This window comes from Equus caballus, chromosome 2, assembly GCF_041296265.1.
Source record: "Equus caballus isolate H_3958 breed thoroughbred chromosome 2, TB-T2T, whole genome shotgun sequence".
NCBI lineage: Eukaryota > Metazoa > Chordata > Mammalia > Perissodactyla > Equidae > Equus > Equus caballus.
Genome location: NC_091685.1, coordinates 58,864,872 through 58,919,592, shown reverse-complemented (window position 1 = coordinate 58,919,592; position 54,721 = coordinate 58,864,872). Strand labels below are relative to the sequence as shown.

The 54,721-nt window shown below is 41.8% G+C and overlaps 1 long non-coding RNA gene across 1 annotated transcript; it reads right to left on the bottom strand.

The window, feature by feature from the left end:
* Positions 1 to 1,536: 1,536 nt before the first annotated feature.
* Positions 1,537 to 25,002, bottom strand: LOC138923263 (uncharacterized). The gene is made up of 3 exons (XR_011436654.1): positions 24,594 to 25,002; positions 20,369 to 20,566; positions 1,537 to 1,874 (listed from the first exon to the last, which is right to left on the bottom strand). It is a non-coding gene; the product is annotated as an uncharacterized lncRNA (long non-coding RNA).
* Between the last annotated feature and the right edge of the window lie 29,719 nt (positions 25,003 to 54,721).

The following is a 54,721-nucleotide window of genomic DNA, read 5'->3' as shown; positions in this document are numbered from 1 at the left end:
CACTAATTGGCTTGAACAGTGATAACAACCATCTCTTCTCTCCACACCCATCACCTCACTTCATCTTTACAGCATTTATGAATATCCAGGAATAGAGATACAAACACAGGTGCAAAACTAACAACAACAAAAACAAACAAACAAAAACCCTGCATTCTCACTCTTAAAAACTTCAACATTTTAGTGTTTCCTTGACCTTGAGATACGTGAATTCAACACATGAACATATCTGGCTTCACAAACCTAACAGCAGGACAAGAATAAATAAGAAGGAAAACAACGTGTAGGATACCACTATCTGCTAACTCTTAGAAAGAAATTCCTCCCTGTCATTTTCTGAAAGGCAGATTTTCCTAATAGTTATATGTGCTTTGTGCTTTCCTCGTCCTTCATCCTGCTCTCTCCTCCTTGGTTTTCCAAATTTCTCTTTCTTGATAAGTAAGCAGGTTTATATTATCCTTTAAAATATACATGCCATGGTATTGTGCCAGCATGAATTTGACACGAAAACCCTTATTTGTGAGCTGTCAGTGCAGGCCTTGTCAATAAATAATAGAAGTCCAGCACATGCAGGTTTGATTTTTATGTGAGGTATCCAGAACACAGGTGTGACATAAAAATTTCTCAAGTGTGGCAATGCAGGCTTATTTCTCTAGAAAACATAATTTCCTCTCACCAAATTATCACTTGACAATAGGTTATAAATCAACTATGGAAAAGCAGAGGAGTAGCCTGGGTCTGATGCCATCTTCAAAGTCAGCATTTAGCCTAGAAATGACACACAGCATGTAATCAGCTCTACAGCTCACTAACATTAGCAGATCCATTAATGAGATGTGTGCATTTGTTCAGTATCTTTCACCCATCTCAACAGTTTCTGGCATGGATATCCATAACAAATTGATATGCAACAAGGCCAGTAAACACAGCTGGTGAAAGTTGAGGGAAAACAAGTATAATGCCATGTGTCCACTTGGGACAAAGAGATTTACTTGGCCCCAGGGATCCAGACCATATCTTGACCAGCTATGCCTGTGTATTATTAGCTCGAAGGTCAGGGACCTTCACAATCTACAGTAAGAAAATAATACTGAGCTTGCATAATACAACAAGCAAGACAAGTTTGAGTTTATAGTGAACTCTCAGTGAGTTACTACTACCAGAGAATGCTGTGCTTATCCCAAATCAGTTCAATTTGGCTTTGGATTATGTCATTTGGAAAATGGATAAAGCAAATTTACCGAACATATCCACACTTAAGCCGTTAGTCAATGATGGCCCTGAGTGCAGAACCCAGGTCTTCTGACTTCCATTGAGATGATCTTGTATTTTTATCAGATTATTTCCAATCTGTCAACAAATTCTAGCATTTGACAGAATGAGAAACAAAATACGTATGGTTCAAAGAGATATATCTACATCCAAAGAAGATACAGACCCAAGGTTCTCAGAAAAGTTAGATCTTAAAGACAATACTAGAGGAAAATGAGAAGATTGGCCAGAATGTTCCATGCAGAAGGAATAAAGCACATCTGCTAATGGTTTCAATTATTTATTTAGTTATTATTATTATTTAACATTAGTCACTTACAGGATTTCATGATTTGGCAAGTCAGTTTATTTGTTAAAATTCTGAGAGTCAATAAGCCTTATATATGCCATTCTTGTTTATTCTCTCCAAAACAACTTAAGCTTGAATGTGGGATTCTGTCTCAAAGAATCATAAAACCAGCTCTACAACTGTGGCTCTTCCAACGACCTCCTTTGACAAAGCAGATACAGCTGAGTTGGTGTGGCTGGCAGTCTAAAGCACTTCACGGAAGACCTTGAGGTCAGCAGAAAACTTGACCGCCACATTTCCCCTCTAGAGATGTCTATACGCAAGAGAATAATAAAAGCAGGATAATTAGATCACATTTAATAGTAACGCATGCATTGGAAATTCAGTATAGTAAGAACAAAAAAATGATTGCTGATATTCATATCCTAATATGTAACTATAAAGTAATCTCTCCACCTCTTCCCACTTGATGGGCCTCTTCCTCACTTATCTACTGGTTTCCCAATCTCTGACAAGTACTGCTGTGAAAAAGAGGAAAAAGAAAAACTGACCGCTTCCTGAATTTTGTTAGCTTATTAATGCCAAGAAATTTTCAACCTGGTATTATTACTATCTTACATAAGTATTAAATTTCAGCTTTGGAATTTATTAATGCAGTTGTTCAAAAACATTACTAGGGACCCAGTTTCATCCCATCTTCCAGCATCGCATCCTAGACCTGTTTTCTTCCAACTTTATATTTGTTCCTCCTCATCACAAGATGGCTGCTGCAGTTCCCTGCATAACAGGAGTCACAAAAATATCAAGGGATAGAAGAAAAGAGAAATAGTTACTCCAGTGTGAATAGTTACCAGTGAGAAAACGCTTGCCCAAAGTCCTTCAACAGACCTCCCTTCCTGTCTCACTAGCCAAAATTACATTAAACGTCAATGCTTCAATCATTAGCCGTTGAGGGCAATGAAATTACATATGACTGATTAAAGCTAATCAAGGTCCATTCCCTCTTTGCTGAGATAGAGCTAAGCTTGCAACCCTGCCAGCAATAAGAAGAATAAGACCAACGAATAGTGTCTGCTCGTTTGATGAGGGCAGGACTAAAAATTTGAAGCATAGCAAGACAAGATAGAAATCCTAGAGGTTAGGAATCACAGAAAATGAATATGATTTGGAGTTTGGAGTAGGGGCTAAGGTGGCAGAGCATGAAATAATTAAAGCCAACAGCGGCAGAACTTTTTATGTTTCATAAGAAACACAGATATGGCAAACCTGAGAGCAGAGCAGGGGAGGGGGGACTATTCCTCTACCCTCTAGGTCCTTCTGGCTACTCTAAGACTTAAACTGACATGAGACAGACTAACGGGAGAAAATCAAAGAAAGTTGCATAACATCTATACATGGGAGAAGCCCAAGAAATCTGAGTAATTCACCAAAATGGCTGAAGCCACCATGTTAAATACCATGTTCAGCTAAAGACAAAGGAGGATGTTGGGGGGGGGGGGGGGTTTGAGACTTCAAAGAGGAGAAAAGCAATTCACATGGAGATGGAAAAGCAAACATTTAATAAACAAATATTGATCATGCCTTGTAAAGACAATGAGAGATGGAGAGGACTTTGATTGAAAAGCCCTTGTTAGGTTCCTCCTTGTCCATGACACCCAGTTTATATTATACTGTAGTTACCTTATGGTATTAGCTCCTTCCTGGATCAGGCCTTCTATCTCAAATCTTTTAGGCACTTAGGGGGAAGGTCAAAGTTTCTTTTAGAGTCTTTTGTTTTTTAAAAGAATCAAGCCAGGGGCTGGCCCAGTGGTGCAGTGGTTAAGTTTGTGCACTCCACTTCGGCAGCCTGGGGTTTGCCGGTTCAGATCCCAGGCGTGGACCTACACACCACTCATCAAGCCATGCTGTGGTGGCATCCCACATACAAAATCAAGGAAAATGGCACAGATGCTAGCTCAGCGACAATCTTCCTCAAGCAAAAAGAGGAAGACTGGCAACAGATGTTAGCTCAGGGCCAATCTTCCTCACCAAAAAAATTTTTTAAAAAATAATCAAGTCAAAGAGACACATTTTGGGGTGGCCAATTATGATCCCCCACAAGATGCTATTGGCAATTTATTTGTGTGGAAATGTTTCCATGTGAACATGTTTAAAATAAATTAGCAACCTTTACCATCATGCTCCATCATATCTCCTTCCCCCTAATTACTCAAACTAGATTTGCCATATGCCACCACTTTTAAGAACATTAAGCTACTTAAGCGCCAAATTTTCATTATTATGAGATGCCCTCACATTGAAAATAGTGCTAAACAGCACTTAAACAGCATTTTTAAAATAAAAGCAATGTTCACTGGATTGATGACCAAATGCTACAGAGGCTCCAGATCATGGATTGCACATTTAACTTGGAGTGAAAAAGAAAGGAAGGAAAAGAATAAGAAAGAAAAGAAAATCGTTAAGACAATCAGAAAACATTTGTGAACATACCAACAATAAGTTGATAGGCACAGGCACTGTGGGCATCCAAAGGAGGCATTGGAAATTAATTGTTAAACTAACAGAGGTTGCTTGATAGGCTGTTTGGGATGGTTGAAAGATCTTTAGCTTTGACTCAGACAAATATAGGCTTAATTCCTGGCCTTGTTGATCACTAACTTTGGATAAGTTCCTAATTTTTGTGGAATCGGTGTGTTCACGTAGCATGAGAACAACAATGCAGGACTCTTGGATGATTGGAAATGATGTAGAGACAATGCCTTCCACAGTGCTGAGCAGAATAGCCAATAGTGATAGCAGTAAGGGAAATGGAAGTCGTGTTGGTGACAGCACTGGTTTGTGACAGTGGCTGTGTACTGCTAGAGGTGGTGACAGTGGGAGTAAGCGTCATAGTGCCATGTTAGCAATCATACAGAAATTTGTTCACGTATCGTTGACTATATGGAATCAATACACTATTGACTGAAGAATAGTGTGCATGCATCCGTGAGAATTATCCTTTTGAGAAAAAGTCCCCCTTGAGAAGTGCCTTGAGAAATAGCAAAGGACGAGTGGAATACCTGCACAACCACTCAGATGACTCCATCAAAGAGGTGATAGGCCACCCCCACATCTGGGTTCAGGCAACAACTTTGAAGTGAGGTCACTGAGTGGATCATTGAAATATTAATTAAGGCGTAAGAAGCAGTACAGGTTATGACATGAGAGATGAATTAGAGATATATTTAAAAAAGAGCTAAATCTAACTAAGCTGCAGCACAGCAGAGGGACTGGTGGAAGAGAGAACGAAACTAAGAAATGTGAGTTTTTCCTTCCCAAGCAAATATTTCTCAAGACTAAAAGTGATATTCGTTACTAGACTCATTATTACTTTCTCCACCACTTATTAAATTCTCTGCCTCCCAGCTCTGCTTTCCTCACTTCGGTAATTCATTTAACAAACAGTTATTAGACACAAAGTTTATGAAAGGAGAGCTGCTTTTGGAAAGCGATATAACAAGTCCCTGTTGCCTAAAATAGTGGGACGGAATAGCATAAAGGGACAAAGTTACAGAAACACAGTTTGTAAAATAATGAAATACTGTTCTGCAAAAAAATACTGTGCTTAATTTTAGAAAATTATATGCCAACCTCTTCAAATTTATATTCTTTTGTTTACAGCTTGAATTCCTCATTCTACTCAAGCTCATTTTCACCTGACTACTTCTACCAAATTGCAGAGTCACCATCTCATTCACTCTTGTTCAATTAATAAAATCTTTCTTTTGGTAAATCTTCCTTTGAGTTCCATCTTCTTGATGGAGTCTTTCTTGGCCTCCTCGATCCACGCTCATCTCTCCTCAGTTTATGTTATCTGGGTATCTGTTGGTATCTGTTCTGGCCATTAGACTTTTACCACATATATTTCTTTGCCCTATTACAATACTCCCCATTTAAATACATGTTATATTCTCAACTAAACGCCTCGGGGATTGGGTCTTTGGCTTAGTACCCTGGTGTCCATCACAGTATGCCTTTCCAACTGGTGAAGTGGAAATGACTCTAAACCAAATCTTCACTTAAACTTTGTACAAGTCAAAGGACAGAATGGAAGAAATGAAAATATATATTGTAAGGGTCTTATATTACACATGAAATGGTAGATTGTGATAAGTTAAAGATTCATATTGTAAACCTTACAACAGTCACTCACAAAATAAAATAAGGGGCCAGCCCTGTGGCTGAGTGGTTAAGTTTGCGCACCCTGCTTTGGCAGCCCACAGTTTCACTGGTTCGGATCCTGGGTGTGCACATGGCATCACTCATCAGGCCGTGTTGAGGCTGAGTCCCACATGCCACAACTAGAAGGACCTACAACTAAAAAAACATATACACAACTATAAACTGGGGGGATTTGGGGAGAAAAAGCAGGGGGAAAAAAAAGAAGATGATTGGCAACAGTTGCTAGTTCAGGTGCCAATCTTTAAGAAAAAAATAAAATAAAATAAAACAAGAAGTATCACGAAATAGTCAATAGTGGAGATAAAATGAAATCATATGAAATACTGAGTTATTCCAAATGAAGGGAGGGAAAAAGGAAAATGGGACAAAAAAAGATGAAACAAATAGTAAGATGATCAATATAAACCAAATCCCACCAATAATTGCATTAATATAAATGTTCTAAACACTGCATTTTAAGTATACTGATTTTCAGGCAGGATGAAAAAGCAAAACCCAAGTATACATTGTCTGGAAGAATTTCACTTTAAATATAAAATACAGATAGACTAAAAGAAAAGGGGAGCAAATACTAATCAAAAGAAAGCTGGAGTCACTATATTAGTATCAGAGAAAATGACCTTCAAACAGGAAATATTACCAGATATGTCAATAATTATTAATTTAATAATTAATGTGAATATCTCTATAGATTTAATAATTCCCAGCCCAAATCTCAACAAGCTGCTTTTTTTTTTGTCAAAACTGACAGTTGATTTGAAATTTTAGATGGAAATTGCTGGGTTTTGAGAGAAGGATCAACCTTAGATTGGAACAGAAACGTCTTCAAGTAAAACAAAAGAGGAGGTTGGGACAAATGTACAAAAAGACACTGAGGAGCACTGGAAAATAGTCACAAATCCTGCTGCATGGCTTTCTCTCTCCGCTCAACAGGCAGTGAGGTCGTCAGCGGAATGAGTGGTTGGACAGCGGTCTAAATATTTTAAAGAGGGGGTTAACATTTTGGAGTATCCTCTGAGTTTAACAGGCTAGGGGAACATAAAAGGGTTTTTAGGGGAGGTCTGAGCCCTGAGGTCACGTTTGAAAGCACGTATTCGTGCAGGCACCATTTTGGTGATTTAGCTCCAGTAATTCTCAGAGACTGGGGTATTGGATAATTTAGATGATGGCAAACTTTGGGATTTATTGCAAGACTGCCCACTCCAAGGCCCCAGTGGACATGCTATAGTGATCAGGAAGTGAGTAGATGATGACAGCAAAGATGAGGGAGTGAGGAAGGTACAGCTGAATGAATGAGCACCCAAAAGTATCTCCTTTTCATGGCTTGGAGCAGACAGGAAAATGCTAATTTCTACATATCAACCATTCATTTTCTTTCTCTCTCTCACACACACACACACGCACATGTGTACACACACACACACGAGACTAATTTAAGACTAACATTCATTAGATCTAAGGAAACGTACTTTGGGATGGAATCAGCCAAAGAGTGTCAAGCCTCTCTTTATAGGACATACGTGCAGATGATATTAGATATACATGAGAACTTGGAGTCCATGGAGATTGACTCTCCATGTTTACAGATGAGAAAATTGCTTTTGAAGAAATTTCCCACATACACATAAACCCACCTATCAACAATATTAGAAGTAAACTGCACCAGTTTTTGGAATCACTTGGATCTATTCAAAACCATTACTTATATTAGGGTTTTTTAAAAAAGTGAATAAATAGAATTCCAGCTTGGGATTTGTTTCAGCTTGAGATATGAAAAGCTGCAAAGAGTATTGCTTTCAACCTTGAACAATGTCAGCAACAAAAAAAGCCAAACAAATGGCAAATTCACCAATTTTCATGATCCCATCAGACAGCTGAGGTTTTAGGGCAACCAATTAGCCAGAAATCTAAGGAAAGACGGGCACCTGAAAGGCATTTGCAAAGAGAGACAGAACTGTAGCCCTCTGTACAGGGCAGATGCAGCCAGACTTATTTAAGAAAAATTCAGACCAAGTTGTCAAGGTTAAGGTCAATTGTGGGCCAGCAAGAAAACAGAGAACCACTGGGAGCTGACGATGTACAGAGATTTGCATTTACTTTCAGACTCCTCCGCTTTCTAGCAATCCCACCCAAAAGAATTTAAAATTTAGATTTACCCCAAAAACCTGTATGCATTATTCACAGCAGCTTTATTCACTAGAAACTAGAAAAACTAGAAACCACCTAGATGTCTTCTAAGTATATCCATACAATGAAATACTATTTAGCAATAAAAAGGAACAAAGCGTTGATACACGCAACGTGATGAATCTCAAATGCATCTTGCCAGGTGAAAGAAGGGATAAGTCAAAAGGCAACATACCATACGATTCCACTTATATGACAGCTGGAAAAGCCAAAACTATAGGAAGGGAGAGGAGATTAATGGTTGTCAGAGGCTGGAGTAGGGAGAAGTCAACTATAAAGGGGAAGTATTGACACTGTTCTGTAATTTGATCAACAATTTAAACAGAACACCTGTCATCATTCCAACGAACTCATATTCCATGGAATCATTTTGGAAAATGCTGGTGTAATATAGAGAAAATTGGCTTTGGGGGGTCCAACACACTCAAGTTAGAATCTCTAATTCTTGCAGAAATATAACTTGAGTGAGTTACTAAACATTTCTGAGTCTCCTTCCTCATCTGTTAAATAAGAGTTGTTGTCAGGATTAACTGAAAAATGAATGTAAAATACTTTAAAAATATAGTGATTCCTTTTCTTTCTTTCCCTTGCTCATTCTGAAAGGTCATTCTTAATGTCAGCAAATCCTGGCATTATCAGCAGTCCTCTCTCCTTTCAGAAATCTAATTTGCTGTTTCCACATGGTGTGCAAAGCCAGGTAATAGCATGTGTTAGAATGTGTCTAATCCATTATTACCTATGTTTTGATTGAAGATCTAAGGGTCTCTCCTATGAATAAATTATGCATGCTTTTCTGGGATTTATGTTTTGTGGAAGCCATCAATGGGTTTAGCTGTGAGGAACTTCTGAAGCAAGAAGCAAGGGAAATGAGCAGGAACTGAAAAATCTTGGATATTACAAATAACCCCCCAGAAGGCAAAATGACCTCCATTTGTTTATGCTCTCAAGCCCACGCTGAACAAGCTGCCACAAAGAGCTTTATTACACAACTGCAGAGCAAGATGATTTTCCCCACATATTTAATAATGATTTGGGAATTTAAAATGAGAAAGAAAAGCTAAGGGCAATTCCTCACAGTTTCTTCGTCTCTCACAGAGAAAAAAGTAGTTAGAAGGCTACTGCAGTAGCTGAGGGGAGAGATAGTGAAGGGCTAACCCAGAAAGCAGGGAGCGAGCAAACACAGGGCACACTGGGAGGGAACCACCAGAAGATGCTCCCGGCCGCCGCTGCCTTAATCCTGCCTTCACCTTGATCCTGCGCATTAAGAAGGAGTCTAGTATTTGAAGTGTGACTAGGAAGAAAAAGGCACTCTGAACAGGAATGGAGAAGTTGGAAAAAAATGTTGAATGATGGAAGAAATTGAGGAATTTTGTTCAGGCAGGTTAAGTTTAAGGTACCAGTAAGCTGCCCATATGGAGATTCCAGAGGACAGTTAGAAGTAGAGATTTAGTGTTCTGATGAAGACCTGTTTTTGAGAGATACATTTAGGAGAAATTCCCTTAGAAATACTAGATGGAGCCACGGAAGTGGTTGAAATCAACAAAACAGAGAGAACAGAGAGTTGGGACAGGAAATGAAAATAGAAAAAAATGCTTGCAAAAAGTAGAGAGCAGAGGTCAGGGAGGAAGCTGAGAGAGGGGAAGTTCCAAAAGATCGCATAAATCAACAGGATCGATACTGTCATGTGGCCTGGGGGTGAGGCTCCACCACACAGGGGTGCTCCTGTCTCTGACTCCGTAGAAAACCTAGAGATGGAAGGACGGGAAAAGATGGCCGCCCACGATTCTCTTCCGTTGTCTTCTTCACTGTAGCATAATAAGCAGAGAGTGTAGCTATCCCCAAACTCAAAGCTGGGTCTCACACAGAATACTAAGTTCAATATGACAACTGCTGAGTTGAGGAAGGAAAATCAGGCCAGGCAAGAAAAGGACAAAAAATCTGTGCTTCGTCCACTTTCTAAGAGAACCTTACAGAGTATTTCATCCTGAGAGTCTGTTACCACCTCTGGGTAGCTGTGGAAAAAAGTATCAGATATTACTAATTTGATTCAACAGCTGTTATTGATTACCTGCTAAATGCAAGGCTCCATGCTAGGAACCTAAGCAGCGGTTCTTAAACTGTAGCTGCCCTCAGAATCACTCGGATGACTCCTGAAAATGCAGATGGCTGGGCCCCAGCTCCAGAACTTCTATTTCAGTAGGTCTGGGATGGGACCTGAGAATAAGCATTCCTAACCAATGCCCAGGTCGGGTTGCTGCTGCAGCAACAGGGATCATACTCAGAGAATGATGGACCTAATGGTGCATCATCAGAGAAGGATAAAGTTGGGGCTATTGAATTCAGAAAGAGAAGTAAGGTATGAAATCTTGCCATATATATCAAGAGAGGGATCATTTCAAACTCAATATTCTTGAAGTGAAAATCAAAATCAACCTTCTACCATCAGAGCCCACATACTTGTCACTTGACGGGGCTGATCTGGAGCAAAATCCACTCATATCATCTACAGATGAAAATCCACTCATATCACCTACAGATAAAAATCCACTCATATCACCTATAGATTAAAATATACTCATATCACTTACAGATTAAAATACACTCATATCACCTATAGATTAAAAAATAATAATAATAAAAACTCCTAAATCTCCTTATCTAATACTTCCTGGATCTCCAGGAAGACAAGAAAAGATCCCTACTTTTTTGGTTAAATTCTTTCTGTCTTAATTCAATATAACCAGACCTCATTTATTGAACCTACTCTCTACATTTATACTCAGACTTCTTTCTAACTCACTTTGGATAGTGAACTTTTAAGAGCAAGAATCTCACTTATTTAACTTTATACCCCCAGTACCAGACACAAGACCTAGCCCACTCTTTAACTGAGAGAGGAAGGGAAGGAAGGAATAGAAGGAGAAAGGAATCTGTTTAATTCCTGGACTCTACTTCAGTTAACACAGCTGACTAGGCAGCTTGTCCTTGATACTAGTCTCTCCTGGACCATCAGGCCTTATTACTGGGCAGTTCTCCTCAGGGCTTGTCTATTTTCAGCGTTCAACTTTTATTTGACTCTCCCCATCCTCCTTCCTTCAGTGTGACCCCTGATCTAGCCATGGGCTCTCTCACAGCCCACTCCTTCTACATGAATTGTCATTTAACAATTCTAGTCAATACCAGTTCCATACTTTGAACTGCCCATCACTCTCCCCATCACCCAGGCCCAAATCCCAGTTATATTTAAGTTCTCCAATTCTTTATGGCGTGTTCCCAGGCAGGCTCCAAGGCATCTTAATTCTTCCTTCATGTGATTTCTCATGAGTCCCTCCTCTCCCAGCCTCCTCAGCACTATATTTATGCCTAGACTGTTAAAACAACCTTGTAACTGGGCTCCCTATTCCACTACTTCCCTTCTCCAATTAATCCTACACACTATTACCACATTAATCACCCTTAAACACCACTTTCATTATCATAGTAGCAGTTACTCTTTATTAAGCACTTAATATGAGTCCAATTTAATGCTAAACATTTTATATGTATTATGTCACCTCATTCTCACACTATGAGACATGCATTATTATCCCCATTTTAGAGATGAGGTAACTAAGGCTTATTCATCTATAAAGTCTTGCTTAAAGTACAATGTTTAAGGCCCTCTACAATTTAACCTGCATTCCTAATACTTTCTCTCACTCTTCTTCTCTTCAAAACCTCTATTCCAGTCAAACTTGTCTACTGACACCTCCAGATTTGCCCTCACCTCCCCACCTTTGTTGCTGAGTGCATCTCTCAGAACCAACACAGATTGCCAACCACACAAGGGCAAGACCCATTGGAGAGCTCGAACGCCGGACTAGCAAGTCTAATGTTACTGTGTAAAGAATACTATGCTTCTCAGAAAGCTGTTAGTACAACTGATGCATGGAACTTGACCACTGTAGCCATTCCAACCACTCCAGCGCAGGCACAAAGAGTAGCATTCTCTTACTCCTTCATCGTTGAAGCTTCTTAGTCCCTGGTTGCTGCTTCAGATCATTCCTGAGTCTCTGCTGCGTGATCCAATAAATGATATGAATATCCTTGCACCATCATCTGGGCTGAATGTCCATCCAGGTCACCAGGCACTCAAACAAGCAGAAACTCAAAAAAGTATAGCAACATACTTTTGATAGATAGATGATAGATAGATAGATAGATAGATTGATAGATAGAATAGATATAGAGATATGTAAATGATGGATGATAGATAAGATATAGAGATACGTAGATGATAGATAGATGATAGACGGATGGATAGATAGATTATAGAGGCATAGATAGAAACATAGATAGAAACAGATAATTGATAGATAGATCTGGAGATACATAGAGAGAAAGAAAGATAAAGTATTAGTCAGGGTTCTCCAGAGAAACAAAATATTTATATATGCATTTATATATGTGCATTTTATGTGTGGATTTTTATGTACATATAAAGCAGATTAATCACGCCGAATTATTCGTTCAATCACGGAAGCTAAGTCCCAGGATCTGCCATCTGCAAGCTGGAGACCCAGGAAAGCTGGTGGTATAATTCAGCCTGAATCCAAACGCCTAAGAACCAGGAGAGTCAATGGTGTGAATCCCAGTCCGAGGGCTGGAGATGAGATGAGCTGTCCCAGCTCACGCAGTGAGCAGAAAAAAAGGAGTGAATTCCTCCCTCTCTGCCTTTTGTTCTATTCAGGCTTTTAATGGATTGGATGAGGCCCACCCATCCACATTGGGGAGGGCAATCTGCTTTACTGAGTCCACCCATTGAAATGCTAATCTCATCCAGAGACATCCTCACAGACATACCCAGAAATAATATTTAATCTAGGCACCCTCGTGAACAGTCAAGTTGACGCACACAATTAACCATCACGATAGATATAATGTATATCATCTAGATAGGCACTTGTTTATCACTTGCTTCAAATGGGTAGCCATAAGCATGCATACACATATAGATTGTAGAGTTTAATTTGTGCAATATTCTTTCCTTAGTAGTCTCTTGGCTCACTCCCTCACAGCATCCAGATTTTCACTAAAAGTTTCCTCCTCAGAAAGGCCTTGACTACAGGAGCTTCAACGCAGCCCCGTCTCCCCTCACACTGCTTTACTTTTCCTAATAGACCTTATCTCCGCCAGGTAGTCTACCACACGCATCTCTGCCTCACTCGAATGGACGCTCCATGAATTCAGGTGTTGCCTGGTGTTCCCCGTGGTCATCTCAGAATCTAAAACAAGACCTGGCACTTAAAATGTCCTCAGTAAATATTTGTGGAGAGAATGAACATAGTGAAGATGGTCATAAAATAATGATAAGGACTAAAAGCTTTACTTGAAAATGGTCTTACTTTAATTCCAATGTATATGCAATGTCAAGTTTTTAATTATATGGAAATGAGACAGCCTATGAGGAGAACATTCCTGCCTTATTCAATTTTCCAATCGTTGTGCATTTAATCTGGTTCCAGCTCCGCTGTTCACCTGGTGGCATACAACCAATATAATTTCTTGTAACAGTGAAAAGCTTCTGTAAGATTGTTTGGCCATTTGAAACCCACTTAGCCTACAGACTGGAATAGATGTCTAGGCATCAAACGATGGTAACCAGATGTGGACCTGTCCTATTTCATGCCTGATGGCAGGAGACGTTTTTAAGTGGAATTATAAAGAAAAATAGAAAATTGGAAGGGAAAATGGAGCCTGAAAAGTAAGCACAAATGATTTAAATTTCCTCAGAAGATAGTGGAGTTTTCTTAAGGCTCTCCTGATTTCAAGATAAAGCCAAGATTTGCATATCACCCTCTCCTCAGGCTACACCCACCAGTGTATCCCCATATTTTGTTTATATGCCCACATGGCAAAAGTTTACCGTTTCAGGACATAATGATGACAAAATAATTGGTGGTGATGCACCCTGCCCCAAACATAAGAAAGCTGTGCGAACCTTCAGACAGACCCAAGGGATATTCGGGTCTTCAGTGTTTCCGAGCAAGCCGGGACACTCTGTCAACTCCAGGAAGCCCACACCCGCGCTCTTCAACATCATGCTCCCAGGAAAGCCACAGATTCCTCTGCTTCAGGAATACACTAGCCAAGATACATGTTGGATAAATGGAGAAAAGCAAGAGAAAGCCCTGATGAAAGAGCAATAGGGGGCCGGCTGCCAGATGTAACTGCACCCTTTCTTAAAGGGTGTTTGTGCAGGTGCGGGGCCAGTCAGTCCTGAAATGGGGGCTTCCCTTCGGCCTGCCCTGGCCACATACAGTTTGGCCATGATGCACCAGGGCTTAACCAAAGCCAGGCCTGATGGGGAAGCCTTCTTCCTTACCTTAAAATTAGTCTTTCTCCACAGTGTGTCACACCGCTCCATGTTTTGTTCTGTTTTGCTTTTTACTTTGTGATACTTGGGGGGGAAAAACCTGAGTATTTTTGTTTGTGCTTTTTCTCTCACCTTTCCTTTTTATAGAACAAAGCCTTTGAAAGTTACCAGGCAACAGAAACACAAGCAAATAGAGAATGATGTGTAGCGCAGCTAAAACAAATTCAATCAGTCATTTATTGGCACCTACTACATTCAAGACACATAGAAATGGACACTTAGAATGATGGAACAGAGAACTGTAGAACTCAGAACTTTTCCTCAATGATATATTTTTTGAAATTTATTCTACCATCTAGAAATAAAATAGTGACAATTAAAATTTTTAAAAGGACATTTCTTCTTTAAAATTAGCATTCCAATGAAAATTAGGGTGAAGATGTTCCAGGAAAAAAACGATTCCATGCAACATTTCTATCTTCTCTTTGCCCCTCTAGATCCACTTTCTATCCTTCTCCACCCTGCTCTGTGTTCTAAGAGGCTGATTTCCGTGGGTTATAATTATAATAAGGAATCTTTTGTCCTCTAGCTTCTGGTTGTGTTTGGTCAATGGGAGGCTCTGGCAGGAAACCGGAGGGAGAAGAATAAGGTTGCGGTATTTATTTCTCTGAAATCTTCCTACAGCGTCAACTGGGACTAGTTCTGACACTTGACCAACTCCTCTTAAGTTGACCCTAGCCACATGACTCTTTTTCTGGGTTCCAGTAAGTGCTCAGTTCCTTTGTCCCTCAGCCTTGCATGTCCACTGTGCTTACAGTTTCCCTGCAGCCTGCTCATAGCTTTGCAATTACTCTCTTTATTAAACCCTTTTCAAATTGACTTGTCTGCTTCCTGCTAAGACCATGATTAATGAATATCTCAAGCCTGCTAATGGAGGCTATGGACCAGAGTGAGGAGAAGGAGCCAGTGGAGATGGAGAAACAGAAAGTACAGAAGAAAAAGCAAGAAATGTGTGATATGATCCTTATCTTGGACTAGATGGAAGAGTGTGAGGTAGAGTCCAGACAGAAGAATTCATCTGAAACAGAAGCATCGTCTTTCTGGGCTGAAGGAAAAGAGACTAAAGTGTTGCAGATATAAGTCTATTTGTCAGCGTGTAGGCAGGAAATTCAGGCAGTTTATGCCTGATAGTCAGGATTTTCTTAGTGAGGTAGGAGTCAAAGTTGTTTGCTAAGAGCGAACGAGATGGGAGGAAGGTAAAGGACCTGAAGGTTATACTGAAAATTTGGAATAGCCACTGCAAGAAGGGAAAGAGTTTTCTGACCTGATGCACGGATTCAAAGAAATGCCCCGGTGATTTTGGAGACCATGATTCTGTCATGGCACAAATCCACGGAGGGGCTGTGATTTTTCTCCAACAGTTCTCAGAAGTCCTGATGTAAGAGTGGAAAAAGGGATGACAAAAATGATCCAAGGGGCAACTGTGAGGCAGGTAAGATGAAACTACTGAGGTGTTAGCACAATGATTTAAAAGAGTAGCGGTTCTAGAGCTACACAGAAACTCAGTGCAACTCTTTCCAGCTACATAACCAGAGGCAAGGTATCTTATCTTTTCAGTCAGTTTCTTCCCCTGTAGCTTGGAGATAATAGTAGTATCTAACCATAGAGCTTTCTTTTTAATGAAATATGATTATCTATGTAAAGTGGTTAGTAACATACCTAATCCTAGAACATGCTTAATAAATGTTATCTTTTGTTATCACTAGTAAAGTGTTGAAAATGGTGAGAAAAAAATAATAGTTAAATAAAGCAATGGAAGTCTAGACTAGATGGGGAAGAAGTCAAGCTATGAAGAAGGCCTGTGGACTGAGAGAAAGGAAGGAAATGAGAGACTGGAGATCATAGTGGCATCCAAGCCCAGAGCACTGGGGGCAAGAGAAAGGACTGAAGTCATAGAGAATGGCTACTGGAGTTGATGATTTCAGAGGTGAGGCAGAGCTGGTCCAGGCTGGTATTGTCAAACATATGGTACACAATGCTCCCCTCCACCACCTGAAGACAGCACTCATCCATCATAGCATACAGCCCTGCTGAAGACGAAAGAGAACTGTGAACCAGATGACAATACCCTCAACAAACAAGGGAGAGTGCCTGAAATTCAGACAATAACAGTAGTAAGATCGGCAAAAGGAAAGGAGAAATTGACGGCATATTCATGCCCTGTGAGATGAGGGAACAACTGTCTCTACTCAAGAGAGCTACAAGAAGATGACATCCTTAGAAGAAGAGCTAGGTTTCAGTTAAAATGGGAAGTGAAATAATGCTGAACATCAGACCAGAAAGTGCTTTCTTGATGATGTAATAGACGATTAAATTTCAATTTAGTTGCTAAAATATATGTGTTTTGATGTACAGTAAAATAAAGAGGATGCCTCATTTTTTAAGCAGAAAAAGTTAATATGTACATATGATAAAACATTTAAATATGTATATGTAATAATGAATAGTCTTTACTATACATACAAATTTCAGTTTTTCTCTTTCTTGGTTTAAGAATCCAATACAAAAGTTGCATTTTAATGAAATTTATAATATGAATTTTAATAGTACACTGACATAAGCAAAACATTTTACTTGAAAGTACTTCTTTATAACATACCATTCAAAAATAATTTAATAAGTTATAAACTCAAAAAATTGTCAAAAGGATTACAAAATATTGCAAGAGGGGCTCAAAAGTTAAAAAATGCAGTCAAGTGAAGTGAAGTTATGGAAAGGTATTAGAAAGAATTCTGTAAAGAGACTAAAGAAAGCCTTCTTGATGCTGCCACGATGTTTCTAACAAAGATGGTTAGCAGGGACAGCAGTGAGAAGGGTGACGTAGGAGGAAGCACAGGGCTGAGAAGAGGAGGAAGTGGGAAGACAGGAGACTGGAGAGGCTGCATTTGTAGGTGACATGGTGACAGAGATTAGAAGCAAGTTAGGGACTGGCTGGACTCAGAAGTTTCATTTGTGGTAGGCAGAATCTTCCAGGGTACCAGGAAGGTCTATAGACCTAGGCCCATAGACCACAGATTTTGTTTGCTGTGGAATCCAAACAGAACCCTGGAGAGGGGAGGGTGCTGTTTGGGTGACCCTGAGGAGGGGCACTGGAGATTGCAGGAAGAGTGAGAAACCACCAGGCCTGAAGGCAGACTCTGCAAGATAGTGGAGATAGCTTCGGGACCATCACCTTCTGGTAGAATTCACTGTGGCCACGGTGATATGGAGGTCCGAGATTTACTTCACGGCTCCGGAGAGTGTCTGAGGGGCCCGGAGGCCCTGGGCTCCAAAGAAGACACCACTGGCCACAGGTTAAACACAGGAGATTAAAGAAAAAAGTCAACTGTGAATGTCTCTCAAATATCTACCAAAAGCAAGGTAAAGAGTTTTTTAAAAGGCATAAAACCTACAAAGACAAAGAAAATAGAAATATATCCTTCTCCGCTCCTTTCCCTCCACCAGGAGAAGACTGGATGTTGGTTTAAAGGAATGCCAGGCACAGCTGAGGACCAGAGTCCTGCAAACGGATGACAGGAAAGTTCACACGCCAGCGAGACTCACAGTTCCATCCTCTATTTGACTCCTAGAATAAAGATAGCCATGCTTATAAGGCCCCAGCCAGACTAAAGGCCCCTTTCCAGGTAAACTGACCAGCCCAATGAAACAGCCTGATCCAGCCTTGCACAGAGGTTACCTTTTCTGAATTTCACTCTCAAAGATTAAATACTGCCAAAGATCATCAGATATTTGAGGAGAACCTGAAACATGATGAACAGCAACCAAAACACACAAATAAAAAGGTCCTAAAGGAAAGAGAAGAAAAACAATTAATTATCATTAATGTCTTCTGAGAGATCAGAAAAGATACTGAATCCATGAACCAGAACATGATGCTATTTTTTAAAAGGAACATTCCAAGAACAAGAAAAATTCTTGGAAATTAAAAGTATGAGAGCACAAATAAAACACTCAATATAAGAAAGCTGGAAGAGATGACAAAATATTTAAAGAAAAGACAAAAAGACTGAGAAAACTAAAGAACTATGAAATTTTGAGAATCAGACTAATATGTTCAAAATCCAAAGATTTTGGTTCCCATAAAGAAGAATTAATTAACATATTTTTAATGCAAAAGTTTTCACAAAAATACAGATCATGAGTTTCTGGAGTGAAAGCGCCTACCACGGGTCCAACATGTAAATATCTTTTAAAATAGTCACACCTTGGCATATAATTATGAAAATCCAGAACTCTCAGGATGAAAAAAAAAATTTCCTAAAGAAAATACAAATCACTTGAAGGGACAGAAATCAGAATGGCAATGGCCTTCTCAACAGCAACTGTCAAAATTATGAGGCGATGAACCAATTCCTTCAAAATTCTGAGGGCAAATAATCTTTACCTAGAATTCTATACCTAGCCAAAATACAAACTAGAAACCAAAATAAAGATATTTTCAGACATGGAATGTGTTGGATGATTTACCTCCCAAGCTACTGAGCAATGCTGTCCACCAAGACAAAGGTGTAACCCAAGAGAGAGAATAACTCAAAATCTAGAAAATTTGATAGCATCAGGGACAAAGAGAAGATCCTAAAACTATCCAGACAGTTAAAACTTATCATAAACAAAGAATCAAGAATCAAAATATATTAGCCTTTTAAATAGCAATACTGCATGTTGGAAGAAAGTTCATTAAAATTTTGCCTTTAAAATTCATTGGGAAAATAAATTTCAGCCTAGAATATTCTTTATCCAATTAACCTATCAATCAAGCGTTGGAGAAGGCAGATTGGCTTGTGCCCATGCTATACAGAGCTAGCTATCAGGACTGTGGCTTCGTCCTGTGGCTTTGGGGAAGATAACTGTTTCTGTCACAAGCCCACAGACCAGGCGTCACCTCTTAGCTGCTACACCACCTGCAAGAGGCGTTGGTATAAACGGCATGGGCTGCGCACTGCACCAGTAAGGGAGGTAGAAGGTGGGATTCACATAAAGCAGGACTTCAGTGGCGCCCCCTGGAGCTGTTCAGTTTTGGAACTGACCACAATCATAGCAGGCATGAAGAGATAAGCTTTTAGCAGTTTAGGTTTGAAGATTACAAACCTGTGAAATATACTCAGTATTATATGTTTGGGAAAGAGCCAGAGAGCAATCTGCCACTTAATACATAAGTTCAATTATCATAAAAATAATGCTGTGGAGCTGTGCCTGCTGACTAGTTCAACATATACGTGCTGATCATATTTTCCCTTTTTTACAGTCTATCAATTCTAGATAAATGTGGAAAGAGCATAAGCACAGCTTTTGGATGCTTCAAAGAACTGATCGTTCTGATTCCAAAGTATCACCAAACGTGTTGTCTATAATTCATTGGTGAAAATACATGCTATGCTCTCTTTGGGTGGCGTTGGGATAAAAGAATGAAGCACAATGTGTGAGGTCACTGGACTGTATTTCAGGGAAAACCTCTCCAGGTTTGATGTCTAAGTTGGTCAATCTGAAATTTAAAACCACAAAGTAAAGCACACACCAATTAAAAGTCAAAAGAAAAGCAAATAAAAAATATTTCATCAGAAAATTTTAGAATCTCAAAAGATGTTGCAAACTGACTATCAAGATATTTAAAGGCCTTTAAACTGGATAAGAATTTAGAATATAGCAGCTATTTCAAACAGTATTTAAGCACCACCACGTTTATATATTTCTCAATTATTAAAATCTCCTAAATGCGTCTTGCATATTTCACCCTCTCCACCTTGTCATAAATCCCACCCTCACCTGAAGTATCTTTTCACCATCCAGACCCTACCCAACCTTCAGAACCAAGCAAACACTTCAACGTCTGCGCCCAAGCCTTTCCTGATCTCCCCATCTCACAATTTTTGCTCTCATCTACTGCTCCATAGCACCATTTATTTTGGTAATAAGGCATATCTGAGGAAGTGGCAGGTCTTATTCCTTTAATTAGGTTTTAAGCTTCTGGAGAGCAAAGACCTTACCTTGGCCTCTGTATATGCAACAGCCCGTAGCCGAGCGCTGGAACAGAGTAGTTGCTCGGTAGGTCTTCGCCAGTCATTTCTCTATATGATACAACAGAAAAGAAAGCTTCCCTTCTTTGAATCAGGATAAAGTATTTCTTTAATTAGGAACGTAATGTACGACCACAGATTCAAAACCTTGGATAAAGTAGCTCCTTCCTAAAAAGGAACGTAAAAACACAGTAAGCATATTTTTACACACATTTACATCATTTTTACAATATAGCATTTTATAACAATATAAAAAGTGTCTAAAATATGGCTATCATCCTACCTACTACAGAAGCCACTTTGACACACTCTTCAATGAGACCCCTTCTCGTTTCCAGGATTTTCCACAATCCTAGCTTACCTCCTACCCTTCTGGTTCCTCCTCTTCTGTTTTAGTTAGGAGCTCTTGGTCCACTTGATCTTGAAACGTGGCAGCTAGTCCATGGGCATTTTTAGGTTCACTTTCTACTCCATACTCTTTTCTAGGCAATCTTTTATCTAAACCCAAGGTCTCAAATACCATGACATTTCTAAAATTCACATCTACAGCCCAGGCATCTTTTCTGAGCTCTAGAATTATATCCAACTACCTCCTCTGTTTGAATGTTTCACAAGCACCTCAGTTTAACTTACCCTAAACTGAATTCAAGATTTACTCTCCTTTTCTATAGAAGAATCTCAGTGATGGCCTCACCCTCAGCCTAGTACTACAAGCCAGGAACTCTGTGATTATCCTTGAATCTCTCTATCATTCAATTTCCCCCAACCAATCTGTTGTCAGATCACCTTTTCCATATCTGATCTATTGCCTCTCAAATACTTGTACCCCTCCATCTCCTCTTCCACCATCCTGTCCAATCTATTGTTATCTGCTGCCTGAGTTTCCACTATAGCCTCATAACTAGTCCCTCTGGAGCCCATCTTGCCACCCTTCCAATCCATCCTCCATGCAATAGCGAATATAATCTTTTCACACAAATATGATACTAATTCCAGGCAGAAAACCTTACATTGTTTTTCACCAGATTTAGAAAAATATCTGTGGTGGCTGCCATGATGTGCACTCAGGTCCAAGGCATACATTCCCCCAGCTGCTGGGTGTGTAGCAGATGATAACTTTCAGCTGAATCCCTCTCCAGGACTTACCCTCAGATAAAGAAAGCCATCTCAACCAAGACCACACACTCTTCCCCAGGGCAGTTCTCATTTAACCGGTGGTCAACTGGTCTTTGAGAAAGTGTAAAGACTCAGCCCTCTCACCTAAACCTGTGACAACTCTGGAGGGTCCTCTAAGCTCCATATACAATGGACTGATATGTTTCTTGAGACTGCATTATAGTCCGACTTATCTCTCTGTCCAGTCCTAGTTTCTTCACTTACCTATAGATTTTGATCCCTAGACTACTCACCAATAAACTTCCTACATGCTAATCTGCACCTCAGAGTCTGTTTCTTGGGGATCCTGACTTGTGATAATATCCTTAACATGATATAGAAAGTCAAACATGATCTGACCTCTGCCGAACCCTACACCATGCTTCCCCAAGCTCTCTGTATATCTGCCACCTTAGTCTTTCAGTGCCTTGAATATGGCATTTTTCTTCCAGCCTCAAGATCCTCACATGCCTTAGGCTCTACTCAGAGCATTTAATGCTAGCTCACCTCTACTGCCCAATTCCTTCATCACCATCATCTCTTTGCCTAATTAATTCTTACTCTATATTCAAATCTCAACTCCAGCTCAAAGAAGTCTCTCCTTGCCCCCAAGACAAGTTCGTTCCCCTTTTATCAGCTCTTACAGCCAACTATTCTTCCCTCCCAAGGTACTTTAAGGGAACCATAATGAAATATTTTGTAACTAATTGTGAAATATTTATCTCCCTTGACATAAGAGATGTGGATCTCTCTTATTTGCTACTATAGTTCTAACATGGAATTTTGCATATATTAGACACTCAAAAAGTACTAAATCACCATATGTGACACGGTCACTGATCAGTGATATTGCTGGAGCTATATAGTCCAATCCTCTCATGATAACAGTAAACAAATAGAGAGAGAAAAAGTAGTCATCAAAGTTATATTCATGCATCTGCACAAGAAGAACATGTTTATAGCTTAGTCCAACCCCTGGTCCTCTTGATAATAAAACAGCTCCTCTCTCCCAAACTTCCAACAAAGAATTCCAGAAGTTACATGAGAAAGTATAACTACTCTGCAAAATTGCCAAAGCCCATTAGCAAAGAAATCCAACAAGAGAAACCTTTCTAGAAATGTGTTTGGGGCAAAAAGAAGAGGCGTTCAGAATTCAGTGTCTGTTAGGAAGGACACTGACTAGCCCAAAAACAAACAAAGACTCTGAATAGTAGGGAATGTTCCAAGTTGAGAACAATGGAGAAAACTAGGGATAGAGATGCCTAAGCGTGTTAGGATGATGTGGAAGAAAGTAATGTGAGCACATCTGTTTTTATAATATGGTGCATGACCAGCCTGAATGTGGCTCTTTTACCTCTACCTAGAGTATAGACATGGAAGACAATAATATATCAGTTAACTACAGTGAGTCTAATCTTAAAAATTCTTGCAGTAACTAAATATGCCAGTTTCCAGACTCTTCTAAAATACAGTTTTGCATTTTATTTTGCAAATGCATTTTGCATTTGCATGGGGCTGAAGAACAAGTTGGTTTACAAGGACAAAGCTTTCATCCAAGTCTTCACATAGCACAAGTCTAGGAAGCACCATTCACCTGGCATTCCATGTGAATTGTGTCTGCTGTGGTTGTGCATTGTGGCACCTCTGGTCATAGAATGTGGTTGATTAATTCCAATGGAAGTTATCATAATTATATCGCTGGGATTCCAGGATGAGTCAGCAAATAGATGTGTGGTGGTAACTGTTTCATCACCTACCCTGCAGTCAAGTTTTACAGTGAATAACCTTAAGAAAAGCTGGAATCAGGAGCCACCTTAGGGTAGAAAACCAAGGGGAAATTCTGAATCAACCAAGAATAACTCTGAGACAGTATATGCAAGGCAAATATGAAATGATATATCAGCATTCAGGAAGGAAAAAGAATTATTGGCAGGATTTTGAATGTTAACTATGAAGTCAGTACCAAGGACTGGATGGAGAGAAATGTATGAACCAGAAGCTTTATGTCAAGGACAGAAACAAGAGATGAGCTATAGATAATTCCAGAATAGACCTTAGAATCAGAGGTAGCAGTTAGGGGTGCAAGAAGTAATTTTGCTAGTGCTCTTCTTAAAAGCCAGTGGATCTGGGGGCTGTGAAGGCTCAAAGGGGCTGCTTTAGAGGCTTTGCTGGGAGATGCTCCCGGAACTGCCCTTCCAGTCCTTTAGAGTGTTGTGCCTTTTCAAGGCTAGAGAACAATGTGGACAGCTGATAAAAGCAAATACATGTCTTGAGCATCGATTGCACTCGTTCATTGAAACAGACATCCTGGCTCATTCACGACCAAAATCACCCCTTATTTGACAGGGAAGTTGAGTACAGGGATATTTTTTAACCCAAATAATGGCCTCAGCTATTCTCTTTATTTGTGCCAAAGGCAAACTGAATGCAAGGAAAGCATCTGTGACCAATCAAAACAGGTTCAGCACCACCTCTGCTCCTCCAGGCACAAACACTTCACTGTAAGTCTTCTTGGCTGTGCTGGAGCCTACACCTCATTACAGAGAGTTTATCCAAGGCCTCCAGGAACAGGAAGATGCCCCACAGCCATTTCAAGAGAGCTAAGTGAACAAACACACAGGAACACCAAAATAGCACTCTTCAAGGTACTCATCTTTAGTGTAGGTCCACATACGTCCTTGAAAAGGCAGGAAAGAACTTGATGGTTGAGTACACATACTAGTCGGAGATCAAGTCCCCACTGCATTTATTTTAAACTTAATAAAATAGGAGTGAGCCCTGCAGTGACAACAATGACAAAGAGTATGAAGAAATGGAGGGTTTGAAAGAAGAGAAGACTAGGTGGGAAGATAGGAAGAGAGACCAGTCTCATTCAAAGGTCAAGGCCCACAAGCACTCTCACAGAATGTTCTCTACGCATCTTACATTTTCAGCAGAGTGCCAAGCTGAGTTTTCACTCTCCCAGCTATCCAATTCAAAAGGCTGAGTCTAGGAGCCAAGCTTCTCCCTCCCTAACCATACCACAGGGATGGGAACATACCAGAAGCAGCAAGTCCTGGCTCCACGCCACCTGCTTTATTACTTATTAACTTATTTTATATAGCCTTCAGCATGGCAAGAAAAGCTTCCTTTAATTATCAACAGGAACGAAGAAGCCACAAGGGGAAATCAGAGCCGGAGAACTGCGGCTGCGCATATTACACCCCGGCTCTTATCAAAGTTGACAGAGTCCAGGCTGTGCAGATACCGCGCTGGCAGCCGCGGGCTGCGCGTGGGCGGGAACCTGGAAGGCATCGCCGGGTGCCGGGACCTGGTGATTCTGCTGGAATGAATTCTCAACGAGGAGGATTTGTTAGTTCTTCTTTCCTCTTCTGCCAGTTCAGGGTGGTTGAACGCCGTAGTTGCCAGACACAGAACGCACAGACAGTGTGCAACCTTTCTGTGCAGGTGGCCAGGGAGGCGCAGTGGGTGGAGCTTCCAGGTGGTGATGAGGGTAGGAGAAGCGGTCATCAAGCAGAGGCACTGGCTAAAAGGCAGCCTCGAGCCTTTGCATAAGTACTAAAATTACCTTCAGAGCCTGCATAAGTATAAGCAAGTCGAGCTGACAATTTACTGCGTGAGCTGGAGGATACCTGGGAGACCCTGCGTCTGCCCAGACATATCTCCCCTTTCTGTGCTGAGTTGTCTAAGAAGCCATCATTGCAGGATCAGATCCAGTCCTGCCTTCTCCCTAAAGTTACTAACACCTTCTCATGTCTGTGCTTGTCCCAGTTTTACCCAGAGGAGCACTTTGGGGAGAGAAATGGAAGGAGATGCAACAGAATCTTGAGAAAAGATAGTGAGTGTACTGAAAACAAATCCCCCACCCGCCTGACTTCCCAGGCCATGGAATGTCCAGAATGTAGCATGGAGGGGTCTTCGGAATTCGTGCTACAGTGCAGTTCTGTCGTGGAGAAATTTCTTCTGCCACGCCTTTGGTTGGCCTCCAAAGAGAAGACGTACATAAGGCAAGGCAACAGGAGGAGCGAAGAAGGAGCAAGTGCGGGAAGATGTTGAGAAGTGCCTCCCTCCACGGGCGCCTCCAGAAAGAGATTCAGCTCCCCTGTCTTCAGAAAACCCTCCTGCACATGGAAAGGCCACCAGGACCTAAAAACCCCTCACCACACAGAACTGAGATGTTGTAGTGGTAGAAAAAGCTTGACTCTGCTAAGATTTAAGCCAGCCTCTGCAGGGTGATGGCCATCACCATGAAAGGCCCATCTGGTGGGGAATGTGGTACGTATCAGATAACTGATGAAAACTACGTCACCCTGGAGGAGGAGAAAATAGCTTGCCTAAAGTACATTTGTAGAAAGGAGGTGAACTATATAATTTTGACAGTAAAAAATTTGGAAAAACAGGGCAACATTTTAGGATAGAACAAGTTTGTGGAGCTGTGTTGAAAGAAAATGTTGGGGTCAGGGGGATGACACTTTACGATCTCTGGCAGGACAAATGCAGAAACAAACAGACACATGTGGAAAGGGTGACCATGAAAGGAGAATGTATTAAGGAAAAGAGAGAAAGAAAGAAGAGAAAAGAAAATTGTATTTATTTATTTTTTGATGAGGAAGGTTGGCCCTGAGCTAACATCTGTTGCCAATCCTCCTCTTTTTGCTGAGGAAGATTGTTACTGAGCTGACATCTGTGCCAGTCTTCCTCTATTTTGTATGTAGGACACCACCACAGCATGGATTGATGAGTGGTGTGTAGGTCTGAGCCTGGGATCTGAACTGGCAAACCCTGGGCTGCCAAAGCAGAGTGCACAAACTTAACCACTATGCCACCAGGCTGGCCTCAGCTTTTTATTTTTATAAGAAGCTAAAACATAATTGTAAAAATGTTTGGCTTGCTGGACAGGGGGAAATAACTATAAATTTGTAAGTATAGCATGTAAGTGTATTTATAATAGGAAATACCTGTGAGATAAAGTACACTGACACACTCTGACAAAATAAAGCTATACATAAGATATTATTAATACAACAGAATTTGTCCTTCTTATCCAAAGCTGACTTCTGCAGTTTTTCTTTCTTTGGCCCTTTCTTCTTGGCCTTGCTCCATTTTCAAACGCGTTCTGAACTTCCCTATCTTAAAAACCATCTCAAAAAAATAAAAAGCCTTATTTAATGCTTTCTGCTCTTCTACCACCATCCTGTCTTTCACTCCACCATAATAGCCAAAAAACTTTGCGCACATCGTCTTCACATGCTGCCTTCAGTTTCTCTGTGAGTCCTCCCTCCTTCCTTCCCTCACTTCTCCATTCCCAGCAATCTGGCTTCTGCATCCCTCCGCGCTGCTGAACTGCGTCTTTCTTCCATGCTGTAATAGCCGCCCTTCAATCACACCCAAATCCTTTTTCGGGCTTCATCCTTTTAGTTTCTCTGCCACATTTTAAATTGTCGAAAGCCCATCCTTCTTAACCTGTTCTGGGTTTTTCCCTTCTCCTTTGTTGTGCCTTCCCCCATCCAGCACGCACAGTGTCAGTATTCTCTGTGCACAGCTGTCCCCACAGGACAGCAGACCAGGCAATCCCTCGGAGCCTCACCCTTTGGAGATGGGCTGTAGTTCTTTGTGATCCAGACAGATCATTGAAGGGCGTGGATCTTGACCAGAATAGAGGGACGCCCCCACGTTTTCCCGCTACTGTTGTTTTCCTCATTTTTTAGTAGGATAGAGTTAGATCCCAGTAACCCCAAAGATATGCTCACTGTGAGTATTCTCATCAGACCTGATTCTTTTCTGTCTCTGCTTTGTTCCCCAAATGGTGCAGCTTTGTAGAGAGCACAGCAGGGGGAACGAGGTTCCAGACTGGCTTTTGTTTATTGTCCCTCTCTGTTCCCTGATTTTTGGAAACAAGAAAACCCTGAGTTTTAGTCACCATCATCTATAGTAAAGGTATGATAGACCTCATACATAAGTACACAAAAACCGAAACCAACAAGCAAATGGAAAACTTTTGACAGTCAGTGCCTCTGGGGAGGAAAATAGGGTGGCTCAGTGAAAGGGGCGGGAGAGAGCTTTTCTTTTCACTGAAGCCTTTTACGTCTTCACCTGTGTGCTGTATGCATGTGTTCTATATTCAAAGTAGTTTTTAAATAGAAAATTTATTTGAAATTATTTTAAAATTTACTAAAAAGTATTCATTAAAGTGTCTTTATTAGACACTGCTGATCTACGGAAATAGAGATTCCTGGTCTCAAGGAGCTTGCAACAGCATTAGGGAGACAGGACATTGTTTTAAAAGAAAAGGAAAATAGACAGTTTATACTGGCCCCTCTACTAACTCATTCCCTAATATCAGCCAAGTTATTTAATTACTCTGACTTCAGTTTCTTTACTCGTGGAATGGAAGACTGAATAAAATTACTTATATCGTTCATTCATTCATTCATTCATTTTATTTATCTACTCAAGAAAGTTTTAGTGAGTACTGTATTAGTTGGCTTTCGCTGTATAACCACCCCAACTTAAAACATTAACCGTTTATTTAGCTCACAATTTGGCAGAGTGGCAATTTGGGCAGGGCTCAGCTGTGTGGTTCTTCTGCTAGTCTCAGTTGGGGCTCCTTTATGTGTCTACAATCAGCTGTGAGTCAGCTAAGGTGGCTGCACTGCTGAAACTGGGCTGGCCATCAGCTGGGTCAACAGAGGCCACTGGGCCACATGGATCTCATGTGGTCAGCTAGCCTGGGCTTGTTGACATAGCAGCTTGGGACTGCGCGAATAGCAGGAGGGCAGAGTCTCAATGAAGAAGCACTTTTCAAGTCTCTGCTTGGACCACCTTACTTAGTTGTCCTATTGACAAAAATCAGTCCAGCCCAGATTTAAGCAGCAGAGAAAGAGGCTCAAACGTGATGAGAACTATGAAGTCACTTGCAGGGACTGTAGAAGAGAGGGAAGAAGACCTTGTGGCCATTTTTGTAATCTACTACAAGCATCTTTTTTGTGCCAAGTCCTTACATTCATGGATCTTACATTTTATTTTTTCTGCCCACTGAGTTTCTACTGCTAACAATGATAATTATCAAACTCTGGGGTGAAATGGATCGTGGGGCAAATCTCAGAAAAGAAATAATTAAGTCTATAGAATTATTAAGGTTAGGTAAACAAAACCTTCTTGAGAGAGACTATTTCAGCCAGACTTTCCAAAATGTTTATTCAGTTTTTTTGTTAAATATTGCCAAAAAATTCTATTTGCAAACCCAAATGACAGCATTATTGTGTTTGGACTCCTTAAGAGTTAAGGGAAGCAGTGACTGTTAACGATGTCCCTTACTGGGGCTCATGGATTTTTTTTTTTTTTAATTACAGCTTGCAGAGCAATGAAATATATGACCACTGGGAATGGCAGGACTCAATCAATTAACAATGGGTTCTAAACACATATGCTGTTCCTGCACTGGCCAGACATTGCAGGGATAAAATGAGGCAAAATGCCATTCCTTCCATCCAGAAGCTTGGCATGCAGTTGGAAAGAAAACTAACACACCCAAAGAAAGATAAAAAAACAATACCAGGTAGCACACAAAATGAAGATGTGAATCCACAGTTCCCTCCAAGTATCAAGTTTCTCCAGGTGTTCCAGCTGTTCTTACACTATCTACTCCCCCATTTCCTGCTGGGTCAAGTGTCCCATAGTAAATTACCCTGTGGAGAGGAAATGTTACTCAGGCTGACATCACTGTACTCCATCACACCCTCTCACACCCCTGCTCAACACTTCACATCCCTCACACACCTGTCATCACCCACAAAACACTCCCTTCCTCTAACCTATACATCAGCCTATAAATGCACATCCTAATTTTTCCATTTAGATTAGACATCCTTCCCAAACCTACAAACCCAGAATGAAGAGGAGATGTTACTTAAAAAAAAAAAAAAAAGAAAAGAAAAAAAATCATGGAAAATATGTGCTAGCAAAAGTTTCTATTTTTCCTCCTTTACAGCAACTCTGAAGAGGAACCAAAGTCCAGGTGGATAATGACCCAAAAGGCAGAAGAACGTCGAGAAGGGAGAGCTGCCTAATGGAGAAAGCAACTTCCTGAGGGGTCAGAGGTCCTGAGATCTAAAGGTAGTGTTGATACTTTCTCATGGCGTCATTTGGGGCATCCTCACTGTGACTTGGAGTTTTCTTATCTTTCAAGTGAAGGTGATTAATATTACATCTCCCCCGTCAACCTTGTATGGTTGTTATAATTTTCCAATGCGATAAGTATATAAAATCATTCTATAAAATGTAAATTACTGCATCAATGGATTGATAACTCTATCTAAAACCAGGGTGATGCTCAAAATATTTATCGACTGATGTGGCGTTGACAAGACTAATCAAAGAGGACACCTAGCAGTTGAAATAAACACCGACCAGCAGTACGGGTAATTGCCAGAAGAACGTCTGCTCTGTCTCAGTGGATCTCATATGACACAGTGAGGGAAGAGGAGTAACCAGCCAATACGCACATGCACAAAGTCTTCTGTGGGGCCTGGCCCCGTTCAAAAGTAGGTATTTGTTAAGGCGTACATAGAGTCCCAATGGCAATATAATTTTTTAAAAACTTTGAAATTTATAAAACATGATCATAATAAAAATTAACAAAGTGAGTAGAAATGTGACTTTACAGTCAGATTTCCACACACTTTTAAGCATTGTTCCCTGCGTAAAAGCATAACTGTCTAAAAGACTTCTGCATGCTTTCCCCTCTAAACCAGCTAAATAGCAGATGGCTCTCAATTGCCATAGCAGTCCTTGTCTTTGCTGATGCCAACTGAAGTTTTGTTTCCTTCAGGCTAATGATCAAAGAGGTTTTCAGAAAAGAAATCTACACATGAAAAGTTACCACCTTTTTGCATGTTACAATGAATCAGATATATAGCACTCTAAACCAGTGGACTAATATGTGAGATGCGTTCTCATATCAAATAGAAGAAGTCCGACTTTAGGCCCTGTCAATGCCTGAAACCCCACTGCTAGGACTGATGCATATCTCGACGTGTCTGGCAAACCAACGCACTAGGCTTGCCAAATGTCTATTTGAATGAGGGATGAAGAAACCTCCCAGGGGAGAGTTCATTCCAAGAGAAGAGAAGGTCAAACAGATAAGCACAGCCACTGGGGTCAGGGAAGGGACAATTCTAAGCTTAGCACCGTGTTTCTCACTAGAATTTTAGTCCTGTAGACGTGGTGGGGGAGCCGGCTGCAGGAGGGACAATTTGGAGTTTTCAGCTGTTAAATTTGGAGCCACAGGCTACACTGCTCTGGTAAACCTCTCTGCCCCCACATACACACCAGCATCACTCCTCCCCACTCTGGGACCTCAGGCACCCAGGACATCAACAGCTCTGCAGGAGACAGCGCCGTGGCATCCAGAGGGTGCAGCTGTACCCAGGAAAAGCCTGATGAGTGCTCAGGGGATGGCAGTGGTAACTGGTTCAGGTAGCAGAGTCTATCAATGTCTTGCACCCCAGAAGAAAATTGCTCAGTGCCTAGCAGACACCGCATGGCAGCTCACTGGACTCCAGAGCCTGGGCTGGAAGTGGCACACAGGGAGGGAAGCCCAGGGATCCAGAATACACATCGCTTATTGAGAATGTTGGATTGCCCCCTTAGCTCAGGGCTCAGGCTGGGCACTTTGCCTCTTCTCCACCCCCTTTCATTTTCTAGGTGGTTTAAAAGGCCATCTTTATTCCAATGACTTCAATTTTGTATCTTTATCCCAAACCTTTCGACTGCCCTCCAGACTCTTATAGCTAACTGGCTACTGAGCATCTCCATTTGTATACCAAATACAAAATATCCAAAACTGAACTCCTAATCTTCTCCCCTCTAAAACAGCTTCAACCTGCAGCCTTCCTTATCTCAGTTGATGCGGCCTTCATCCTTCCAGTTGATCAGACCAAATTCTGGCAGCCATTTTTAACTCCTTTCTTTTCCTCACTTTCACATCCAATTCATCAGCAAATACTAAAATCCGGTAATTTCTTATGTCTCTGTAGCTTCGTCTTTGGTCTAAAGGACCACAGTTCTTGCCTGGATCACTTCAATACATCAGAGCATGGAATTGAAACTCCACTGCTTATCTCTCTAGTGCCAGAAGACAGAAAGAAAACAAATAGGCCAGCAATTTGATTTCAATTAAAATCCTGAAGTTAGAAAACTCACTAAATAGCTTATATAAGGATGTGTGTCTTAAACATTCCTCAAGTAGAATTAATGTGACACAGGGTTCCTCCTATCAAAATCTTACTGTTGCTTTAGGGCTCAGCACACATCCATCTCCACGTGCAGTCTTTCTTAACAACACTAGCCTGTAGGGACTTTTTCTGGCCCCAAAACCCTTAAGCACTTCCAGTATGTATATTTTATGTAGCATCTGATTATGTTCTATCTTGGATTGTTTGATAATCTTTTCACAGGTGTTAATCTTGTTGTTCCAGCTGGAAAATGAGGCAGAGTTCCTGGCTTGAGCCAAAAGTGGGATTCGGATATGTCTGAGCAGTCTAGCCTGTGTGTTGACTAACAGGTGCGGCCGCCATAAGTTATTTGCACGTGTGTTTTTGCTGAAGAAGATTTCGAGCACATGGGTGTGTGTGTTCCAAGGTGGGTGCAGGAAGAACAGGAACTGGGGAGAGCCTGGTGCCTGGCTGCAGACGTTAGTTCCCTGCTCAGCCTGTGGATTCAGGTCGGAACCCAAGAGAGGGGAGATCTGCTAATGGAGCTGAGAGAATTTTTTCTGGAGCAAGTCTTGAGGCAAGGGAGCTAAGCTGTTCTCTTTAGATACCCCGGTGATAAAAAGAAGCAGAAAGCAGGTGAACCGAGCGTACTCACTGCTCCTCAGGGTCTCAGCCCAACAGGGAGGCCAGGGGAGGGTTAGGATTACCAAAAGCAGATTTAGATCCCATTTTTTAAAAGAGAATTCCAGACCCCCTTAAATGACAGATGGGCGAAGCTATTTACTAGCAGTTTACATTGGCAGTTTACACAGCTGGGCTGACTCTGAATCTCCAAGTCCAATCCTTTGTACCAGCTTCTCCCTTCCCCTGCTACTCTGGTGACTCCCAGGCTGGTGACTCAGGGACAGAGCAAGGGCCCCGCCATCAGACACAGCATCCCAGGAGGGCGCTGATGATGGTGGTGGGGGTCCAGGGCTGCCTCCAACCAACAACAAGCACCTGAGCCCCAAGTGAAAGAGAATGAGAGCATCCATGAACATCCACGGAACATGCTCAGAAGGGAATACCTTGGCGGGGGGCATTGAGGGTAGTGGGGAATCGTATGGAGGGTTAGGTTTCTACCTTTTCCAGAGAGTTAACCTGATCTGGACAAATCTAAATTATTATTTTTACAGTGATCTCATTTGACTCCACAGATCCCTGAGGCATGGGGAGCCTGAAGCTAAAGCAGACTGCTGCGTGGAAAGTCCAGGGCATTCCCGTGTCTGGAGCATCCCAGACCACTACTGTAGTAGATTCTGGTTAATAGGATTTTTCAAAAATAGAAATAAGTCAGAAAGGTCTCTTTTGAACCTGGGATATCAGAAGCCAAAGTGGAGGTCAGACCCAATTCCTAGCAGTGGAATTACGAAAGTCATATAACCTCACCGAGCTTAATGTTCCTTAAAAAAGAACAGTAATTCCTAGTCTGACTTCTTTGAAGATGGTCAGTGTAATCTACTGGAATCATGTGTGTGAAAATGGTTTAAAAACTATAATGCACTATAAACTTAAAATACCATTACTCACATAATCATGTATTTATACACATAGCCTAAGATCAAGGATGGAGGCAATAATTGGAATAATTTAAATTTTTTCTAAGTTTACTTTATTAGCCCAATATTTGTAACAAAACATAGTTGATTAATGATCCAATTCTCCTTGCATCACCGAAATTAAAAAGAAGGACTAAGAAATAAGCTCTTGGCCTTATCACGAGTTTAAGGCTAGTTACTCATTTTGAAATGCCCCACACATAATGAGCATCTTCTCAAACAGTGAAGGGAGAAAATCACAATTTGAAGGTTACCTTATTGATTAAAAGATATCCCAAGTAAGTTATCTTGTTTCTTGTCCTCTTCAGTGTTTTAATTCCAGATGATGCTTTCTACCCTTCAGCCCTTTTCATGTCACTCCAGCCCTCTTAGCCTGCTCTCCTTTGTCATTCTCCCAGTTAGGAGAGCTGAAAGGCTTTGCCCAGTGCCTTCCTTTCCTAACACCAATGTCTTCCACGAGGAAAGATGACACTTCCTAGACTTCTGTTTCTTGGGGAAGAGATGGCCTAGTGACTTCTCCTAATATTACTATCATTCCATTTTCCAACTTAGGGAAATTAATTACATCTCACACTTTGGTTCTGGCACTATACAAATAACAGACTAATACTCTGTTCCCATCAGGTGGTTTTCTGACCAGTACATTCCGTTTGTGGCATTATCTCATAAACGTTACAAAAATCTGAAAGAAAAAAAAGATTCCGTTTACATTGAGTTTTCATTTTTACTTCTTTTTTATTGGTACATAATTAACATGCAATGAATGCTTACATCCTAAGAGAGTTCAGAGTTTCAACAACTGTATACACAATATAACCAGCTGAAACAAGATATAAAATTATAGGTATTGGAGAAACCCATCAGCAACATTGGTGACAAAATGGTAAATCTGGGTTTCACACAGCTTCCAGCTGAGCTAGCTTTTATTGCATACATAGTGGATTTCCTAAGTAAAAGAGATTCAAGTACATTTGCAGAGAAAAGAATCTCAACACTGATCTTGTCCGGGTCTAATGCTAATTTGGGGTTCAAATATTTAGTAGATTTGTACATATCTTTAGATATTTTCTGATTATAAAGGCAATTCATATTTATTACAAAAATAATCAGCAAATACAAAAAAACTTAAAAAGAAAATACAAAAGACTATTTTACAAATACAAAACATTGTTTCTTTGTAAAACAAAGAAGAAGATCACTCCTGAGCCTATCACCCAGACAAAATCAACATTAGCCTCGTGTCTTACAATTTTCTTTTAAATTCTTATTTTATAGCTGGATAGATAGACAGATGGATATGTGTATGTGTATACTTTTTTTCAGATAGGATCTCACTGTGCATATTGTGTTATATTGTTAAGTGACACAAAGAGTTTCTGCCTTTACCTTCAGGCCCACTACCCAGACTGTGCATCCTTCTTCACAGAGCCTCATGGAGCAAACAGGTTCACAGCAGCTCTCCAGGCCCTGCCCCCCCAGGGCTCGGCCTTGGGAGAGGCCTGCAGCCTGCCCTTCCTGCCCTGCCAGCATTTTGTAAACTGCCTGGGAAACTGACAGGAATCTTCTGAATAAAGAATTCAAGACTTGTAAAACGTTGCAGGAAATTTATCTATCGGGATGTGTAAGTCTCTGTCTTCTGGCCAATTACTGAGCTCCCTGTGTGAACAAATGCTTCTCAGCGGTCGCTGGCACAAGATGCTTGCCACAGATGCCATTAGCGCCCGCCTGCGAAGATCAGCGTGGAATTGTGCGGGGATTTCTAATCCTGTCATCAAAACTCAGTGTGATTCTGAGGCTGCGCACTGAGGAATTGGATTTCTAAGACAAAACGACCACAGTATAAACCAACAAGATGAGTTTCTATGGGCAAATTTATTCAAGGTCTTTATTTTATCTGTTTCTTTAATGTTTTCACAAACCTTCGATCCCCATGTTTCCAATTTTCTCCACCTTCAATATGAAACCCCTTTTTATTTTTTGCAAAGAAACATTAGTTTTTCATCATTAGCTTTTAAACCCCTTTCCCCCCAAAATATATTCCCTCTCTTGAATAAAGCATAGATCCCAGGAAGAATGAAGTAACAAGAGATCTTCTCCAGGGAATATATAAGAGAGGGGCTGTATTAACAAAGGGAGGGGAGGGGAGAAAAGAAAACAAGAAAAAAGAAATTGATTCCAAGTGAATTCAGTGAAAGAAAGCCTGTGATTCAGCAAAAGAGAGCCATGGTTGATTGTGTTTAGCTTACGGACATGCATGTAACTGCAGCCAGGAAAGACTGCGCCCTTAACCTCAGCCTTCTCAGCCCGCAGAAGCAAGGACCGTTACTCCTAAGCTATTCTTTCTTTCTTTCTTTTTGGGAAATCCAGCTCCAAGGGAAGATTCCATGCTGTCTAAAAGGAGCTACCTATGAAGAAAAATGAGAACAATTAAGCCCTAATTCTGTACAAGAAACTTTAACAGCTGAGACTCTAAAATGAAAATGGAGATAATGCTAATGATTATGTTTTATAGCCTTAACATGCCTCACATCTGGAAGAGTTCCAAAGGCCTCAGCAGGTTGTCACATTGATAGAAGGGGCCCCTGCTGAGAGTCAGCTGCTTCTGGGGAAGAGCCGGCATCTGGAGAACAGCTGCATATCAGTCCCAGAAACACACAGAGCAGGAAGGCAAGAGAAGCCGTCTGCGAGGGCACCCTGCCACCTGGAGCCTCCCTCCCTGGCTCCCCAGATTCAGAAAGGCTGAGGCGTCACATTTGCTAAGTAATGGAAATGCAATAAAAGCTTAACACTCGGGAAACTTTGGGGAAGGAGACGATTTGGACAATCCAGCTTTCTAGTTAGCTGAAGGGTTTGACACATTTAAGCCCCAACTTTTGTTTAATCATTTAGAGATAAAACTTTTCTAAAATGTATCCCTGGATTCTCTGACTTTTTCCATTCAAATTAACCATAAATTCCTACCGTTTCTCCTTCAATTCCTACAGTATCCATCGACATGAAAAGATTTATGTATCAGTGGGTTTCGGTACAGACAGACTTCCAAAGCATTCTCTATGTATACCATTATGCACGTGCTTGCACACACACACACACACACACTCACACACACTCACTCAGTCCTCATACACACATAATCATACACTCTTAGGGAGAGGGAGGGAGGAAGGGGAGGAGAGAGAGAGAAAAATGACATTGTAGCAGGATTTAGCAGACTACGTTACCGGTTCCAACCTTCCGTCAACTAGCAGTGTGACCTTGAATTGGTCACCTCAACTCTCTGTGCTAAAATGAGGGAAGATCCCAGGTGTTTTTTAAGGTCTGATGATATTTTAATCTTGGTGATTCTTTAAGAATTATGTTACTCCAAATTTATTCCTCCATTCTCCTTCCTTTTCTTTCTATTTTTTCTCTTTCTTCCATTTCTCTCTCTGTCTCTGAATCCCAAGTTCATGATTTGAAGTGTTAAAACAAGTGAGCCAAGTTATCCTGAATTGTGATGCAGCCCAAACGCGCTGCCGGGTGCAGGAGCCGCGCCTGACGCTCAGGTGTGCATTTCCAATTAGATGGCCTGGAATCTGCTCGCAAGGATCTTAAATTTTGTTATAACATTATTGTAACACCTTTTAGCGATCACGTTTCCTGTGTTTTCCCCCCAATATTTGGGGATTACATGCGTTGGGGAGATAGGAAGAAGAGAGACCACCATGGGTCAAAATCTCCTGAGAAGTCTTCTCAGAAACAGTGTATGGGTATGTAAGATTTGGAATAAGAGAAAGGGTTATGGAAGATACACTAGTTGGGGCTGCAGCATGCACAAAGGCAAGGGGACAGAATGCACGTGCTCTGTACAAGGCATAGGGAGACCCGGGACAGGGGTCACACACTTGGATGGGGGCAGTCAAAGCAGTCCAGGGCACCATAGTAGGGAGTAGTGCAGACTGCAGCAAACTAGAGAGCCGGGGCCCAGCCTAAGGATTTCAACCGAAATTTTATAAAATATTTATTGAGCAAAACAAATAGGTCTCCAGGCAAGACAGGCCCAAAGGACCACAGTTTGTGACCTGGCATAATTATTTAAATAGCTTGCTGTTTTATTTTTCAAAAAGAAGTAAGAGGAATCAAAAGTATATGGCCCTTTTAAAAGAATAAGTCAACTTAAGGTCTTGATGAATAAAACATGACGTGGTTAATTTTAAATCCCTTCTACGCTATCTGTCTCCTGGAGGATTTCCCATTGTCCTTGTACAATAATGGAAGTTATCACACTGGAGACTTTTTGCTCATCTATAAATAGCTCCTTCACCCATCACCCGGGCATGACAGCCTTTATTTTTTAAGCATCTCTCCAACTATCAAAAAGCTATTTCCAGGAAGTCCAAACGGCCACAGCAAATTGCTGTCAGAAGGGCTCCTGTTTGTTCTTCAGAGGGTCCCCAGGACTCAAGACTGGCCAAGAGATAAGCCAGTCCATGTTGCAAAGATTCGTATTCATAAACTATGTTTACAATTAAAGTTATCTGCTTCTGTGAATTCAATTATTCCTTCAGTGAGAAACCTGGTCCAGGAAAGAAGAAGCGTTAGCCGTAAGAATTTCAGGATTTCCATTGGAGAGTGAAGTTATCACCAAGATGGAGCTGGAAGCAGAGACCTGTAGGCTGTAAGGATTGAATATTTCCGGTTATGTTGGCAAGACCAAAGCTTGAGCCATGTGTGACTACACAAGACACCAACAGACCAAGCTCAAGGCAGGGCCCACCACTGAGAAGTGCTCGAGACTAATAACAAAAATGAACGTGCCAAAGTCCTGCATTGGATTGTGCACTTAGATCAGCCTTGAGAAACCAGGCATCTGGCCGCCAAGGTGCTATCTGAGACGGCCATGCATGCATGACCACTCTCCCTCCTCGTGTCTTGGGAATCTGCTTGCCAGCAACCTCAGACTGACAGCCTCTCCACGGAGCCTGCCCAAAAATAAAAAATAAACTAAAACTGAGAACACACAAGTCATCCAGAGTGAAGTGACCTTCTTCCAGGAAGACTGATGTCTGTGCATCCTGCTGAGAAGAAGAATCTGCGTGAATGTGGTTAACCTGGGTCTTAGCTGGCTCATTCTGATACAGCTTTCAGATTTCCTCTCCCGCAGTTTGGGAGTTGAGAGCTGAGGTTCTAGAGTCAGATGGTTTAAGAAAAAGTCCTCGTTCTGCCGCTTTCTAACTTGAATAGCTCAACTTTTTTCTGCCTCAGTTTTCTCATCTGGAAAAAGATGATACAGTCCTAGTACCTCCTCATAGAGCTGTTGTGAGAATAAACTGAGAAAAGGCATGTGAAACACTTAGAGCAGGGCCTGCTACATAGCAGGTGCTCAGCGGTCATTGGCTGTTCTTATTTTCTTCATCTTCCAGGGAACTGCCAGAACTTATTCTTTCGGAGAGATTGTGGCAGCTGCACTGACATGTCTCACAGGCCTGTTCTCTGTCATCCTTGACTGCAGTCCCACACACACTGGCCTCTCCAGCATTTCATCCTCATATGGCCAAGGGCTTCTGCTCTTCTGACCGCTCTGCCACGCCTCCCTCCCCTTCCAGACCTTTCTGCCATGCCGTCTAGAATCCCTCTTCTACAAGAAAATTTTTCTCCCAATCCTACATCTGCCATCATCTTAAGTGACTTAAACATCTGTGTGAATGATGGTACATCCAAACATCTAGTCTAGGATCGCTAACTTAAATGTCAACAAGAGCAAGGCAGAGAGTATGGATGAACAAGATATCCAATCTGACAGTGTAAATGGGCTAGCAAATAGCAGTGCCGGTGTTGGCCTTAACTCAGAGTGGCCGGAAGAGCGGGCAGCCAGTGTGAACGCCCTTCAGAGGAAGGCAGCCCCACCTCAGCACCAGCGGGGTATGCCGCATGAGAGTGCAAATTTCTAGAGAAAACAGAAACCCAGGATTGATAAACATTGGCAACTGTTTCATTAAAAAAAAAAAAAAAAAAAAAAGCAGAATGCAGGCCAAATAAAATAAGCCAGATTCTGTTCGCGAGCAGCCAGGTTGAAAACAATGCCTCGGCTGCCCGTCTCCTAGACAGCATCCTTTTTCCTGACTTCCACGTCACTCCTATGCTGTCTACATCTCTCTTCCAATCCCATTTTCGCCTGGTTAATTCCTACACATCTTCCAGATCTCATCTTAAAAACTTCACCACTGACCCCCTTTCCTATTGTCAGAGCGTTATCATTTCCGATTTTCAATTTCCTATCGACTTATCTGGATTTTCCCCTAGGCTATAAGCATGATAATGCTAGGCACCTGGTTTGTCTTATTCACCACCATATCCTCCTCACTCAGCAGGGTGCCTGGCGCATTGGAGATGCTCAAAATAGAATTCTAAAATGAATCAAAAGATAATTTGTCAATCCCCGGTTTGCACTCTAATCTCAATCCTGAGTCTCATAGGCACATTTCTTCAGGTCCACGACAGTCTTCACCTCAGTAGACTCTTAGTGGAAAAAACTTACCACATCTGTGATGGTTTTAAAAATATGCCCACGAATTCTCCCTTCAAGAGAGGTGGCTCTTCATTTCCCTCCCTTTGTGCATGGGCTGGATTTAATGACTCGCTTCTAACAACAGAATACAGCAGGGGAGTTTGTGTGTCGCTCAGGTTATAGAAAGCCTGTCTTAGTCCATTCAGTCTGCTATATCAAAATACCACAGACTAGAGGGTTTATAAGCAACAAAAATTTATTTCTCACAGTTCTGGAGGCTGAAAGTCCAAGACCAGGGTGCCAGCACGATCGTGTCAGGCTGCTCTTCTAGGTCACAGATTTCCTGTAGTATCTTCACATTGTGGAGGGGGCAAGGGATCTCTCTAGAGCCTCATTTATAAGGACACTAATCCCATTTATGAGGGCTAGTCACCTCCCAAAGGACTCACTTCCTAACAACACCTTGGGGTTAGGTTTCAACATACGAATTTTGGGGGGACATACTCTGACCATAGCAAAGACTGCGGCTCCATTCGGGCTCAGAGTCTACTTCCCTCCCACCTTCCCTCCTTTCCTCTTACCCTCCTCCACCCTTTCCCTCTCCCTCCTCCTCTGCCATCCTGTCTCTTTCTGTCTTTCTCTTTCATCACTTGCCCTGGGGGAAGCCATACTGTGAGCAGTCCTATGGAGAAGTCCACGTGGCAAGAAAATGCAATCTCCTGCCAACAGCCACGTGAGTGAGCTTGAAAGGGGATCCTGCAGACACAGTCAAATCTTTACATAACAGCAGCCTGTGCTGACAGCTTGCCTGAAACCTCAGCAGACACCTTGAGCCAAAATCACCCAGGTAAACCATTCCCTGATTCCTGACCCTGAGAAACTGTGTGATGTAATAAGTGTTTGTTGTTTTAAGTCGCTGAGTCTGGGGATACTTTGTTATACAGCAACACATTACTAATGAAACATCTCAAAATTGAATTCATTATTATCCTTCTTCCTCTGCCCCCTCCCTCACTTCCAAACTTGATCCTCCTCTGAAGTCCTCTTGTTCTATTAATGGTTCAATCTTTTCAAGCCACACAGGCTTACAAACTCAGGGTCCCCTTTGAATCTCTTCCCATGCTTCCTTGCACCCCATATCTGGTTGTCCAGTCCTCTTATAACAATATTGTCAATATACTTTGCCCCCTCTGCTCTCTCCCTTCTCATTGCCATTCACCTACTTTACACCCTATCCTTACTCTTTTCCTGGGCTTCTTGGGTTCTCTGTCTCCATTTTTTCCTGTCTGACACATCAGACAGACTTTTAGGTAAGTTTTTTATTCAAACAGGCCATTCTCTTAATCAAAAACTTTAGTAGATTTTCCCATTATTAATGGGAAAAAACCAAATGTCTTAGAATGTTACAGTCTGACCTGAATTCTCTTTCCATCCTTACTCTCCACTACCATTTTTCATATATTCCAAGCTCATACATTCCAAGCTCACTGTTCACCTCTGGAATAGTTACGGCTTAGTGATACTTGTTCCAGTCACTCATTGCAGCTTAAAAACTCCCCCCAAAACTTAACAACTTAAGCAACCACTTCTGTTTGATCATGATTCTATGGGTCAGGAATTTGAGAAAGATTTGGTTTGTTTGTCTTTGATCCATGTAGCATCAACTAGGCTGAAAGATCTACTTCTAGGGTGGCTCCTTCACCTACATGTCTGCCACCTTGATGTCCCTTGGCCTTCCTCTCCACATGGGATTTCACCTTCCCAGGCTTCTCCACATGTCTTGGACATCTCACAGCACGATGGGCTCGGAATAACCTAGTGGTTATCCTCTTTATATGGTGGCTAGTTTCCAACAGGGAGTTTCCTAAGACTGAACTTTCCGAGAGACTCAGGAAGAAGCATGAAGGTTTCTTACGACTTATTCTTGGGAGTCATGCAGCAATCAGTTCTCTACTGAATGAGTTTCAAGGGCAGCCCTGGTTCAAGAAGAGAGAGTTATGCAAGGGCGTGATTAAGGGGAGATGTGGTTCTTTGAGGAGGAGGTCATCTTTGAAGACTAACTATCACTGTCCTCTTTATTCCTGGAGGAACACTTAGGATAATTTGAAATATTGGGAAGGGGGTTCCAGAAATAAAGACAATGGGCAGTTATTAATACTCACATAAACTTTTCTTTCCCTTAGAACTCAGGAAAAAGAAGTGGTGAAATGCGCAAGAAAATGTTCTGCCACTTCCATTTTGACCAGAGGGCAAGAAAGAAGTAGAAGAAATAGAATTGGATTTTAGGAAAACAAACTGGGGACAGAAATATAGCAAATTCACCCAAGGTGCACACCTGATTTACCCACCTACATATCACCTCTACTAACTAAAATTTCATTTTAGTTAGTAGCTCCCAAACTCAGTCCACTTATACCCCAGATAGAAATGGACCAAATTCTTCTCATCTATTGCTAATCCAAACCTAAGTGCTCTTCAATACCCAAATAAGCCACTTCTTATCCACCATGTCTTTTAGGGACACTCCAAGCTCGCTATGATTCTTCGCTTTCTTGGGACACATATAGTCCATGTCTTACACTCACAGGAGATTATAAATCATTTAGCGTTGTTGTCTTGTATTATAATGGAATTAGAAAAAAATAGAGCTGAAATGGCAATGAAGTATCATCTAGAACAATTCTTCTATTTTCGGATGGGGACATGAAAACTCATCATGAGGTTGGGTGACTTGAGCAAGGTCACACCAGGAACAAAGGGCAGAGCTGATCTCAAACCTATTTCTCCAATGCTCTGTCACCATCAGAGCACTCGTGTGCTCTGCCTTATTTCTGTAGGAAGGGTAAAAATCTCTTCGAGAGCAAAAACATGCCTTCTCTTTTTGTCTTTGACATGGCACCTACAGGGTAAACACTAAGAGTTTAATGGATACTCTGTTGATTTGAAGCTGCTATAAAATTGGTTAGAGAGGATGGTGCCAGAGTTAAACTATATTGCTAGCATTCTCTCAAACAGCTAAGGGAGAATAAACTTCCCTGAGAATGGAATAAAGTAGAACCTAGACAGCAAAATGGTTTGTGAGCAGACCTACACCTAAGGGGATGGGTCTCTTGCAGGTGAAGGGAGAGCAGCAGCCCTTCTGTGGAGTCTACTGTGGGAGTCATGTGGCAGTCATCAAAACACAGCTGAGCCTAGCAGACTAGGAGCCCAGCCATGAAGACCTCGTGGGACATCTAACAAACACACGTGGGGGACTCTCAGGGTATCTGTGGGACAGTGGGGTAGGATTGGGAGCTAATTTCCCATACCAATGCCATGGATGTTTGTTGAAATTATAATTGGAATTGCAAAAGGTTTAACTAACATTCTAGATGTGGCCTCGTAAACAAGATTCGCTTTCTCCCTCTTTCACTGTTGGTCATGTATACAGCTTTCAAATCGTTTATTCAATACTAGGACTGGTGATCAGCTTGTACTTACTGGCATAGCAGGACCAATTATTTCATGCACGAACCCGTTATGATTGGTCAGTTGCCTATTATTACAATTTGGTGAATATGACTCATCCTTCAGACACCCACCATCTTGGGTCTTTTGTTACGGTTGTCTGCATTCTTTGCTTACCCTATGGGATGAAAAACCCATTGCAGGCAGAGAGTAAGACAGCACAGCATCTTCAATAACACCCTGCAGGGGCATGAGGAATTCTCAGTAAATCTTTGTTTAGTTGAGACGGTACAGTCAACTACAGACAGACTTGGATGCAAATCCTGCCTTTGACATCTAGCACTATGTGACCTTGAGCTAGTTATGTAAGCCTCTGTCAGCACTAGTTTTCTCCTCTGAAAAACAAGGTAATAATACCTCCCTCATAAATTTGTGTGATGATTAAATGAGAAAAAATGCATGCAAAACACAGTGAATAAAGCATAGAACCCAGTGAATAAATGAAGATATTATTATTTTGAGTATGTTTTCTATTCATACCATGTTTTCTATTCATCCCCTTTCCCCTATAGAGGTGGGCCTAATCCTAAAGAGTTTTAAAGACTGAGAACATTTCTGGCTCTCTAACACCGAGGCCCAGAGATGAGAAGCATTATGAACTTAAACTATACGTTAGCATTAATCCTTCCACTGGGCGCTCTATGAAAAACATGCCTCATGGTCCTAACATCAACCCACCAATACCAGGCAATGGGGGAGGGCCACTCCAAATGTGTTTCCCACCTGAGCCTACACGCTGGCTGAAGCCTTTCAAGAGTCCTATTAGAGAGACCAATACTGCCTATTCTGCCAGGAAGGAGATCAAGGAACGGAGTCCAGGGAGGAACATATTGATTCTCCAGGTTCCGAGCTGGATCCTTCTTGTTCCAGCCGTTCAGACAGGTCTCCAGAATTCTAACTTTCCACCTCCTGCTATTCATGAAGGATTTCTTTTTTTTTTTTCCTTTTTCCCACTGCACCAGAAAGGGCCTGAGCAAGCTTGGGCAAATTAACTTCTTCCTCCAGCTTTTTGGGACTGAACCCAGGCTCTTCCAGTTACTTGAGGTTCTCCAGCCCCACTCTCTCATTGAAAACAGCCGACTTCCTTATGGTGTGTGCACAAGGACTCGGCAGCACCAGGTCCCTGGGCCTCCAGAAATGCCTTCCTCGGTGGCTTCACATTCTTAGCCACTCCAACTCTGTAATTTTCCAGATGACTTGAGGTTTTGAAAGCAAATGAAGCAGTGAAACCGCTTCAGCTGCTAAATTCTTCCTGGATTCATTGGGAAACAACAAAAAGCTGCCATAGATGGCAATTTGAGTTTTGTAGTACTTTCCTTTAGTTTTCCATATGAAGTCATTAGCTGATCCCAATTTCCTTGGAGATCAACATCAGCTATGCGCTGAGCATATATAAACAGATGTGAAGTCCCTTTTTACTGGGCCATATCCAGATACTAATATTTCTGTGGCATTTTGTAATTTACAGGGCACTCTCAGAGACATTAAACTCATTTAACCATCACAACCAGTCTGTCAGGTAGGGTGAGCATTATTAATCCCATTTATAGATGAGGACACCAAGGCTCGAGTCTTGCCCCAGAAAAGGAGTATAAAGCAGAGCTGAACACAACTCAAGTGTTCTGATTTCAAATGCAGAGCCCTCTCCCAGCACAACACAGTGCCCTGTGGTTCAGGCTGAAACCCTGCAGATGGTGTGACCATTTCATTTCTAATTCTCCCTGTGTTTATCTATCGCTCTCTCCATCTTCCCCACTGGTCCCAGTTCTTGATAATGCGATACCTCATGTTTTGCCCACATTGATTTCTTAAGGAAGATATTAAGTAGATGCTCCTTCAATCTTAAATACGTTCAGACCCTTTAGCAAGTCTAATAACACACAGCCATATTCTTTCCTCTAAGCACAGAGAGGCACCAACTATAACTCCTTTTAGGTGAGAAGTGAAATAGTGCCTCGTCTTGTCGGAAATATGCAAAAATGCAGGGCAGCAGACCAAACAGTGTCTAAAATAGCCACAGAAAGGACTGACAGGATTGCTGCAGGCCAAAGAAGCTGTCTCTCCGGGAGGGAGGGGCCAAACGGCACAGAGGGATGTCCCCATTCTTTTAATATGAGCTGCTCTTCTCTGTTGTCTCCGAGATGTCCTCTTTAAGGCACAAGCCCTTTGGGGCTGGAGCAACCCAGCCAAGTGTGCAACACCCTTGAAGACGGACGCCCTCGCTGCCTCTTCCTACTTCCCCTCCCAGTCCCTGCGTCGGGACACCTGGAGCTGGGCAGAGGCCACAGGACCTTCAGCTGGCCAGTTGCCTAGGAGCCTTGAGAAAGTCCAGAAACATTAACAAGCAAATGAATCACAGCCAGAAGGTGACTGAAGGTGATTCAAAGATGTTTTACCTCTTAAATAAATGGATAAGCCTAAGGGAAGTTTCTTCTTAGTTAAGAATTCATAGTGATCAAGGTTATGCACAGAGATCCATAAATGATCACAGCGCCAAGCACTGCTTTATGTACCTCATCTCTACTCCTCATATTGATTCTGAGACGTGGATAGAGGGATCACCATTTCACAGACGAGAAAATTGAGGCCAGAGAGGTTAAGTAACTTTCCCAAAGTGACACCTCTGATAAGCAGTAGTGCCACTCAGAAGCCTGTCCTTTCACGCAAGCACTTGCTTGGAAGCGGGAATGGGTGATATGGCTGTCGCGATGATTTTCGTTCTGGCTGGCCTGTCCCTCAGCTGGCGAGTGACATGGGTGCTGGTGCTGTAAGACAGAAGCATGGTAGGTGGTTGACCCCTTAACAACCCTGGGTTCTCTTTCTAGCATGTTTCATAGCCAATCATGTTTGGGAGAGTGAAAGGAGACAGTAGAGATCATTTAGGCCATTTCTTTGACTAAATTAACCTAGTTTTTCTTTCTAAATGATATATCCAGTAGCTCCCATAGACAAGAAAAGTGGATAGATTAAAAAGATATGTTTACCCCTAGATGTTTCCCAGGGGGCTTTTGGGAGGACATTCAATCCCTTCAATAATTTTCAAGCTTCTTTGGAAATATTTTTCCCCTGTGGATATGAAACCAAGGTCATAAAATTTCTGAGTGAATGGAGAAACTGAAATATAATCTGCAATTCACCATCTGGCATCTGCTTAATAATGAGTCTGGGAGAATGGAAGAGAAGTAGAACTTTAAAGCTTTTCCCAGATAAACCAATCTGATAGAGAAATCCTCATCTCTGGCATCTATGCCACTGGATTCTATGGAATAATGGCCACTCTATCCCTGCCAGGCACAGTGGAGAGGTGGATGGAAGGACCTTTGATTCCATCTCAGCTCTGACACTGACCAGCTGTGAGATATTAGACAAACCACCACCACTTCCCTCAACTTCTGTATTGATACAGTAGAAAAGCTAATTACATTTACCTCTCTCAACATCAACATTCTTACATTTATAAGTACAACTGGAAACCTATAGGGCTAAAATTCTCATTTATTCACACAGCCATTACCTTCTTACTAATCTTTGCTAAAGAGATGGGGCCAAGGAATCACAATTTGGCCATTAATTAGCAAGTCCATGTGGTTAGGTACTAGAGAATGTTATTAGGAACAAAGACTTTTCTAGAAAGAATCTTGGAGATAGCTAAAGTGGAGGAGGACAGCACGTAAGAATGGAGAGGAAGACAACCACAGCCAAGGGGATTACCAGTATGGAGGTATTAAGAACCAGCCAAAATAACCTGACTAGAAAATACCAAAGTAGAAGGCATAGAAGAAGTAACCATGGGAACTTTTGCATTGCTGAGCTGTCCCCTGTCCTGTTCTCCCTTTTATCAGTAGTCATTAATTTTCAAAAAGTAAGAGGAACATTGCATGTGATCTCTAGTAGATTCAAGGGCAAAGCAAGGGAATGGACAATAGCACAGTTTCCAGAAAGGAACTGTGTTGGTTTCCCAGGGCTGCCATGACAAACCACACAAACCGGGTGGCCTCAAAGAACAGAAATTTACTCTTTCATAGTTCTGGAGGCCAGAATTCTGAAATCAAATTTTTGACAGGGTTGGTTCCTCCTGGGGACTGACGGGGAAAATCTGTTCCATGTCTCTCTCTTAGCTTCTGGTTGTTGCCAGCAATCTTTGGCATTCCTTGGCTCGTGGCAGCACCGTTGCAATCTCTACTTCCATCTTCACATGGACTTCTTCCCTGTGTGTTTCCATATACCCTCTCCTCTTTTCATGAGAACATAAGTCATTGGACTTAGGGCCCACACTAATCCAGCATGACCTTGTCTTAATTACATCTGCAAAGACCCTATTTCCAAATGATGTCACATTCTGAGATTCCAGGTAGACATGAATTTTGGCAGGACATTATACAGACCACTACAGCAACTGAACAGTGAAACTCTTCTGCTTGTTGAATTTCACTAGGCAGCAGCCATGTGAGAGGCCACAGAGAAAATCAGAGCGATCATTTAGGTTCATATTTGACAGCATTCCTCATTTACTTTGTGCCTTCTCCCATCAACAAAGAGCTCCTTAATGGTGGGGGCAATTTCTTATTAGTTTCTGTACCCTAGTGCTTTACACAGCACCGGGCATACAGTAGGCATTCAGCAAACCTTTGCTGAGTGAGTGAATTTTCACAAGAACAGAATCTCCAAGCCCTGCAGTATTTCCCTGAGACTTCTGTGTGAGCCTGAAATCAATGAGTTCTTACTACTTTGATGGCTGAAATTACTCAGATCTTCAGAGTAGTTTCCCTTTTTTTCTTCAGAGAGGAAACAAGCCTGAATCAATCCATGGGAACACCCCTCCTGATGGCAGAGACCAAAAATTCACGTGACTCAACGGTGGCAATAAAAGGAGGGTCCTGTAATTTTAAAGTAAGTTCTTTGTCTCCATTTCCTCTTTTCTTCCCGGATATCTATTTTGGGCTTTCCCCTCCATTCCAGGAACTCTACCACAGCCTGCTAAATTGTCTGAAACCTCGTTGTGCTTGGTGCTAAAGCTCCCTTCCTTTTTTTGAAGGATGTTTGGGTGGGAGGTAGAAGGAGGACCCGCAGATGTGTCACCAGGAGGAAAACTCTCCCTTATTCATGCGGGATGAGTGTCACAAAGACAGAGCCAAATTCAGGAAATACAATAACTTAATCCATGCCTGTTTCTTATGCTGCCAGCGAACATGCGATTTAGGCTCAAAAAGGTTACTAAAGGGAGGAAAACGTTCCCACCGGCCCAGTCCATGGTCAGAGTGTATCCTCCAGTCCTCCTATCATATATCCATTAAGCGCAGCACTGAGCCTTGTCACAACCTTGTGCAAAATCAAAAAGTTGGGGGAAAATATGCAAGTTAACTTATTGATTCACTCCAAGCGCAAATGCTCGGGAATCAGCCCTGCTCTCAGCACACAGAATGTGATCTTTCCTGAGGAGGCGAGGAATGGGCCTGGAACCACCACAGTCAGCAAGCTGGTCTCAGTTACTCCTAGTTCCCTCCTCTCCCCCTACCCTGAGCCGACTCTCCTTCCCCAATTTCCTTCCACACCAATCAAAATCTGTGCTCAGATTCCAAGGGCATACCAAGCAACAATGCCCAGTAACTGTTTAAAGCCGTGGCTCTCAGTGGGTGGTGTGCACAAGAATCATCGAGGGTACTTGGTTTTTAGTGCAGATTTCCGGGCACCACCTTCAGATAATCTGATGTAGCAAGTCTGGGGTTGGGGGGAGCCTGAGCATCTGTGCCTTCCCTGGGTAATTCCATGGGCCCCAACTAATGTTCCAGACTGGGGGCAACAAAGCCTCCCCATCGCTCCTAAAACCCTGACCCCTCAGTCTCGGCAAACCCCACCTACCTCACATAAGAGTGAGTGAGGGAAACTTTACAAAGAAAAGCCACTGAGGAAATAGGACTGAAAATTTCCATTTTGATAGAGCCTTGACGCAGAACTCTCCAAGTCAGTTTCACTTTTAGACAGGCAAGGGCCCTTTTAAAGAGATTTTAGAGCACAGAAGCGCCATGAAGCCTACTCCTCTTGAGGAAAGGGCACTTTACAAACTTCAAAATTCCTGAAAGTTCAAATCTCCTACTGTGTGCCAAACACTGGATTGGAACTTCCTCATCCATTATTTCCATTTACTCCTCATAATAACATTGAAATGCCAGTCCTGTGAAGCAGAGGTTGTCATCCACATTTTAATAGATAAAGAAACCAAGGTTCAGAGGGGACACCTGACTTGCCTAAGGCTATGGAGTTGGGAAGTGACGGCATCCAGTTTTGTTCCAAGCCTCCTGACTTGAAGTCCTTAATGCATTGTATTATATCCCATAGCTGCCTCTAATTGCTGGCCCAAGCATAGCTTGAAGGCAGTGACCTAGGTACCAAATCACTGAAATGAGTTAGAGTTGAAATTAGACTGCTAGATGACTGATAGGCTGGTCCCAGAGATGGTGGTTTATTTTCCAAAGGGCGGCTCCTCAGCACTGTTGCCTTTCACTTCCTTCCCCAGGATATGGGGATATGACTATCTTTACCCTCCCCCATACATCCCATCCCACCCCACCCCACACACAGAGATTCACTCCATACTCTTGTTAAGCAAAGACTACAGCGCTCTGAAAGAGGTGGCTGAATCATTTCTATGCAACAAGCCCATAAACAGTCCTTTATCCATCACTCAGAGAGTATTCCAGCAGAATCCTTCAAGGATAGACTTTGGATATTCTCTCTTCCTACAACAGCTGCCCTTGACGTCCTGTTGGCTTCCACTTATATGAAAGAAAAGAACCAGGGAAGAGAAGAGCACAAAATGTGATTTTTCCCTGAACCCCACACCTTCCAGAAATAGCCCTAATCTCAGGCAATAAAAGTAAAGATAACATTTTCAAGGTCTGAGATGGGTAAACAAGCAAAAAATAGAATGTTTAATCAATGCAAACATTCTTGGAATCTGAAACATCTGGGAGAGCTGGGGTGGCTTGTGGGGAGCCAGAAGCGGGGGTGGGGGGGGGGGGGGGGGAGGTGCGGTGGCTGGAGACTTGACATTCTTATCCAGTGCTTATCTACAGCAGGAGCTGAATAGCCTGCTCAGAACTGCCCACAGCAAGCCTATGTGGTAGCTGTTAATTTTTGTTACAAAATACAAGGATATCTCTCACTTTGAGAAAATCCAAGACGTGATCATCTAACTTTACCAGTTTAACACAAATTAGAGACTGATTGCTTATGTATGCTTAGAACTGCCTAAGCATATACAACCCACAACAGTCCTAGTGGGTTTAATAATTTTTTAAAAATTTGCATGCTACTTCATAAGAAACCAACTACTGTGCAGTATAAGGCCTCCTTGCGCACTGAAAGTTTAATTCAGAGATGAAGACTTTCCTGAAAACTAATGACAGTCTTGTATGAATATCAGGGCTAAGAGAACAGATATGTACAAGCTGACGTGTTAGTTATTCTCTCCCTATCTGTTTTATACCCCTCATCCTAAGAACACCCTTGACTGTCAAGAACGATGCATGAAGAAATACATAAACCACCTCATATGAATCATGTGAAGATAATTCTCATTATGGTCCATATTTCTTAATTTCTTATCCAACACAGACCTGGCCCCAGGCCATCAAGGTAGAAAGTAGCTGCAACCCCAGTCCCAGGAGAGCCACATTTCATCTCAATGTGCGCTGTGGCAGACTGGCCTTGCTGGAGCCCACTGTCCTGGTCTCTGCTGGATCACTGGGCCCTACCTGGCACACTGTAAGTGGAAAAAGGGAATAATTGAAAGAGTAGGTGCTTAAGAAATCAGTGAAGAATCATTATTATCACCTTTCTTCCTCTCCTCCTCCTTGCCCATACGTTACCTCATTGATCCTCACCTCAATCCTTGGAAGTAGGTATTATAATCTCCACTCTACAAAGGGGACTCCAAGAGTACAAGTAACTTGTCCACGGTCACATACTAGTAAAGCACAGAAGTGAGACTTAAGCCCTGATTTACGAGTCACACTTCTAGGATTACACCACGCTGTGTTTCTCCATCACGCATTCTTTTTCCTTCACCTTTGCCCACAAAGCCATGACCCAAAGCTCTTATGTTTGGTTCTTCCGTCTCTAAGCCAACCACTCTTCTCATGAGCTAGGTCATCTTCATGGTAAAGAAGGGGCAGCAATAACGTCAGAGTTGCCATGTCTTTCTCACGTCTGTGTTTCTGTGTCCCTAGTACAAATCCTGTGCAGAGTAAATATAATAAATATTCAGTGAATGAATAATAAAATAGCTAATGCGATAGATACCATTAATATTATCAACTTGGAGATGAGAACAGAGGGAGAGCAAGGTTAAGGCAATTGCTTGGCCCATGCTTTGTCACTGCCTTGCTGAGAGGTGGTTCTGTCCTTTTCTCCTGAGGGTCCTCACACCCTCAGAAGGGGCTCTGCCTCCTCTGATCCAGCTGCTCACTCTGCTAATCTGTTACTGCCTGAAATTCCCCACAGCCGACAGATGTGCTTGGCCACCAGAAGACTCTCCATTTCCATCATGGTGTCACTCCTACATTCTCTTACTGCATTTACATAAAAAGAAAAGATTGAGAAATAGAGGACTTTGGGGAAAAAAAGATCAGTGCTTTCCCTTCACTATAGGCATCCTTTATGTTATAGAATAAATCTGTGACCACAGAGTGAGCTGGGAAGCATATCTGTGCAAAGTAAATCCTGTTTCTCTAGTGTTTCTATTTTTAAAATGTGTTATGACTACAAAAGTTTCACATTAGGCTAAATTGACAATGCTTGGGGTGGAAGAGGTTAGAGTTTTGCCAAGTGTGTATTACAGCAACAGAGCTGCAATGACTAAAACTACAGCATCAGAGATTTGTCAAACTTTGATTCCTGTTCAGCAGTTAACCTTTCCTTTGTAGAATTCCTAGCAACTCCCAACTCTTTCCTGACTCCGGACATCTGCAGCTCATCCGCTTTCCCAGATCCTAGCATTTGTTCCCATAGTGGGAGATTCCCTGACTCTATGCTCTGAATTCCCAGAATTTTGTTTCCTTCTTTCCTTTGTCTAGATATTTATAATGTTTGAAAGAACGTCACTGAGGACCATAGATTCACATTATATTTAAGTCTTAAGGTTATGCAAAGTGAATAATTCACTACTTTAGCGATACAGTATGACACTTACTTGGAATGAAGGCTGTCGTAGGGGTGTTCTTATTTTATTTATTTTTTATTTATTTGCATTAAGACTCTCTCTGTGATTAAAGGTGTCACCTTGTGCTTAAAGGTAACAAAATATCTAGATTGTTTTCTCACACTGAAGTGTCAATTGTCACCCCCAAAGCCTGATACATAGTTCCTAAGAAATTAATTCATATTCAAATGTACAGATAAGTGGACTCCAACATGTTGCTAAATTCCCAGAGCAAAAAAAAAAAAAAAAAAAAAAAAAAAAAAACCTCAGTTTTATTTAGTCCTATTAAAGACTAAAATTTTATTTAAGGTAATAAAATAACCACCAGATGGCTTAGGGCCCATCTTCCACAAACAGAAAGTAAACAGCTAAATTAAAGTGGACCAATAAGGTATCACTCCTCCCCTAATTCTGCATAACTTTTTTGACAAACTACTTGAGAACTATGCTAAGTGTTTTAGGTACATTATCTCTTTGAAATATCACAATAACTCTATAAAGTCAGTATTAATTATTTTTATGATAAGATGATCCTCAATCATATTTTAAAACATGGAAATAATGTGTTTGGTTGTGGATATATAGCTTTGTATTTCCCAGGAGGATACGCAGGTAGGAATATCCTACTAGAAATACGGGCCTGAATATTGATACAGGTAACAAGAAGAATAAATCTCTCAGAAATTGTGTTAAGCAAAAGAAGTCAGACAAAAAAAAGAACACAGCACAACCAGAGGCACTCACAACTATAATATGCAACTGTGTACTGGGGGGCTTTAGCGAGAAGGAGGAGGGAAAAAAAAGAAGAAGATTTGCAACAGATGTTAGCTCAGGTGCCAATCTTTAGGGAAAAAAAAATACAAACTTTATGTTCTATGCACCTAAAGTTCAAGGACAAGCAAAATTGATCTATGATCCCAAAGTTTACAAAATGATTCCCTCCGGAGGCTGGTACTGACTGAGAAGGAGCCTGAAAGGCTCTTCCAGGGTGTCAGACACGTTCTATATCTTGAACCAGATAGAGGACCCACACATGTGGAAAGTCATTAACTGTACACTTATGATTTGTGTCCCCCCAGAATTCATATGTTGAAACCCTAACCCCCAATGTGATGGTTTTAGGAGGCGGGGCCTTTGGAAGGTGATTAGGTCATGAAGGTGAAGCCGTCATGAATGGGATTAGTGCCTTTATAAGCAAGTACTTCCGAGCTTGCTTCCTCTCGCTCTCTGCTCCCCACCGTGAGAGGCCATGATGAGAAGAGGACCATCTGTAAACCAGGAAGACGGCCCTCACCAGGAACGAAATCAGCCAGCACCTGGGTCTGGGCGTTCCCAGCCTCCAGAACTGTCAGAAAGAAATTTCTGTTGTTCAAGCCCCCAGCCCGAGCTATTTTTGTTTTAGCATCCCAAACTGACCAAGACAGCATCCTTGGCACACTTTACTGCAGGTATGTCTTAATTCAATTTAAAAAGAAAAAAAGAAAAGAAAAATAAATCTAAGCCTAGGATTCAAAAGTTAAGGACGGGCCTGGATGTATGGATTTGGGGCTCATTGGCATAGAACTAGATGAGACTTCTCAGGGAAGGCAGGACCAACTGCCGGAGAACTCAGCCCCGTCCCAGTGTTCCCTGGAGTGGCCCAGTTCACAACCTTCACAGTCAAGTGCAGCAGCGCTCAGGAAAGCGTGTGGAATGAGGAGAATATTCCACGAGCAAATGAGGAGGATGAAAGCTGGGGGAACATGAGCATGTGAAGGACAAGTAGAAAAAAGGAATCATTGAAAGAGGCACATCTTACCCCAGAAGCCCGGTTCATTGCCTTCCAAGCACAGTGATACATAAGAGATGCTGAGTTAACAAATGCCAAGAGACAGGAAAGAAAGAATGAGACGAACCACTACAGCTTTCGCATCTCAGAGAATGAACGTGGTAAAACTTTTATAAGCTACCAACTGTGAGGAAGCAGTTTTAAAGATGAGAGGCAGAAAAAAACGAGTCCAGGCCTGGTTTGGAGATGGCAAGGCAGGAGTGGACGACGGACAGAAGCAAGGGCCCGGGCGGCCTGCAAGGTGGCTGGGTCCTTAGGAAGAGCAACGGGCCTCAGAAAGAGAAAGTGAGCGCGTATTAAGACAAACTCCACTGTCTCTACATTTGTTCTGAAGA